Source organism: Aythya ferina (genome assembly GCF_964211825.1).
Source record: "Aythya ferina genome assembly, chromosome: 3".
NCBI classification, from domain to species: Eukaryota; Metazoa; Chordata; class Aves; order Anseriformes; family Anatidae; genus Aythya; species Aythya ferina.
This window is the reverse complement of record NC_140298.1, coordinates 36,189,856-36,251,283: the sequence shown is the minus strand read 5'-3', so window position 1 is coordinate 36,251,283 and position 61,428 is coordinate 36,189,856. Positions and strand designations below refer to the sequence as shown.

The 61,428-nt window shown below is 42.0% G+C and overlaps 3 long non-coding RNA genes across 3 annotated transcripts; 2 read left to right on the top strand and 1 right to left on the bottom strand.

Annotated features, from left to right (window-relative positions):
• Nucleotides 1-9,274: 9,274 nt before the first annotated feature.
• LOC311434844 lies at nt 9,275-10,531 on the bottom strand. Its single transcript, XR_014691766.1, has 3 exons — nt 10,353-10,531; nt 10,211-10,269; nt 9,275-10,119 (listed from the first exon to the last, which is right to left on the bottom strand). It is a non-coding gene; the product is annotated as an uncharacterized lncRNA (long non-coding RNA).
• A 203-nt stretch (nt 10,532-10,734) lies between these two features.
• Nucleotides 10,735-24,538, top strand: LOC311434251. Its single transcript, XR_014691340.1, has 2 exons — nt 10,735-10,934; nt 23,401-24,538. It is a non-coding gene; the product is annotated as an uncharacterized lncRNA (long non-coding RNA).
• A 17,225-nt stretch (nt 24,539-41,763) lies between these two features.
• On the top strand, nt 41,764-48,621 carry LOC311434252. Its single transcript, XR_014691341.1, has 3 exons — nt 41,764-41,903; nt 46,420-46,517; nt 48,025-48,621. It is a non-coding gene; the product is annotated as an uncharacterized lncRNA (long non-coding RNA).
• Nucleotides 48,622-61,428: the final 12,807 nt, after the last annotated feature.

Below are 61,428 nucleotides of genomic sequence, written 5' to 3'. Positions count from 1 at the left end.
ACAGGGAAATTCTGATCTTCCCTACTTAATAGGCATTATCTTACCACTGCCTAGTGCTCGTGCAACAAAATGGGAGTCTAGAGGCAGGAATAAATCCCTCTTTATTATATAATTCAATCAATTTAATCCGATGGATAGTTCAGCTGATGAGCCTTCTGCTGCGTGCTGTTGAAAGGCCTGGATATCACAAGTGATTAGCGGTGTGTAAGATCAAAACATTTTGGAAAGATGTCAGGCCAATATTTTTTTTCTGAATTACACCTCTGTCATTTTCTCTGAGTGTTTCGGTGACAGCAGATCACCTAGCACTGCCTCGTGTGTCACTGAAATATCTTGTATTTTCTTTGAGATACAACCTCGTTGCTCATGAGTTGTGGGGGCGGGGGTGTCAGTGGAGAGGTTGGGCACAGCAGAGAAATGCTTTGGAAACATCATGAGGATGCTGTAGCTTTTTTTACCCCTCAAATTACCTGTGACACTTCATTTAAAACTTGAGGTGCTGTAACAGACGGAAACTCTTGCTATGGTAGAGGTGATAAATATGCAGGACAATCTTGGTGACAGGAATATTTTTGAGGTTAATCTCAGGAACTGGAGAGCTGTGGGCAGGGTGGAGAGGCAGGGATACCCTGGGGACCTCTGATCTTCCTAGTGTGGGCTTTCATACCCGTGTGCATTCCTGCCATGAAACAGAGTCCTCCTGAGGCACCACCAGGATTATCTGGGCCTCTGCTTCTTGTTGCTCAGCTGTCACAGAGGTGATCCTACTAGAGTTATGAACCTAAGGAGGTGCAGGGTGAGTCCATGAATAATGGTCCTCCAAGGGGGCTGTGGAGCTGAGGGCTGACTGCAAGGGATGACAGCCCACAAAGCATGATAGGGGGAGGAACAGATGCCTGAGGAGATGACTGGAGACTGCAGTGGCACCGATGCTGCCATATGACAGGTGTGATAGGAAAAAGAAGCTGTGACTGGCTGAGTATTGAATTTCACTTTTTTATTAATATTACATATAACTCTGAGATTATTTTCAAACCATGAGTTGATTAATTATATTCTCTTCCTACATAAATTTTCCCCTGTAATTTCAAAGAAAAATGTTATCCTTGGTTCTTCCTCTTAAAAAGTGCCACTGCATAAAGCTCTTTGTGCAAATTGGCTGTGGCAGTTGCATTTTAAAGCAGATGTATGATTCTTACACACATGTACAGAAAAATTGTCAGTCAGTGTGAATGGCTGCAATCTGATTTACCGTACCGAGTCTCTGGTCTCCAGCTATTAAATTGCCTCTGAAGACTTCAGGCCAACAGGTTTTCTTTTCAAGCTTTTCATTAAAATTCCCATCTTCCCAGGTTCCTGCAAGCCCTGCTTTCTCCCCAGGGATACACTCAGTGGTGAATGACACTACTCTTTTACTGCTAAGTAGAATATGAGCAAGATGGAGACTCATCCTGCCAAACCAGGGCACTTCAGAGAGCCCTCGTTCAATGCACTGGTCAAGTCCTCCATCTGCCCATCACTTTCCCAACCTTTAATGTTGCTTGTGAGGAAATGACATTATACTGGATAAAAAGCTTTCAGGACAGAAGGTTCTTCTTTCACTTCCCTGTGAAGCAAGAGGCACTCTTTCTGCTCTGATAACTAAAAGTATATATGCTACTGCACATGCAGACTTGTTGCTGTTGCTGTTTGTAGTGCAAAACCTGATTTTGGATTACTGCAACATCTTGTGTTCTGGTGATGAAGCAGAGCAAAGCCTGCCAGTCCATTTATTGTGGAGTAAGAACATGTTGGGTTGAAGCGAATTTTTATACATGAGCAAACACGGGACTGGATGCCAGGCATACCTGTGCCCTGTTACTGACTCCTCAGAAGGTCCTGAGAAAGTCATCAAGTCTACATCTGCTCCTCCCCTCTGTACATATGGAGGCTGCACCACTTCTGTCCCTAACCGGGGAGTGGTGTGAGCTAATTAATAAATATTTGTAAAGTGCTTTGAAGATGAAGCCTGCTACATCTTATAATTACCTGATACAGGCCAGATCCCAGAGGAGTGCTCCAGATGGCTGGTGCTCCATCGGTCACCCCTGCTGCTGCTGCGGCTGGTACGGGGAGTGATCCTCTGCTCCACTGGTGTGGCAGATGGGGAGCCCCAGGGGGATGCACGTGGCATTTTCTTGGAAGTGAGATTTTACTTTTCTAAATGAAAATAATTTTGTTATCTCTGCGAAACTGGATGTTTGAAGTCTGTCCATTTCCCTTTGATCTGCACTGCCTTGCTTTCTTCATTTGCAGACAGACCACTGGGCTGAAAGGAGCACAGGAGAGGGGGCAGGTGGAAGGAAAGGGGCACTGCCTATCCCAGCCCTGTTTATCCTGTGATAGAGGTCTTATGGAGAAGCTGATCTCCTCAGCTACCTTGTTGCAAAAAGCCAGGAGGGATTTCTGGGTTATTTCACTTGCCTTTTTAACTTTAACAACATCAGTTGTGTAGCATTTAAAATGGAATAAAAACCTGTGGATGCAGAATATATCGTGTACAATACAACAAATTGCCTGAGCACGTGGAGCCTGGCTCAAGTTTCTTTCTGGCTTCCGTATTATTTATTCTGCCATACCAAGACTCCTCACCACAACTGCAATTGCTGTAGCAATACTCTTGTTTATTTATTTATTTACCTATTGCTTTAGCTTTTAAATCTATCTCTTAGTGAGCTATCTGTGATGCCCAGAAGGAAAAGAATCAGGTTGTATAAAATCCGAGGGACTGCATTCTGTGATCAATGTGTTTCATAAGAAAGGTATTCAGGAAACTCGGGCAGAAAAGTTGGGAAAGGATTCTGAGAAAAGCCTAGGGGATGATTAGAGAAAACATCCCCTCTGGGAGGTTAATCTGTTGGGTTTTCCAAGACAGAAGGTTAAAGCGTGGCTTGAACAGTCTGATCATGGCAGTCATTTAATTTTCAGGCTCTGCAGTACAGATGTGCACAGAGGTGTCTTTCTGAGAGCTGAGGTGAACCACACTGGAGAAGGGCCAATTTCTCATCCTGACAACACAGGAGGCTCAACCAGATGCAGACCTATGGTCTGGTCCACCTTCAACCAGGTGGGCATCCATGAGACAAAAAGTGCCAAGATCTGGAAGTTACAACTGGTATGGTTTATATTAATAATATTTTAATATATTATATATTATATATATAATATATACTATATTTTTTATAATTAATATTATTAAGTAGGTTTATTACAATGAGGGTAATCAAAAATAGGAATGATATAAAAGGAACATGGTGAATTCTGTCCCATTGTAGACTGGAAAATCTAGGCAGGCTATTTATGTTTTAGCATCATGTCTGGTCACACAATAGTGAATCTGAGGAAGTCCTTTGTCTGTTGGTAAATCAGAGGCCAATTTATATTATTTGGATACATTCTTTATGGATCCATCTAAATGAATCCTTGTGCTGTTGGTTCCTGTGAAAAGACCCCCAGCCTTTGGGTGAAACTCAGTAAGCACCAAAACTATGTGGGTCAGCAAACTGCAAACACCGGTAAGAAATGTTGCAGCAGTCTGGACTGTCTGTAAATATTTGCAGAGAAATATGAATGGGACTGGGAAGCTGTTTTCTTCAGTGTTTCAGGAGCTGACATGAACTGGAGTCTTATATGTTCTGGGAGATGTGCCCTCCCCAGCAAAGTTGCAGGCATGGTTTCGTCTTTCTGTGCTTTCCTCCTGCATGGCCCCATGTACACATCTGGGCCCAAACACTGAATCTGAGCCCAGGAAATGTGCAATAATAGCTAAAATAGCTAAATCTCTGATCCAGCTCATGGATCAGAGAGCAATGATGACTAGCAAGAGCAAAGATTGAACTTAAGGAGAGTCACTCTGGATGTGAAACAAAAAAAGAGCAGGGCACAGACACTGGAAGTAACCAGAGAATGCTGGGGCAGCTGTGCGACCTCCATGCCCTCCTGCATCACATGTGAGCTTGGCTTCCCTTTCAAGCTGAGAATTTGCATCTTGTTTCTGATCAGCCCTCAAAGCCAGTCTCTTCTGTTGCTGGTTACAGGACTCAGCAAGCTCTTTTTTGCCTGTGTTATGCTTTGCACTGAGGGAGGACTTCATGTAAACATGCAAAAATAACTCATTATCCTTTGCTAGGGTTTTCATTAGAGCTCGCCTTTGTACAGCCTGCAGAAAGGTTAGGCTGCCTGATTTATAGGGTCCACCACCTCTTGTACTGACCAGTATTGTCTCATTATTTCCCTGCACTCTCTTGGGTTTGACTCATGGTTTACTGTCTTGGATAGACTGGAAAAAAGACCAATCTCCACATTCATATGTCAGAGTACTCTACCGAAATATTTATTACACACTGTGTGTATAGGTGTGTATATGTATATTTTTATTCATCTGTGTCTATACATAGGGGACTCCCTTTGCTCATGCACTTTTATAAATGGTCTCATCCTGAAGACATATCAAAAAAAGGCCTGGTGTAAAACTTCTCCCTGATAAATTCCAGACCATCTCTCTGCTACCAAGAGTACCTTTTTGTGCATGTATATGCTAACACAGTTTATCGTTTTGATCTTCTCCTTCCAGACCAAAACTTTCCTTCCAACCCTCTCCCCTTCCCAGGGTTAAGTACACTTCCAAATGAGGCCATCAGTTTGCAGATCTCTTTTTTCAGAGAACCTACCTACCTGCCAAACATTATACCCAATATTTTAGTTTCTCTGGCTTTTATCATTCTTTCTAACATCTGCTACAGACAATTAAATTGTCTGCTTAAGTATGCTTTTTGTGGCCTTGTTGCTCTGTTAATTTTACCTTCACAGGCCACAATAATGCAATTAACATCAGATCCCATCTATGCTGATGCAGCTCCTTGTGGCTCCATCTTCTTCCCCAGCCTGATAAGTAACAGAAAGGATTTCTTGGTGGAAAGAAATTTCTTGAGTCAGATTAAATGCAAGGAATGGGGAACTTCCACCTGGAGGCAGGGGCTCTAGCTTTATTATCTGCCCACCAAAGCTGTGCTTGAGGCTATACATAATAAAGAAACTCCAGTGACCTTCTTCATGAAGGGCTTAGGCTGGGGTTGGTTTTGGTGCTAATATTTTTTGTCGTCTTCTTTGCCACCAGTGCTCCATAGCAGGGACACAAGGCTCCAGTTTCAGAAGTGAAGAGAAACTTTTTCAGCAGCTGTCTGTCCTCATTACAGCCTTAAGGTTGTCAGAGAAAGGGATTAGGGCTGTGTCATTTTCAGTTTTTGTTACCGTCTTCGTCAAGAAAATGAGTTGTCACAAAATCTCAGGGTCTGATCTCTTCTCATTAGGTGTGCTTCTCAGCCTGAGACTTGGAGGGGTTGAAATGAGAACCGAAATTGATGCAGAATGAGTGAGATCCCACTGGTGGCTACCCCAGTGGCAACCTGTGCATTACCAATTCCTGATCTTCCTGGAATTTAGAGATGTGCTTGGGAAAAAGGCGGCACCCATTCTGAGTTCAGGAGCCTCCAAATATTCCTTAGGGCAAGACATAAATGAATGCTATAAAAACTATCAAGCGAAAAGACAGCACTATGAATGAGAGTTTACCTCATTTGCATATAAACAATGTCTACCTGAGTGTGTGGACAGAGATATGAAAACACATCATTAAGCAGCTCCTTTGAAAAGGCAGTGGACAGATAACACGAGGTCTTAGTTATCACTAACTGAAGATGGGAACAGGGCCTTCAGTGTTAACAGCCCCTGGTTCCAAAAGCAATTCTTAAAACTCTGAGGCCACCTTTGTTTGGAAAAAGCAGTTATTTATCCAACAGCAGTGGTGTGTGGGAGAAGCTATCAGAGCCCAGTGCCTAGAAACCTGCAGCCCTACCTCTCAGGACTTGCTATATCACCTTTCATACATAAGAGGTTGTGCTCATTGTCACAGGGCTGTAACTAAATTGCTTATAACACCATCTGAGAGTAAAAAATGGTCAATCGGGGAGCTGATACTGGCATGAAGGTATATCTAAGCATTAAAAAATTTGCCACATATTTCAGAGGTATGTTTAGCTCTCAGCTGGCTTCATAGTATCTCAGGGATCCTTCCAGATGGAGCAGTGATAGGTCTTCAGTCATTTGTTTTCAATACTCTGATTGCAACCATAACCTGATTGGTGGGTATAAACAAGCCTTTTTAACTTCAGGTGTCTAAAACCTTAATCTGAATACATGCTGTAGCCTCACAGACTTCAGTCACGACAGCTATCAAGATATGAGTACACTTGCTCTTTTGAGATGTTAACACATGGATGCCTACACTGAGGTGTCAACTCAAAACTACATCTCACAGATCAAAACAAAGCTGTGTGATTTCTTAGTCTTTCCACAGAGTGATCAAAATGAGTTATCTTATTAAAAAAAAATTAGTATGACCTCTTGTATTAGTATGACTTCCTTCAATAATCCTTTCCCTTTGTTTTACCTGCATCCTTAGGGTGTTTATACTCCACTTTATGTTACTGTTAGCATGGTTAAGCTGATATCTTAAACATTCACCTATTGTTGAAACTTGTGTAAGGCCTGTTGTGGTTAATACCTTAGTAAAGCCTTTATCTGAGCAATACAGGAACTGATCAATGCTCCAGCAAGACCAGTGCAGCCACTGAACTTTCCAGCTTTCACAGCTGATTGCTGATGCTCTGCTTCCAGAGATTATTGCAAATTAAGCAAGAAAGAAGTCTCCACTCTTCCTTTTTCTCCTCAAGCCCTTTGCTAAGACCATGCTTACAGTAGGACCAACCAGAAGCAGTGTAAATATAGGTGCACTAAAACTAAACAAATTCCTAAGCCTCATCTATCACAAATGCTTCAGAGAACACCAGTAAAACAGACACTACAGCTCTATGAGTAATCGACTTCTGAACAATTTCCAGGTGATCTATGCAAGAAAATAAACCAAAAACTAATCCTGTAGATCAGGTATCACAAGGATCCAGCCTATGCCACTTTGGAAAGGATCCCTTCTGCTTTCAGAGTCATAGTCACTAACCTAATGGTACACTTAAAATATTTGAGGCACTGGGGTAAGTGCCTCAATTAGAGTAGGAAGAGTTATTATTTCAACATTTATACTGATCACCCTGCAATTGTAAAGCATGGCCTGTGTGGGAGGTCCTACACAGGGTTTTGAAAAGGAATAATTGAATATATATATATTTTTTTAAATCCAGATTGATCTGTTTAAGCCCTAATAGAAGTTATAGTCAGCAGTTTCTACAATGAAACATTGAAGAATCCATTTCCTTCTTGTATTTCTTTGGTTTCTATTTTTAGTATAAAAGTTCATTTTAGCAGGTAGGAAGGAATGTATATTTCTGTTTTGGCTATCATAGACCAAGTATTAAGGCTTCAAAAGTAAGAGCTTAAAAACATTAGTTTCTTGCCAAATCTTTAAGTCCAATAGACTGAATTTGAGGGCACTTCATCAAGGGGATTTTTTAGTGTACCTGTATTGATCATCTGACCATTGATAGGTTTTAAGTGAAGCTGAAGATTAGAGTTAAGGTTTACTTAAGGGTGGATAACAAAAGACGGATGAAAATCCTCTTAATCTTTTAGCCTTTGCAAACATCATCCCTCATTCCTGGTGCATATTCTGAAAAAGATGCAACACAGAACTGGAATCCTTATTCTTTACTTTTCAAATGTCCAGTTCTTAACCTAGGTTTTGTAATTTTGTAATGAGCACCAAAATTGTGAAGTATCACTTACACCCTTCAGATACAAGTGTTCATCAGCATCCAGTGAAATCAAGAAGATTCATCAATTAGCCAAAAAATATTTGCCCTTTCATTTTCAATATATGTACTTGGTTTCTACACAAACTACAGTCAGTATCTATGATGTATCTACTAAGGATATAATGAAAACCTTAGTAGAGTTGTCTGAAATTTGTTAATCCTAAGATTTCTAACAATAGCCCTGTGTACCACAGCAGAAATTTGGAATATCTCAAATCTTATTTTCTTATCCTCTTATATGAGTGCTGACACCATTATGAGCTAAAAATATGAAACAGGTGATAGTATCTGCTCTACAGTGCTTCACAATGGATCATGTGTCATTAATCATGTTTGACTGATTAGGTACCTCTGAGGTAGGTACCACAGAGAACCTGACAAGAAACCTATATTTTTGGGTTTATTTACCTTTCTCTCTCCTCCTCTTCCCATCCACCACCCCTAATTAAGCCTAAAAACGATAGCTGGGTAGCTGATACCTTCACTGAATATACTGACCTTCTTGACACGAATTGTGAACCGAGAGAAGGAAAGTAAATTTTATCCCCCAAAGCAAGTACTCCAAAACACTAGTTTTGAAAGACCTTCAGTGAAAAAGGTTAGCTGAGGAATTCAGCAATCAAATAAAAAAATTGCAATAAAAACAATGCACGCTACTACATACATATGTATGAATATATCCCAGGATGTAAAGAAACACCGAGAGGTAGCCTGCCTAGCAGGAAGAAACTTTCCCTAGATTTCACCATGGTCTGTTAGCTCAGTGATAACTGAAAACAGATGAGCAGTGCCTTCTCTGAGCATAAGACACCAGCCCTTGCTGACAGCATTTCCCACTTTGGGCAAGCAGGTTCTGAGAGCTACTCAGGCTTGCTTTTAGTGAGCCTACGACTGTGTTCATTCCTTGCTTGTGCTGTGAGCACATAAAGGTGTGACCCGTTCCCGTGCCAAAGCTAAAAGAGGTGAATCTCCTTGCTGACACCAGTCCTCTTCCTAGCTCAGCATACCATGAGATCCCCAACTAGCTGTCATGTCCTCTCCTGTTTCAAACATTTGTTTCTAAGTCCAAATTACAGTGTACCCTAAAAGTTGAGGTTGATTTTAGCTGCATCAGACAAAGTATTTCATTTTATTATTGTTATTTTTTTTTTATTTGAATTCACACCCATACAAATGTCCATACTTCTAGCTTGTCTGAGATTTTGTATTATAATGGTTTTGCAAGGCTATAATAATGTACTTTTTCTGACTTCCACCTTCAAATGCTTGACATCCTGCCCTCTGGAAAGAAAGGCCTGGCACAGTGAAGGACATCAGGTCCTTCCTACCATCTGACACAGGGGGCCAGGAGGGAATTCTGTTTCTGTTGGTGCAGCTTTGGCATGGGCAGAGCTGCAGTCATGTATGAGCACAAAGAGGAGCAGAATTGTTTCAGTGAGAAGCTCAGTACTTCACAACCTCAGACTTAATTTCCTTTGATTAATGCCTTCATTGTACTGAAGCAATCAATATGCCAGTCTGGGGGGAGAAGAAGGACAATTTTCCCTTCAACACAAAGACTTGGGAATGAACAATGACAAGTTCAGACTGATTGATCCAATAGAAACTTCCACCTTCCTCTAAATGCTGTCTTGCTTCACTGAGAACAAAGTGATATGCATGCACATAATTAATAAAGTTAATAGAGTTTAGTGCCATTCTTAATATTAAAAACAACTTATTTGTAGAGGTGAAATTCAATTCCTTACATTACTTCTGATACAGGTACATATCTTACACACTTGATTTTACCATGTTAACAAATGATTAAGAGCCAGTACCATCATACAATAATATGGTAATAAACATTTATGTGGGGTGCGTTATGGATATGAACTGCCACGTTAAGGTAGTGAAACAGTAGCTGAAGCCTAAGTTACACACGCAGGCACAGACGATATGAAAAGAAAAATGTGTTGGGAAAGATACTGCTTTTTCAAATGGAATTAATCTCACTGTGTATGTGTTATTACTTATACAACATAAATGATGATCTTGACAATGCAAAGCCCCCATCCTAGAATTATGTGTGCTTTCGCTGATTTACAAAAAATCCACAGAACCTCAACAGCTCCCATAGAGCCACTTGTAAGTACTGCACACTTTACAGCCTTTCTGATTAGACTGGCTCATGTCCACAGAGCTAATCCTGCTGAAGAGCCCTATCCCATCTTCAGCCAGCTTTTTCTTTGGGCCAACTCCCACTGGAAAATTGGAGTTCTCCAACAGGCCAAGAAGGGTAACAGATCCAAGCTGCAGATGAACCCATCTGGAACTAGAAGCACAGGAAGGAAAAAGACTCTCAAGAAATGCCTTACCAGCTACTCAGCTTCCCTTGGGGTGAGGTTACTTCTGCTGAAAATTACCTTAACAGAGTGATCTTGAGACAGATCTCCCTAGAAAACCTGGCCAAAACTATTAAGAACTGTAAGGATAAAAAAAACAGCATGAATTCCCCTAGTCCTAAATAGGGCTTGAACAGCTTTTGTCCAGTGACACCCCAAATACTTCAGAAAAACTCCTGCCCAAGTCAGCTCCTGCACATTGGAAACCACAGAGCAGTCTACAGTCCAGCACCAAGGGTGCTTCTCTCTAAGGTCTTTATTTCTTCCCTCTGCTCTGCTCTGCTGGATGTGACCTACTTAAAACCAGCTCCAGAGAGGAGGAGGGAAAGCTCATGTCAGCCATGCAAATTAGGTTGATTTATATTCTGATGCAATCAGCCACAATCACGAAATCCACTTAGCTGGGTGAGGACTCCAGCTACTTTGTTCAATTATGCAATTATCATATTCCATTTAATCCCCAAATCAATTCCTGTATTTAGAATTATTTAAGATGCTTCAGCAATTACACCCAATTAGGTTCTATCAGTAAAGTAAATAAATGCTGTGACGTGCCAATCAGATGGATGCAATGGCAGCTGAAGGGAAAGAAACTCCCAAGTCCTGTGCTGTGGGGAGGATATAAATGACTGCTTGGGTGCTACAAAACCATTTGCTTCTGTTCTGGTGAGATAAAAGCCACGTGAGGCTAAAAATGTTAATGTTCAGTCACTTCAGGGATGTGCTACCTCAAACAGCTGCAAAGGTAATGACCACTCTTTTTGTTGGATCCCTTGGCCACTTCATGGTCAGGATCTTCTATCCTGTCTGTAGAGGGGGGAGCTTTAGACCAGTTTCAGAAGAGTGGAGGCAATCAAAAGTAGGTTGTCTTAGTGTAAGCGAGCAAATCTGTGCCAATGATGTGTTTGCAGGACTGCCATGCAGGCTCTTTGGTAGGATGGAGTAGGGCAGCACCTCCTCCAGCCTTATGTGATCTTCTTTCTCTACTGGGTTGTTCCAGGGGCTGCTTGCTCACTCCTGACTTCACCGAGCCCACAGTTGCAGATAGCCTGACACCACTACAAATGCGCTTTGCTATAGGAAGTGGTAACAATTTGGAAAATATCACCTCTATTTTTTGGACATTTTGTGTATTTCTTGTAGTTGTTGTTTCATATCAGCTTGGATATCTGGCTTTCAGGGACAGAAAATGATTTATTTAACGACATCTCACACTGCCTTGCAGAGCAACAGGTTTTAAAACAGGGACTGTAATACGAAAATACATCTTTGTACAGCTTGAACTGAAGAGCAATTCCCCCAGTTGGTAACATGAGCAAACTATTATCTCTCATACAGTTTATAGAAATATGACATGATGTATAAAGCTACAATGTTTTCACTAAAAAGTAGTTTTATTTAAAAATAAAGGTTATTTTATCATCTGTACCCATATGTTGCACTGAAAAATGACAGACCTGAATGGCTGGACAGCATTTTTTTTTTTTTTTCATCTGTTGAGCACCAGTACCATGTAAAATGTACTTCACCTATAGAGCTGCTATGGGGGGCTTAGTGGTGAGCACCATGTACATGTGAGCTGAAGTAACTGCAGTAACTTGTTTGGTTCAGCAGAGCCATTACAGCTGGTGGGTTTAAAGGTTACTATGTAGTAGCCTTTGATCTTGGTAGAGATAGGAAAGTATCAGCCTTGTAGCTGGGGTCCAGGGATTTATCTCCCAGCTCCCACTTGTCCTGTCTGGTGGCTGGTGCTCTGGCTCACTCTCAGCTCTGCTCAGCTGGGAGGAGGCTCCCTGCAGCCTTTCTGATCAGCCCCCTTTGCACAAAACCCAACACATGCTTGTTTTTGATGCTTATATTTCTCCCAGATAAAGCAAAAGAGGCCTAAAACTCTTTTAATTTAAGCTGGTATAGGTCAGGAATGACTCACTGGGCTCAGTGGGGTAAATGATATCAGCAATCAACCTCTTTGTACACTGCCCAGAGCATGTAATTAAGTAGCTAATGGTTAGTAGGCAATTACATTTAATCTGTGTTCCCGTAATTTGAAGTGTTATTGTGGGGGAGATTGTCATTTGCTTTCAGCCTTTCGATTTGTCTTCCTGTTGGAAGTTGAGAAGCATTCTCAAGTGAATGTTCTGTCTGCAGAAGAGTGGGCTTTCTGGCCGTGATGTCTCTTGGTTCCCACCAGAAGTCCTGCACAGCCACTAGAGAACAGCTAGGTGCAAAGATTTGTTCCTGGAAGTTCAAACACAGGTGGGAGGTACCTTTAATTCTTGCATTTAAGAGAGGACTTAGCAGAAAGGACATTTTTCTCAGGCTTTTGGAGCAATTTCCAGTTTTTCTCTGACTGAGCTGGCAAAGGATGGCATTGGAGCTAAGAAAACACAGGGGCAGTGCACAGAAGGGTAAGGACATGAAGGCATCTTGACCTTAGAAGTTGGTCCTGTGCATTCTGACTTGTGACAAGAGAGGAGCCAGGTGTGCTGCTTGTCCACCTCCACTTTTTTTTTTTTTTTTTTTTTGTGGGCAAACAACAGATTTGTTACATGAAAGATTTTCAAAAGAAAATGTGGGCCTATCAGGAAACAAGCAGGAAAGAAGAGTTGGAAATTAAGAAAATTTTCCCTGACCACAGGGAAAGTCAGGATATGGCAAGCAAGATATCCCAACTGCTGCCTTTTTTGTGTATCACCATGAAAGAACCTCTGCACAGAAGCACCCTGCCAGCCATTAGCTGGTTCCTGTGCACATCTGGTTGTGGTGCAGTGGACCTCAGCTCACTGAACAGTGGTAATCTGCTGCTGCATTTTTATGTCATGGATTTCAGGAAACAAGCAGGCAAGCTTGGAGGCAGGATTTTCCTTTACAAGCCCCACATCTACTGGAGTGAGCAGCTGGAGTGCTAACGACATTGTGATTTGCTGGCCATTGAGGATGGTGAACATTATAGATGATGTGTTGAGAGATATATTATGCACTCATCCACGTCCTGTGGATGATGCTGCAGTTACTTTGGTGTAGTTATTAAGAACCAGCCCAAAAGATATTAATAGAATTACAACATTACTCCTTAATGATACTGTGCCATTTAAAAAGCATCAATAATGGCAGGATGACATTACATATATAGATAAGCTATTGAGTGTCAACAAACTAATGAGTTATATTTATATCCCCTTACAATAATGTTTATTGATGTGGTTGTGGAAAACGAGGGAGACTGTATGTTTTATGGGCAGGCCTAATATTAGAACTAATTGGAGTTTGTGAGCCAGAACATCTCCCTGCATTAAAAATGTCTGCTGCAGAAATCAGATGCTTTCAATGGCTTTGTTCTGAGGTTGTTTGAGGGAGAGTGCTTTAAAGAAAGAAATGTGGAAATGACTGATAAGTCAAAACCCATTTTCCCCATGCATATTCTTTCTCAGTTTTGCATTATTTTGTCCTTCTGAAACAATAAGTGAGCTAGAAGTTTCTCCATGGATTCAATGTTTAGTATGGCTTGAGCTAAACCAACACATTTTTCTTCCCTGTCTGCAAACTGTTTTGAAGACCTCTCCTGAAATGAATATAAGAACTATGGACCTAAGGACTTTATAAAAGCACTTATTAGGAAGACTGGCAGTGAAGCACATTGTAGAAGGTGTCTCCTCAGACACTCAGCAGCCATCCTGATCTGGACACACCATTTCTAGCCAGAAATCCTTTCCCAGTTTGGCAGACCTTACTGCCTCAGTGGAGAGAAGAGGACTGCTGGTATCAGGAAGGGTTTTGTGTACAACTTGAACCTGAGCCATTTACAGACGCATTGGAAATGTATGAGGATGATCAAGGCTTGAAAAAAGTGAGGCAATTCTTAACTGGCCACTGCTGAATACATAAGGCAGTCACCTTAGGCCTATTGATTATTTTTTTCATCACTAACTCAATGCACGAACCCATGAACAGCACCAGGGAACTGCTGGCACTTGGGTTACCTCTTTCTTAGCGAAGTGTCTCAGAAACAGGCTGTGGAGTTTTGCTGCCTCTCCTCTTTGTGAGAACAGAGGAGATGCCTGGAAATGAGAGGATCCTAGCAAAGAGGAGATGTGATTTTGAAGCTTTTAAGCTGACTGAAGGGTGTTGAGTGCCTAGAATGCCAAATGTCCACCCACCAAACTGACTGGGTTGTAGGCCAGATGGTCTTGCACTGAGGTACTTTGTTGTCTTCTGAAGTCACTCAATGGTTGTGATTTATATGAAATGATAATCTCACTCCATTCAGAGGCATGTGTTTCCATGACAAGAAGTGACCTTGTGTCTTATTTTCAGCTAGACAGGTATAATATAAAAGGACAGAACAATCTGTGCTCTTTGCAATGCCTGCTGCCTCTAGCCAGAAAATAGGGAAAAACTCTGGAAATTAGGACTCCGAAGCAAACTTGTCTCCATGGTAGTGCATTACGCCTGCAAGATCTGATGGGGCATCCAAGAGCTGTTCTTCATCCTATGCTTGTACTGGGAATGTATGTGGGAGTATTGGTCAGGCTTATCCATGGTTGTTGGCTTTTCGGTAGTGGATTGAGTGACTTCAAGGTAAGAAAGAAACCCAGTCTTTGACTCCTAATATTGTCAGGCCCATTCTAAATTAATTTTATAAAACAAAATGTCACCTGAAAATGCAGGTAGATTCCATGAATATCCTGAGAAAACCTAACTGTAAAAGGTTCCTGATGGCAATATCTGAACTGATTACCTGCTCAGTTTATGGATACCCTAGTGCACCAGAGCAGCAGCACCCTCAGAGGGGAAACAACCCCCAAACTGCTTCCACATGTTGATTTCTGGGCAGCTCGTAGTGTTCTCATCACTGGTACAAAAGGCTCTAGTTGGCAGGTATGTGCTCCTTGTGAAAGGCTAAAGATATATGGATGCTGTGTTAATGTTTGACTTTTATCTCTGTGTAACAATGGGGACATTTATTACAGCTTCCTTCACTCTGCACACATTTCTATAAAAAATAATGGGGCCCTGCACTGGTGCCTCTAGTTTTTCCTTGTATCCGAAAAGTGATTAATGCAACAAAGTAGCTAATTAAACATTTTGTCAGTGTGGCATTCAGAAATAATTGAGATTTCTAATGATAGCGCCGTGATAAATGAAGGAGTTAATGTATTCTGATGGCACCCAGACAATACGGATGAAATGATCAACCCGCATCTCGGTTCCTCATCCGAGCATCTCTGTTTCCCCTCCCTGAATTCATATTACTCCTCCGGGCAGAGCAGATCATGGGGCTGAAGAAGCTGAGATCTGCCGCAGCTGGGTACTGCAGCAGGGGCACCCTGAGAGCAATAAGCAGCTGGTTGTGCTCTTCCCTGCTTCTCGGTGTATCTTGCCCCCAGGAACAGGGGGATGCAGATGCACAAGCACAGGTACATCACAGCCAGATAGACAAGAGGAAGCAGAACTGCCAGCTGGATGGAGCAATATGAGGCTTTTATTGTGTGTTTTTTTTTTTTTTGTTTTTGTTTTGTTTTTTTTTTTTTTTTCCTTTGCTACTGACAAGCTAAAAATAAAAATCCAACTGTGGGAGGGAAAGGATATCTGATGAACTTTAAGGGGACAGAGTCTGCACTGCTGTGCTGGTGTAAGTACTGGCTTGGTCTGAACGAGCCACCCTGCAGATGCACCTGGGCATAACCTGCTGCAGAGCTTGGCCCTGGAATACTGTAGAGAAGCAGATTTTGCTGCAGCTGTGGGGTGATTTTGCAAACAAAAAGTATGTTAATTAAACTTTGAACGGCGTTTTTATTAAGAATCTGTGAGTAAATGTGGTACTTTATCTCTCTCCTGGTGTGCACATGAATTTAATGTTCACAGAGTGCGTTGGCAGAGTTGGAGGCTGAATTCTGATTGTTCATGGTGTGCTAATCCTACCACTGCTCTTGGTGTTGTCCCCAGAATGAGCCCTGTCAGCATCCCAGGACACAGATATTTATCCATAGAGGGGGCTTGGCCTTGGGAAATCAATAGGGTGATAATTGTGTCTTCTCCATTCCCTCTCCCCTTTCCCTCCTGACACTCTAATTCTAGATTTCAAAAGCTTTTCCAGGCCAGAACTTGACTGAGTTTAAGCCCATACATGAAAAATAGTGCTTTTGACAAATCAGTATTTTGCAATGAAAAGCTGATTGCACTGAAACATTTCCTGACCAGCTGTAGTGAGGACAAAGTCATTAATATATGCCTTCCAGCCTGCTTTGTTTCAGGTGTCACAGGAAGATAAATGCACTAAAGCTTCTCCTGCTTCAGGTGATGTGCTCAGTTGCTCCTCAGCAGGGATGTGCAGGGTTTGAGACCAAAAGTGATTGTGGAGATCCAGGCAGGAGCTCAGTAGCTGGAGGTGGCTGATAGTCACTGCTGCTCTTGGTCAAACACCAGCTAGAACTGCTGCTGCTTTCAGAGCAACGGGTGTGGGGACTGGCAGCTGGGAAGGGATGGTGCATCCTGCTTTGGGAAGGGGTGGTTCTGCCTTTCCATGCCTTCGTCTGCCAGAGGTGAAGGAAGCTGTTGCTGTGATGGCTGGCAGCTGGTGTGAACATGAGTGTTGCAGGTTAGCACTTTTCTGCAGGCTTTCCTATGGAAGATGAAGGTAATGGCTCTCCCTTTGGTCTTCAGGGGTCTCCAGAGATCAATGCAAGCTCGTGTGTTGTCATGGTTTGTACGTTGTGGGACTGGAAAGATAAGATCATGATGAGAATGCACCTTCTCCCCCTTGCATTTATTTCTAAAGACACTGTGATGATTGCAGCAATGTTGCTAGTTCTTTACATTTAAGATGTATGGAAGAATAACAGCAAAAAAAAAAAAAAAAGAGCCCCCAGGTGCAGAGTCTTAACTTAAAAGCATTGCAGTGTTTGGCATTTGCTGGTGTTTGTATTCCACAAACATGATTAACACACTGCATTGCACAGTCTTTACGCAGCATTGGAACAGAGGGTTCTGACAAAGCCTTCAGCTGCATGCCCAGGTGAAGATTTAACCCTGAGTGATCACAAGCATTTACAAGGTGTCAGGTGAAAGGCTTCACTGAAGAAAATGCCTTAACAGAAGACACAAGGACTCCCATTGTTAGCTTCATGGCAGGAAACACTGAAAACACACAGTGAAACTAAAGGGCAGCACTTACTGAAGCAACAAAGCATATATTTTGTTCCATGGTACACAACAGACCCGTGGAATTAACTGCTACAGGATAGATTTTTGCAAAGGGTTCAAAGGACTGGTAGAGACATTGATGAAAAATAAAGTTGTCCATTTGCCTGAGTTGACTCTGTCAGAGATGGCATCCACTGTTTGTTTACCATTTATCAATGAGGAACTTCCATCTTTAATGGGGGTTTCACTGCAGCAGATGCTGTACTGGCACATGGAGAGAATCAGTCCCAGCTGCATGGTATTAAAAATCTACATAACATGCTCAAAGAAGAGATGGAAGTATTGGTAGCCAAATGCCACTGTAGTTTCTTATTTTCTATACTGTTTTTTGATTATTTTTTTTTTTAAATTTTCTGAGCAAAAAGGGTCTTGAGAAGAAACTTTCCTCGTAAATAATGACATATCCAAATACATTACTTTTTGTTTGATGTTGCAGATGATTTTGGTAGAGACTGGACAAAAGGCACTGTAGCCTGATACAGAATTTTTGTTTCTGTTTATAGAAAATAAAACATGGGGGAAAACTGTGGGGAAATGGGGCAGCAAAGATAGTATTCATCAAATAGTGTTTTATTTCCAGTGCTGACCACTCTAACACTGAGATTTACCTGCTGTGATAATGAGACTGCTTTTAAAAAGTCAGGGGGCTTTGAAATGGGAATTGTGGAGATCTGTGTAGTATGTGTTCAGTTGTTTAATCCTTTGGGATTAAACCAAGTATTAAATATAGGATTAAATATAAATATGTACTGTATTCTGGGCAGTAGCTGGTGCAGCCAGCCCAGCCTTCCTTTGCCGTTCCCCACTATGTCAATATTCTGCATGTAGGAGGGCTGGGCTGTGTCCTGTAGAGCAAGTCGGCCCCATCAGAGCTGGGAAGGCACCAACAGTTGCCCCATGTCCAGCTGCTGCCGAGAGGAACCCATTTTGGAGCTGTGCAAGGCAAAGCCATTCACCCATCCATTTTCAGTCTCCAGAGCCCACCACAGAGGTATGGTCTATCCGAATACCTCTCACAGACTGTTTATTTAACACAAGCTGAGAACAGACACTTTTAAGGGGCTTTCTGAAAGCAGAGTGAGTTGGGAGCACAGGAGTAGAAACCCAACATAGATACAGAGAGGAGCCAAGGCAACTCATCTCTGCCTGGGACAGAAACGAGTCCCCAGGCCTGATATCTGAGTGCTGCCTGCTTTCCATTTGAGTATCCCAAGAGACCTGAGTTGTCTGTTCCTCACAGGGGGAGGCAGTCTCAGCAGAAAAGTGCCTGATGCTGAGATAATTTGAGGAAATGGAAAGAAGAGGGCTATTTACCCGTCTGGAGATGCTTTTATTTTCAACTGCTATAATTTCCAACTGTCTCAATGAATTTAGGTCAGAGAGCCTTCTATGCAGCTTAGTCCAGACAATATCAGGCTGTAGAGAGCACTTGTTGGGTGTCATCAGGGTAAGGGTGATGGCATTTATTAGTACTTCTGTTGTTCCACATTTCATGCGCAGACAGTCTCTGATGTGATGAAATGTGACAAAACATGGCCAAATGTGACCAGACACAGCTCAACCTCCATGCTCTGGCTGCCAGCAAGCCTCTGAAACTGGTCATTGCTGCTTTCTTTGCTTCCAGTGAACACGGGGAGAAAGTTTAATGTCTCCTCTGTTAATAAGATATTGCAAAAGGAGCTAAGCATCAGTGGAAATACCAGAGGAGATTTTGGTGATCTTATTAATGGGGACATCATGATTAGTTTTAGAGGTCGGATATAGAGGAAGTTAGAAGATGGCACCCAGGCTTAAGACTGAGAATTCACGTATGGGTTTTGTCAGCAGATAGTTAGTTACTGGTTGCTGTCGCATCTGCTAGATGGTAAGGTCTCAGTCTTCCAGTGCCTGGGTGACCCCTCAACAAAAGGCTCTTTTTTCCTTTAGAGGGAACTCCAATGCCAGGGTGCTTTTATCTCCTAAGAGGATAATTCATGTGAATCAACACATGTGAACCTAGCAGCTGGTGTCTCTGCTATCAATGTTTTTTTCTTTTCTTTTTTTTTTCTTTTTTTTTTTTTTTTTTTTTTCCTGGAGTCCCAATCTGTATCTCTGCCTTTAAATCTCCTTATCACAAAAAGTGATCCATATCCTGTGATTCTCCTCTCTGAAGCTAAATCATTTTTCTCAGGACTCACATGTACCTCAGGCATTGATCTGGTCTCAACTCAGCTGGCTTTGAGAACCTCTCTATGAGGACCAAACACAGTGGTTCAGTGTTCACAGCTAGCTTGAAGCAGCATGAACTTAAGTATGAACCTTGAAGGCACAGGCTAGGTTGGTATAAAGACCCCTTAAACATGCATATACATGTGTGGGTACACATATCCACTCACACTTGTGTGTTTTTTTTCCCCAGTGAGTATTTCAGTCTTTTTTGTCTGGGGAAAAATAGTCTTAGGTAAACAAAATACAACCATCAGATAATTATCGCATAGAAGATGTGCTGCACCAGAAACCTAATTTCCATCAAAAGATGAAACCAATGGGAATTCTACTAGCAGCTCAGAGAAGCTTCCTGGCTTTTTACTGATCCTTTGAGTGATGAGATCCCTACCTCTGACTCTTTCCGTCATGCTATTTTTGGCTGTTGCATATCACCATTAAGGCACAATGCAGATTGAGGATTAGCTTCTTGTGTCTGTAGTTCAGACACAAACTTCAGGTAGAACCTTTCTCTTTCTTTCAGATGTAATCATGAATATTCATGGATTTGTCAAATACTGTCCAGGTGTTCACCTATAAATATTCACAAATCGTTGTGTGTGAGCATAAATCTGCATTATCTAAGCATGAATGTGAAATTGTCCAGATAGATCATGAATATTCATTGTTTAAATAGACTCTGAATTGCCCATAAACCGTCTCCCATTTTAGCAGCTTGATCTAATGGTTCTTTCACAATGAGTCCACAGCTTTCCAAGTGACTGGTCAGAGCAGAAACAATAAAATTTATCATCGTGCACAGTGGTTACTCATGATGTTCTTTCTGATCAATGTACAAGACAAGCACAAAGTCATTCTGCATTTTCCTTCTCAGACCAGAAATGAGTAGGAACATGGTCCTGTGAATCTCCACTCCAAATTGCATGTATTCACCCTTTATTTTCTCTAGGCTCCACCTTTAGAAGTCAGAGCAAGACTGTCTTTCTCCTAGACAGTGTATGTGGGGCTTTGTCACTCTGTAGTGCTGGATGAGCTCTGCTGCCAAGCAATGAAGAATTAACCCCAGAAAGTCTAGGAGAAGGGCAAGGCCCAGCTTGCTTCTGTGGTTGTTTTAGAGCTATGGAGGAAGCTAGGAGAAGGGTTTTTTTCCTGGACCACTTGAAGGCTATTTGTTGCCATTGGGAAGTCAGCAGTACTAAATAATATCTTGGCAATGTTTTTTTTTTTTTTTATCGTTATTTTTTTCCTCCATTCACAGCCCTTGTCTCACCTGGTATGTATCTTCTATGATTTTTTTTCCCCTTTTTGTTGTAGTTTAGTCTGTCAGGCAGCTGAGCACCACACTTTGGGATGGGTGAGACAACTGGAAGAAGTTAAAATTCATGGGTTGGGATAAGGACAGTTTTATACAATAGAAAAGGAAAAGAAAACAATAATAAAGAATACTCAAGAGATGAATAATGCAATTGTTCACCACCCACTTACTGATGCCCAGCCTGTCCTCAGGCAGCTGTAGCTCCTCCCCAGCCAGCTCTCCCCAAGTTTTATCACTGAGCACAAAGCTGTGTGGTGTGGGACATCCCTTTGGTCGGTCAGGGCCAGCTGTCCTGGCTGTGTCCCCTCCCAGCTCCTGGTGTATCCCCAGCCTGCTGGCTTGCAGGGCCGCACGAGGAGCTTGACTCAGGTAAGCACTGCTCAACAACAACTAAAACGTTGTGTTATTAATGTTATTTTTCTCCTAAATCCAAAATGCAGCACCATACAAGAAACTATGAAGAAAATAAACTCTCATCCAAAACCAAGATACTTTTTTATTTTCTCCCCTCAGAAAAGATGAAGTCTGGGTGACTTGTAAGTATCTACCTGTAGATGTCTAACCTCAAAGGAACTACGCCCACTCTTTCCCATGAAATGAGGATAAGTACTTTACAACATGAGGAGTTAAGAGATGGAAAAAGCAAACATGGGAAGAAGAGGCATATGAGTACTGTAGATATATTGCTAGAACCACCCAAACTGCCAGAAATGGTAGATCAGAACTTAGCACAATAAAACTAGTGTGAACGTGACTCACTGACCCAAAATCGTGGTCAGGCTTGGCCTTCCAAGGTGCTGTTGAGTGAGAAACAGTATGAAAGTGCAATGATAGATTTCCAAGCACAATCCTGGAGCAAAATCTGCCTTTCCGCCTGGCATATCTTGCAAGGCTGAAGTTCTGTTTTTTCACCTCTGTCTTTGGGAGTCCAGGAAGGTGACAGCCACAGGAGCAGGGGAGATGACACGGTACACTTGTACATTTAAGTTCTCAGTGCCCGGCAGTGGGAACCAGTGACTTAATTGAAGAAATAATCCTGGAAGTTCCTGCTCCATGGCAGTCTACCTAAAACTCACAACATTCTGGTTGTCTCCACCTCAGATATAACCAGCATCACATCATCACTCCTGCTTTTTTTTTTTTCCTCCCTCTCTCTCTCTCAAATGCTCAAATGCTCTCTGGGTAGCGTGGGATGGGAATCACCAGCAAAAACACAGCGGTCAGGCTGGGTGAACTCCATCAGGATTCCTCCAGCGCCCATTTGCTTTTGTCCTTGAGAGCAAGGACAATTGTGCTATATCAATCACGATGTTGTACAAGCTAGGAGTCCTTGAATGCTGTTGCCTAAAAATACACAGATTTTAGGAAATGGGCTACCAGTGTTTGTTCTGACAATACAATACTTTTAACATGCTTTTTCCTTGATGGAGTCTTTCTTGTGGAGGGACTGATTGTGGTGGATGTTGTCTGAGACTGATCATTAATTAAATCTTAATATAAGTAGCAATAACAACTTGGTAGAGTTCAGAGGAGCATGTCCCATTGCTGGAGGAGATATGATTTACATGGGAAATGAGAATCCTCAACCTAGAGATCAGTCTTACCTAATTGTTAATGCCATTTGTTTTTTCTCTCACTGCAGAAAGTCAGAATGCTGTACTTTTTAGTTCACTTTTCTGTTTTAAGGAAGTGTAATTGGGTCTGATAGAAAGCAGGAAGCAAATACAGATAAAATTCCTAGGTCAGATACCTGTTTTCAAGATCTGCTTCCATTGCTCAAGCTTAAATGACCTGTTTAAATTCTTTCCACTTTTTTTTTTTTTCATTTATAAAGATGTTTGTGCTTTGTGCTAGTGATTTGCTGAAAACAAAAAAAAAATCATAAAAGCTTGGACAGACAAGAGACATAGGCCTCACTGAATGCAAAGAAGATGCTGTTTGGCATTAAATGGCACCACTTTGTGTGTCACCTTTGGCTGATGAGAACAGAGTGGCTTAAAATCCCTTCAGGGGAAGATAAGGGTCAAGGAAAAAAAAAAGGAAAAATAGTCTGAGACAAAGCAGGGAAGAAAAGTTTACTAACTCATGCCTGCAGGACGGTGACGTGCTGAGTCGCTCCTTTAAAGAAGGGACTCTAAAAAGAAAAAAAGAATAGGGATTAAAAAAAAGACAAAAAAAAAAAATCAGTACCTTGTCTTCAGGGAAAATGTTTATAAATTAAAGCCCACAGGAACAAAGATGGTCCTGACGGGACCCTGCTCATGTCCCTGGGGGCCACCAGCTTTAAGGTATGTACTTACAGCACCAGGATGGAAAGGGCTGCGTCTGTGCTAGGAACTGCAAACTGTTTTCAAGAGCCATACATAACTTGGATGTGAAGAAGGGCAAGGATTACACCTCCTTGAGTTTTGCAGAGCCTGAGCAGTGTAGATGCTAAGAAAATATCATTACTTTTAATAATGTCATATTTAAAGTGGCTACCTCACAGGTCACTTCAACAGTCTCAGAGAAAACTTGGCTGTGTGTAGCATGCGACAACTGGTGCTGGCAGCTGAGGAATTCTGCACGTCCCCAGAAAAGAACGGGACCCGGCAGCAGCTGGGGTGGAAGTTACCCAAGATTGTAAGACTGGCTGCAAAATCTACTGTGGGTGTCACCATGGCAGCATCACTACTTTGCAAAACTCCATTCAGGACCTGTTAAAGGGGTCAACACAGAATGCCAAAGCGGAAACAACTGTTCAGCATAGCTTGGAATAGAGGACTGAACCACAGCACATAAAGGTTATGCTGTACTTTTCCTACCTTATTGTACAAAAAACTGCATGGAAAATATTCTCAACTGTGCTTAAATCAGGGACTCCCAAGCTTTCCTTTTGGGGAACTATACCTAAAGCAATAGGTTGTTAGGGAACTCATTCATCATATTAACATAAACCTGTAGCAATGACAGCAATTGCTATAAAGATAAGGGGAAAAAAGTAGGCTGCTTCTGAACATACTTATACAATCCTGCCTGTAATAAGGTGCTATTGTTTTTGGAAAATTTGTGCATGTCTCCTTTGGCCCCTTTTCATTCATTGTGTTCTAGTCTTTCCTTCTTCTAATGGTGCCCCCTTGAGGGAGTGAGGTAGCCGGAATTGCTGTGCCCCCAACATGAATCTCTGTCCCTGGGAGGAAATCCAAGTCTGTGTGTTGCTTATTCCAGAGTCAGAGCTTGCCGCATCCATGTGTCTGGAACACTACACCAAATATGGCTTCTGACCCTCCTTTCATTAATATGTATTTTCCTCTCCATGTGTCCAAGTCTATGAAGCTGTGAAAAGGGATGTGGATAACCTTCCTGCAGAACAAGCTGTGATGGAAATGACCCATTTAACCATTAATTTAGAAAGTGTAAGAAATCTCCAAGCCTGTTGAACCACATGCATGGTGATGGGGATTACCCCATTCTTTACCTAGGAATAAATATTTACAACTCCAGATGGTGCCGTATACCACCAGTAAATGTTTCTGCTGAAGAAGCTGCGGAGGTGTTGAGAGCAGATTTAACCAGTGGCAGGATGTTACCTACTGTTTGCTTAATATTGTATTTTTATGAAGATAAAGTGTCATGAGAAAACCTTATTTTGTATTCTCTGATGTTTTCAGATGAAAACTACTGCCTGAGTTTTTCCAGATTCTGCATGCACAGGAGCAGACCTCGCGTGCTCACCTTGCACACAGCAGGACGGTAATTTGAACGTTGTTTCCGTGCTCAAACCGATGGAGAGCTGAGGAGAAAGCGTGACAATGACAATGTCCTTTTAACATTTTGATTGGCAGGCCTCTACTTCCTGCCACTCACAATACCCAGAGAGGAAGCTATCTCATTAATAACAAAGAAAGAAAAAATTGAATGCCACTGTCTCATGTTGTCTAGGTGCAAGTTATAAGCCTTTGCTAACATCTGCATGGTGGAGTAAACACCTGCATTTCAATCACTAGGAAGGGCAGACTACACATGTGCTCCCCAAGGCTCAGAATTCAAACCATCACTGTAAGGGAGTCCTATTAAAAAACTAAAAAACAAGTCTAATATGAGAAGGCAATAGAGCCACCCTGCTGTGCTCACCCCCAGGAAGAGCAGTCCGGGTTACTGGCTCCCAGGCTTTTAGCCTGTGGCTTGGAGAGATTCAGGCAGAGCATCGCTGGTGGCTCATAAAAGAGAGGTTTACTTTGCTGTGGAGTGCATGTATATGGCCTGAACAGGACAGCAAGGGTACCTGAAAGGTGACCAGCTTCAGCAGCAAGGAGCAGAGTCCAGGCTGATGCTGACCCTGCTCAGAGGAAGAGATGCACCTCAGCTCTCCCCAGGAGCATGAGCACACCAGGTGTTGCACCATGCCGTCGGGCACATTGCTGGGCACTGCCAAAACACAGTGGGCAAAGACAGAATGGGAGAGAAACCACCACAGGCAACAAGCTGATTCAGATGCACTGGAAATATAATTCTTGATTCCTGCCTGTGAAGGCAGATGGCAAAGCCAGGAGCCCTCTGACAACCTCTGAAACAACATGTGGCACATAACAACAGAGAGAGAAATGAAAGTCCCTCGAAGCAAAACTGATGAACATGGAAATTAAAACTGAAGGCAGAAGTGGGGAAGAATTGCTGAATAACCCTTTGGAGCTGGCACACTCAGACATGGGCTGAAATTCTGGGCAGCAAGCTGCAGATACGTGTATGGATGCTTGTTTCCAGTGGCACTTCTCTATTCTTCAGACTTCTCTATTCTTCAAACTATTCAGCCTTTTTTTTTTTTTTTTTTTTTTTTTCTTTTTAAATCACAAAGTCCCAATTTCCCTTTAGGGAAAAATAAAAAACCTTACCTGTTCTACTGATAGTTTTCAGGTTAATCTTCTTGGACTACTGTTTTCCTCCCTCTGTAAATAAATATATGAATTCTCAGGTGAGCAGCTGGAAGGCAGGTGGGTTTATTGCTTCTCTTCTCAAGGTGTTTTGCCCAATGGACCTTAGCACGTTTTTCAGTTCCCATTCTTTCTCTCGGTATTCCCTTTCATCTCAATCCTGAAGACAAATAGAAAATCTTAGAAATATTTCCAGGATGGAAGACAGCAGCAGCATGAAAATCTTGGAAAATTAGCCCCTTTCTCCACAGCATAAGCAATAGAAATTTAAACTACCTTCTCCCCACCTTACTGACATAGGTAGATCATCTCTTAGAAAAAAGAAGGCCAACGGCATCCTGGCTTGTATCAGGAACAGTGTGACCAGCAGGGCTAGGGAGGTGATCGTCCCCCTGTACTCAGCTCTGGTGAGGCCGCACCTCGAGTACTGTATTCAGTTTTGGGCCCCTCGCTACAAGAAGGACATCGAGGTGCTTGAGTGGGTGCAGAGAAGGGCAACGAAGCTGGTGAGGGGCCTGGAGAACAAGTCCTACGAGGAGCGGCTGAGGGAGCTGGGCTTGTTCAGCCTGGAGAAGAGGAGGCTCAGGGGCGACCTTATCGCTCTCTGTAGGTACCTCAAGGGAGGCTGTAGCGAGGTGGGGGTTGGCCTGTTCTCCCACATGCCTGGTGACAGGACGAGGGGGAATGGGCTTAAGTTGAGCCAGGGGAGTTTTAGGTTAGATGTTAGGAAGAACTTCTTCACTGAAAGGGTTGTGAGGCACTGGAACAGGCTGCCCAGGGAAGTGGTGGAGTCACCATCCCTGGAAGTCTTCAAAAGCCGTTTAGATGTAGAGCTTAGGGAAATGGTTTAGTGGGGACTGTTAGCGTTAGGTCAGAGGTTGGACTCGATGACCTTGAGGTCTCTTCCAACCTAGAAAATTCTGTGATTCTGAGCTTAGGGCTTTTGGCATAGCCATTATATCCATTGGTACATGTGTTGTGTCCCACAGGCTGGTTGTCAATCTTATGGACACTTGTTTCAAGTCAAGTCAGCACAAGATCAACTCCTTGTGCTATTCAGAGCTTTTATTTTTAACTTTTTATTTTTATTTTTTTTTTTCCACTGCAGAACATAGTGTAAGCCGTGATGAGTTATCAGGGTCTTCTGCTGTTAAACTGCTTTATTTTCTGTACTGAAGTTCCTACTTTCCCCACAGTCTCTGCTGCTCTTCCTGAACTACAAAAAGAAGCTTCAGGCTGTGCCATGGAGTAGGGGTAAATAATAACTTGTAAATTAATCCCAAAGCAAGGTGACTTCAGTTACAATATTTTTCACTCTTTTTTTTTGCTTTAATGCAAAATGAAAGAGATCCACACCCCAGTGGAAATGCAGGCTGCTTTTTGAAGGCACTAATACCATTTTATGGTACCATCCCTATCTTTACAGTGTACGAGAAAGACCTGAAAAGGTAGCTGTTGTATTACCTTACGTACTTTGTATAGCAGCATGGGTTCTCTCTCTCTGTTTCTCCTAGTTTGCTTGTAAAAGAATTTATCTTCTCTTAAACAAATGCCAAAGATTAAGTTAAACAGGCACCATATAAATAAATATTGAACATTAAGCTAAACAAGCACCATATTCTGACCCTGCTCTCTAGGTCTCTCTTGAGTCCCACGGTCCCAGTGGGTGGGTTAATCCTGCTTCTCCGGGCCATCTGAGTCTTGCCTGCTGTGCAGACTGCATGATTCACTGGGCTTGAGTAGAGTTGGGTGCTTAATGAAACCCTCTGTCTGCAGGTCAGCTGTGTGGCAGGAGGGCAGGCAGGTACACAGCTGCATTAATGGCCAGCCCGCTGCCTCCTTACCAAGTGGAGAGAACGAGAGAGGAATAGCTCTCTTCCTTGGAGATGAAAGCAGTTATTTGGGTGAGAGCAGCAGGAATGAGAGCACCCCAGGGATGTACCCTACCGCACAGCTGAAGTAGATGGAGCGTCAAGCCTTTATTAGCGGCTTGCTTTGACAAAAACAAAGGAGCTGCAGCTGTACCAGCACTCAAAGAGCATCAGTGCACACAGTGGCATTCGACAGAGCCTACTTTTAACACTCCTCCTGCCACAGATAATATAATAGATGCAATTGCTGGAGGAAACCAGACATTAATAAGGTTATGGGGTCACATCTCCATCTAGTGTAAACTGCGGAGGGCCAGTGGTTTTAAAAGCCTCATGTCAGCTTAGAGCATCCTGGTGGCTGGCCTCAAGGCTGCTGCTGCTGCTTCAGTTCCCCAGGCACTGTGGCTAAGCCTGCAAGAGGGCAAGAACCTCTTGAACTTGCAGACCACAGCTGCTGGGTACTCGAGACACCTCAGACAACTGCAAGAAAAGTGTTCATGAGATGAAATGTAAAATTCATTAGTCCCTTATGAAAAGTTTGGCTTATAAAATGTGTACACACAGCTGGTTTTTTTGGGATGTCTCTTACTTCTTCACTTACAAAAACAAGTGGGTGTGGAGAAGGATTGTGTTTGCTGGTACTGATGGGAGCAGAGAAGGGCCTGGAGTGTTTCACGGATCACGCTGGGCAAGGTGAGGGCATTCTCTGATGTCTACTTCTGCTGATGCGGGCTACCCTCTAGACTTACCTGCCTTTCATCACCTCCTGCACAGACAGCCCATGTTGTCTCTTTTATACCCATAAGATAAGTGGCTCCCAGTGCCACATCCCGTTTCCTGTGCCAGTTGTGCAACAGAGCTGAGCTGGGTGTGAGCATTCAGGCCTGCCATCTTTTTCCAGAGATGGCACAAGGCTGGGAGTTTTCAGCTCAGGTGCAAACACCTTGATTTCCACTGGGGGAAGTGGACCATTTTCTCCATCCCATTCTTACCTCTAGTGCTAAAAAGAGGAAATAGTGACGTTAGTCTACTCACCTGCTCCACTTCCTTTAGGAAAGTAACTTTTGATAATCTTCAGTCTATGTAGTATCAAGTACTAAAGATCCACCCCCCAACCTGTTCCCCCCCCCCCCTTTTTTTTTTCGCTGCTATATTTATAAGCTGTAATTCTTACCTTGTCACCTCCTGGAGTCCCATGGAGAACACCACAACCGCAGCTTCACTTTCTCCTGTGATTCTACCTTCCCTCTTGTGATTGCAGCTGTTTCTGTGCTAATTACCCTGTCTAGCTCAGTTGGTTGAGTGCTTCTGTTATTAAATAAACACTGCTGTTGTATCAGCCTCTGGTGAATTTCTGGAAGCACTACCAGAAAGCTTGGAGCATCCTGATGCCTCTGCCTCTTGTGGGATAGATATGGGAATATGATTTAGTGTGTGTATGTTTTTATAATAACACATTCATCTTTTTACAATCACTTGTCAGTGAAGGTATTATCATTATCATTATTTTTTAGTTTCCACTGGACATCTGTTCTTTGTTGATGTTCAAACTTCCTTATTTCATAAGGGTCTGTATTTTCCATTTTAATGTTGCTCAACAGGAAGGTGCATTCAGGACACTTCCCACCTATGTAAAAGGGATAAAAACCAAAATATATTATGTCTTTCTATAGGATAAAGAATGTCTCTGAAAAAATGATGGGTTTATATCACCATCTACATGTAGATGTAAAAAGTAAAAGGCTTACAAAAACAACTGTCATTGGTTTCTACAGCCAGTTTGTGTAGGCTCAACTCAAAAAGGCCTTTTTACCTCCTTTTCACTTGTGAGTGTGAAAAGCTCTTGGCTTGATCTGGCAATGTTTGACTTCTGCTTTGCAAATTAATTTTCCAAACACAGAGAACTGGGCTCAACCTCTTTAAGTTGAACCAGCATCTGATAATTTAACCCAGACGTTTTTGCACATCATTGCCAGTAAAATTTAAATCAGCCTCTGGAATTTAGTGGCTAGCTCCAGAGCTATTATGTGGCATGGCTGGTTGACTAATGAGAAAACTTGTGTGAATCTGTTGTCCTGAATGAGATTCATTGGATAGTCTCAGAGGCACTGCAACTCATTATTCACCAATATCCCAGTGGTTGCTGGGAATTTATGAAAATGTTTGCAAATAGTAAATGTTCAAGAATACATTCTGGAAATGAGTTATTTGCTATTTGTTATTCACTGGTCTCCTGGTTGGAGACATATCTCACATACAAATCTCAGCCGTTGAGTCTAAGAGCAAAAGTTATGCCATATGACTATTCACACATCATGAGTGACTGGGAATCAAAGTGAGCCATTTGTGAACAAATTATATTTTGAAAATTATTTATCTGTACTAACTGGCAAAGATTTATAAACATGAGTTGAACTAAGCATGTTTGGAACAAGTCAGTGCTTTTCCCTAATGCTTTCTTCATCTGTCCAAGAATTTCACTTTCCATTAAGATACATGATATATAAACACATAAAATTTTAGTCTCTTTCCTGAGCCACTGGGAGAAAACTCTTCAAAATATGAGCAGAATATAGCCAATGCAGTAATGTATTCCAGAACTCACAAATAACCCCGTCTCTGCAAGACACATGAACTATCTCATTTATCTCAGTTGAACCCTGAATGTGAAACTTCAAAAGCATAAGAACAGTGATGACCAAAGTAGTATTTCACTTTGATAGTTAGTATTTCATTGTTTATTAAAGACTGCATAAAATGTGTGCATGGGGGATGGTCACATGAAAGACCAGGAAAAGACGGAGCAAGCAGTGATTTACAAGTAGGATGAGTCTGTTAGAGGAGCAGAGCTTGAGAATGTTTCCTTCACTTGAGTTTCCCATCTTCAATCCCTGCTTATGAATATTGAATGCTTTGACTAGTTTATGAATGATTCATCAGCACAAGCGCACACACAGAGCAAAATTGGGAAAATGTTTGCTTTCATGGGTTTTATTTAACCACCATTTTCCTTAAGACATAACAGAACCCAAGGTACATAGAGGAATTGCCAGAGAGGTTCAGCTGCTACAAGTCTCAAGGGAAGCTTAATTTCGGATATTACTTCTGCTCCCAGGACTAGCTAGTGATGTATTTAGTCCCTGAAGGACAGATCATCCAAGGAGCCAATTCTCATGCAGCAGCACTCTGAACCTCCATACACTCCAGAGAGTTTTGCAGCACAGCACTACAGTGGATGCCCATTTGCTCATGTATTTCTGTTGCAACACAGTTGTATCACATCTCTTCTTCACAAACTCACTCATTGTTTTCAGGAAAAGGTAGAAGTGACCCAGGAACTGTTGAAGGCAGGAAGAGCCTCCCATGAACTTTGGGATGGGACACAGCAATCCCTTTAATGCTGGAGTATTCCCTCACTCATGGCTTGTATAAATAATGTCAGGCTGGCCAGATAGAAAATCTCTTCATGTCCTTGCAGTCCAAATTTGATTCACAGAAATTCTCCAGCAGGACTGGGGTGAGATGGGAATAAATGAGGGTCAGGAGGTGTCCTACATTCACATCTGAGCAGAGACATAATTAGAAATTTGATAAACATCTCATGCATCTTCTTCTAATTTATGAGATGGAGTCCAGTGCTGGGGATGTATCTGCCACAAGGGATTGTGCAAAACAGAGTGCTCCCCTTGCACACAAGTGGTGTGTAAGACTGTGTTGTGGGAGGGCAGCCACCGAGGTAAGACAGAGGACAAGGCACCATCCCAGCTGCCAGGGAATTTGAGGCAGGAGGCTGCTGTTAGAGGGCTGTGGTTTGTGCACAGCACTGTGCAGCTGCAGTAACGGGGCTGATAGTGAGAGGTGGCAGAGTTGTGTCTGAATACCACTGCTGGTGGACAGGAGCTGTGATATCTGCTGCTGTCCCTGGTGGCTTCTCTTCTCTAGCTTGTTCTGATGATGTCTTCACCAACCCACCTGTACAATGATGGTAATGTCAATTACCCATCTTTTGGGAAGGGAGAGGAAAAAGACTATGTGAAAAGCAAGCTAAGGAGTAGTTAGTAAAATATCAGGGAGCATGTTATGAATAATTAGTGTAGCAGTGAAGCAAAAAAGATAGGGAAATCGGAGGCTTGCAGTGTATAAGATCAGTCAGAGGAAAACACTGGGAAATGCCAGAACAGAGAACATACAGAAAAGAGAAACATCCTTTCAGAAGTCAAAATGAAGAGGTGGATAAAAGCTGTCAAGGCTTTTCCATCTTTAACTTTTTTGTTGCAATGATGAGTGACTGTTTACCCTCCTGTTGCTGTTTCCATTTCAATGAAGGCCACAACACTTCTGGGTATAGCTGGGGAAAAATAAAAATAATAATAATAAAAAAAAGAAATAGAACCATCTGGAAGTAATGAGTCAAGGATAATGTAAGATGACAGTAATTAATTCTTCGAAATATAATTCCACAAGAGGGGGAAAGAAAACAAGAGGAAGGAGAGTTGGGAACCAGGCCAGCTGGGAAGCCTAGGGGATGACTCTGGGAGCACGCAGAGGAAAACCAACATGTTAGTCCCTCTGTGCAGCCTGCTGAGGGGTGCTTGTACCACAGATGGTACTAAGGAAACCATGGGGACTTGTAGCCTGCTGTCTCTTATGGAAACCCCATGGACACGCTGACCATGGGGTTACCACTGGAAGTACCCCTGTTACCCCTCAGTGCAGACCTGAAGGGGACAGGGAAAACGAGCACTCTCTGGACAAAGAGCTTTGCTCACTTTAGTTCTTCTATCTTTTTGAATAATGGTTAACACTTGTAACATGCTTTACACCTTTGGAGCTCTTTTCAGATTGGAATGAGGTTTAAAAATAAGCCAAAATGCTCTTATTTGTGCACGTAGAAAACAAGCCAGAAGGTTTGTAAGAGATTTGATCAAAGTTGTGTGAAAGGTTCATGACAGATCTAAGACAAAACTGCGTATTTCCAGATGCTCAGGCAAGGATTTTTACTGTTGCTCTTCCCTGTTGTTTTTCCATGTCTCACTGTTTTTTAATATCAGCACGTGATAGCCTGGGTACAGCAGTATGCTCAACATGAGGTGGGAACTGCCTGAAGCAAAATGGAGGCTGAAGCCACTTTTCTGCTAAGGCCTGAAATTTCAAATTCTTTTGGAAATCCATGCACACATTGAGGCGAGGACCGAAGCTGCTCTGAAAGATCTCAGCATAACATTTGGGGTAGTAGGTTAAGTTGCCTGCTTTGCCTGGGAGGCATCACAGAAGTACAGGCATCTGTACCATGTTTATCATCTTCAGGCACCAACTTTCATTTGTTTGGTTTCTAAAAGAAGGTTTTGGGGATACAGAAGCAGAGCAGGTTCTGGAAATTGCTACACTGACAAATAGCCTCTCTCCTGACCTCCTGATTGTTCATGTTGCACATATGTTAGCACGTCTGGCTCTAAATCATTCTGACATCTAGCCTGTTTAGAAACCTTAGACTTCATTTGAATTTAAGAAATCATAACACTTCTCTTTATAATTGAGTGTTTTTTGGTGACTCTCTTGTTGTCTTGTTGGTGACAGTTCATGTTTGGATGGTGAGGACTTTTTCAATATATTTTTGAACATTTTTTTTTTCCCCTCTTGAATTGTAAGTGTCACCAGACAGATCCTGTGATCTTGCAATATTGCTGTGAAACCTTTTCAGAAATCCTCACTTGCTAGGTTCTCTGCTGGTGAAACACCAAACAGATGCAGACAGGTAATGAGGTCTTCTAGGGAGCAGCATCACGGAAAGATCCCGATTATTAGTTATATCATGTCTTGAACAAAGAGTTTGAAAGAAATTGCCTGTTCTCCAGAACTGGTGAAGCTGAGGCAACCCTTAGCCCAAGTAGCAGGGCAAAACTGGTAGTGGGGAGCTAAGGAAGATGGTGTGTCCAGAGGGTCCTGAGGAGTTCCTCACCATAAAACAGATTTCCTTGTTTTTCTTAAAACAGGAAAAAATATTTCAAGTTTAGCACAGGACCATTTGTTTTGTCAAGCTGCCCTATAATTATAATCCAGCTGATATCAATATCCTGCTATGTGAGTATTTTATATGCTTATATTAAATGAGAACGTAGGACTAAAGCATCTAGAGTCTGGGCAAGGTGGACAGAAGTTTTGAGTAAGATCCAAAAGAGGTCCCATCTCATTTGTCCATGGAAAAGGACCATGCACACCTTACACCAGTATGCACTGAGGTATAAACTATGCCTGCAATTGGAAGAGTGCAAGACAGTACATACAACAACCCTTTCCCTGTATTGCCAGACTCGGGTACAAGCCTGAATCAGCCTCAGGATGAAGACCTGTGTAATTTGGAATAAAGAAGTCTCTCTGAGGGCTGGCAGCAGTAGTTTGCTGTGATTCGCAATGCAGATCAGTTACCAGAGGATGAAAAAATACACATTACATTAATTTCTTTCTCAGAGCTTAACTGGTTTTGTTTTAGAAGAGTACCAAGAGGTTGCAACAAAGAAGATGGGTCAGAAGGAAAGATACTGAATCCGTGAGTGTGCTCTGCATTATGGGAAAGCTACTTCCAAAGCCCACTGATGGGCATGATTCATTTTTCCTAGTACTGCTTGATGCACTCAAGACTCACATGAAGCTGACAGATATGTTGTGCAGATGTCTCAGATACCGTAGGCGTTTAGAGGACTACTTTTAGGCAACTAAATCGGTACCTCTATCTGGACAACGTTGTGCTGCACGAAGCATCTGAGCAACTTCCACACACTGCAGGGTGTGCAGCATGGATTGGCCCTAAGAAGGTGCCCTGTTCCCCCAGCCCAGCCCTGCAGGAGCTGGCAGATAATGGACGGGCTCTTGTGTTCTCAAGTCTACTCCTTCAGCAGTTGCCTCCTTCTCTGGCAGACCTTCTCCCTCCTGCTCTCTCTTGATATCTGGTGTTCACACCCTGTGGTGGCCTCAGGTTGGTTTTCTGAGTGTGGAAGAAGCCAGGGTAATGCCATGCTTCTCCTGAAAGATGGGAGTGTCTGAGATGGGTGGCAGGGTGTGCTGCCAGGACAAGGAACCCTAACCTTGGGACAGGTCTGCAGTGGCTGTTAAGGAGCATGGCCAAGGATGAGTGAGAAATGGGCTCCGTAAATTGTGCTCAGGGTCGTGCTCATTCAGCAATCTCCTCCAGATGTTGGAGGCACAAAGATGACTTCTGGCTTTCTTTGTCCCCTGCTATTCTGTGGATCACTTCACTTCAGGCACAGCACAGCTTAATATTTCCTGCCTTATTGTTTTTCTCTTCCAACACCAGCCACCCACTCTTTTTGCCTCTTTCCCAGGCTATTTTAACACCAAGTTTTTAATGTCAAGGTAGAGACAGAATATCCCTTATTCCTGCCCCAAAACGTTTGGAAAGGTAGCCTTGCCCCATACAACCTCTTCTGTCAAAATCATCGAAGCTAATAGCAACATCAGTCTCCGGAATCCTGCCTGCAGGTTTTGGTTCCCCACAGATGGAGTTTTCATTTAATCAAGCTCAGACTGAATGAAAGCAGCACTATTAATTAAACAATGGCCCATCTGGTGCATTGCAAGTGTCTACAATACTGGGAGATTAATATCAATTACATCAGAAGCTGAAGGGATGCTAAGACCTGCAGAGACACATTGTTTGGATTGTGTTAGAAACCAGACAGAGGAAGAGTATGGTCCTGTGGAGAGGTCTCTGGACAGGGAGCAGGGGATGCTGGATCCTGTTAGTAGCTGTGAAGCTGATATTCTCTGTGTGATTGGACCTGTCACTCCTGGGAAGGTGAAAGTCAAGGAGAATTTGGTGCATCAGTCCCAGGTGTAATTTTGAAAATACATCCTGCATTGCTGTGCCCCAGAGTCCCTCCACTGTTAGATGCTGTAATACTATCCACTTTTCTCCAAAACACACTTCAGGAGGTACAGAGAAAATGGTGTACAAGGACTAGGGGTAAAAAGCTGGAACATCTGTTTTCAAATCCCAGTCTGTAGCGTTTCAAAGTTCAATGTGTCATTTCCTGGCTCCAGTCCAGACACTTTCCTGTTACCAGTCAGACAGTTCTTGCTCTAAACTTGTATTTTGGATAAATGTTGATTTGGAAACCAGATTGTGTTTTCTACAAATCATATCCCAGCCCACTGGTGCAGCCAATGGTCTCCTGTCTTTTCTATGTCCATCATTCTGTAATAGCATCCATCCAGAAATCCAGGACAGATGTCACATGTGCAATGAGACTGGCATGTCTGGCACTGGAGTGGTACAGATGAAATACAATCATTGTGGAATATATTGGACCCCCACTTTTGCCTGTGGTGGCAGTGGTAGGTGTGTGTGCAGTTTAATCATGTCCTGGGTTCAGTTATGAGAGCACAAGGAAATAGGATTAGATTTTTTTTTTTTTTTAAATAATAATAAAAGAAACCAGCTCTATTGTGTTATTTTTAGAGCAGCTAAAGGCAAGCAGTTGTGTGCAGTAAACACTGAACACCTGTGATGAATAGCTATTCAAGCAGAGATGGAGAAGTGTCACTTCATGGTAAAAAAGGAAAACCTATGTCTGAGACAGCAGCAGTTACAATGCATTTGTTATCAGATATATGAGCTTTATGTCTTCCACTTTTAGCTGTTCAGGGATGCTAAAATGTTACAACAAACACTTCTGGACCAAAAGTCTCCTGTTTAAGACCCTGACTGACAACTCACACCAGGTCTTGTTCCCTCAGAAGACAAAGCTGATTTCCAAACACAGGTCTGCAGACTATTTGCTTGAACAGAGATTAAGTCAATCAGATGCCAATACTTTCCTACTTTTTTTTTTTTTTTTTTTTTTTTTTTTTTTCTCCCTTAATAGATTTCAATAATTATTTTGGCTTCGGGCTGAGTAAATTCAATGTCAGGCACATTGGCTTCCTACACTGTAAAGCTGCTTTGGCCAGATGGAATAAAGCAAGGGTGGGAGAACCAGGCTGGAACAAATAGAAACTGTCCCAGCCCTCAGATTTAATAATCAGCCTGGCTCGACAAGGTTTGGAGGCTACAGGAGTCTTTAGATGAATAAACACTTTTCTGCATATCCTGTGGGCTGAAAGGCTCCTCACAAGTTTCCTATCCCATATGGGGCCACAGGTGGGCAGATACATTGGTGCTTCTTAAGCAAGTGCTGCCCCTCAAAGCAGAGAAAGAGATTCATGAGCTGGTCACACAACTTTATGCTGCTCAGTGCATGGATGGGGTCTGGGTACTGATTTTCACATTTGTGAAAGCTGTGAAAAGAAAGTGTCTTTGTGCTTGGTTCTGCAGTCTCCAGCTTACACTGGATGCTGCTGCATGGGGCATAACTCTTACTGGGATGCACCTACAATCTAGGGCGATCTTTCTTTGGGAAATGGGATATTGAAAAGGATTTTGATGCAGCTGTTCATATTATCCAGCAAAAACAAAACAACAAACAAACAAACCTAGCTTAATTTCCTTTGTTTTTCAGGGGCTGAGGATGTAGACATGTCTCTTCAGCAACGCAGATACACTTTTTTTTCTTCCTTTATTGCAGTTCATGGGAATCTGGAGGCAAGCATGGGTCATATTTGCAGCCCATAGAGCTACCAGCCCTCCTCTGACACCTGTATTCAGGAGAGAAGAATTGTCTTTGGATTGACACAGGGACACTTGGCCATGGTTGGCTTGTTCCCTGCTCCCCAATTTTAAATGGGAATTCTACCATTTTAGTCTATTAGTAGCTTTCCTCTCATATTTTATTTTATTTTATTTTATTTTATTTTATTTTATTTTATTTTATTTTATTTTATTTTATTTTATTTTATTTTATTTTATTTTATTTTATTTTATTTTATTTTATTTTATTTTTCAGAAAGATGAAAAAGGAATGTTGAATGAGAACTGCCAGAACAGTTTAGAGGAAGCTCAAATACTGTTTTCCTGTAATGTTTTCTCCTTTGTGCTATGGGGTATCCCTGAGAGTAAAAAATTAACAGGTAGTTGTAGCTGAGAAAGCCTCCAGAGACAGCTTCAGGAGTCATATAGATTTAGAACCAAAAGAAGAAAGAAATAAAGTTGACCTTGTAGATGCCTCAGACCTATCCAGGATTCAGGGAGATTTCCAGGTTAAAGCTCCTGTAGATCTAATGCAAGGCAGGGAAGGCAAAGGGCTAATGCTAGCTCCAGCCTAATGGTGTAGAACTGAGAGGGTTAATTATTTTCTGCTGACCTCATAAATCTCTGGTCAAAGCAGTGCTCTCAACTAAGTGAGAGTAAGGCCTCCTTGGCAGAGATAAGGGATTGTTACCACCCCTGAAATAAGATTTGGGGATGGGACGCATCCATGTGGATCTTGTTTGCACATCTGTCCCCGTGTAAAATCTACATGTTTATTTTTATTGATGCTCTCACAGTTTGACAAATACATTTTTCTATGAAGAGAAACATAATTAACTTAAGGCATTTATATTAATCAGAAGGGGAAAAAATCATGCAAAACGGGTAATTTTGCACAGAACAAGTCGGGTAACCTAATGAATATAGATGATGCTGATTTATGTGTTTACCAAAAAGTAAAACTGAGCTGGGGGGAGGGTGGGGGGGAGGAAGAAAACAGACCAGGAAAATGGACTGTTAAATGATGCTCTATGATTTTTGTGGAGTCCTGCTCAGGAAGTGTTTCAAATGCAAATGCAACTTTTCAGTGTGCTTACTGGGACTAAATTACTCAGAACGACAAACCAAGACATTATTGGATTCACTGTTTCTAAATGATGGGCTGACCCTCAGTCCCACAAATGAGCCACACTGGTAAGTGTTTTTAGTTGTTTACTCCTCTGGGAGCTGTAGGGCACAGCCATATCGATTGGGAGCTCTTCTGGTGTCCTGAAGCAACATTTCTGTAAAGACTCTGTACAACTGCAGAAGGAAGGAATTTGCAGAATTGCTCGGTGTTTTGGTCACATGGTGGTGCACTTTGTGCACACACTTTAAAATCAGGCCTTAATAAATCAGGCACCTTCTAAATGCTTAAGAGTCCTATCTTGTACAACCAGTGTGACTTTTCTTCCAAACTGAAGCCAGAAAAATGAAGCCATGTGTGAACCTGAGCATACAGGTTTGTTGGTTTTCAGTCACCCCCCTAGCTGGTGGGTGACTGAAAGAGCTTTTTCTTAGTGGTTGATTGAATGTACTTGCTGATACTGAGCAAATAAACTCTGATTTCTGCTTTTGTCCTGGATTCAAATGTTCTCTGCAGAATCTATCAGGAGAAACAGGACTACCTGACCCTGATGAGGAGCCTTGATGAGCAGGCTCCTTGGAGGTACCGAGGATGGAGAGATCCATGGTGCCTGACCTCCCATCTCATTGCTAGAGATCATCCTTTAAGAATCAAGCTGCAGAATGCTGGTTAACATGGCAAAGGTTGTTCTGGTCTACTCTTGCTTTTCCGTAGTTTGCAGGGTTGTGGAGGTGGAAGCTGGCACCAGTATTAACCATACTTAAGGAGGAAAATATCAACTGAATGCATTTCTTTTAACACTGAGGCACTTGTGCCTATCCCAATAGATACATACCTCCTACTGACCCACAGGGTGAGATGGAAGCAGTTATCTTCATCAGCAGGCTACTGCTACTCACTACTGCTGATGTGTAATAGCTCCTGTTTTTTTACCAGGGAGGAGGTGCGTTTTGCCAGAAAGCGAACGCAGATATAAAACTCACTATCTTTTCCCTAGGAGGTGCATCAGATACTTGTGGGAAAAAACCATAGGGTTGAAATGCCAATTGTGTAATCAGTGACAAAATTCCTATGGGCTTCAAAGGTGCCAGATTTGCCTGTAATGCACAAGCTAGCTTTACAACCAGTTGCACAACACACTGAGGGAAATTCTCTCTGATCCCATTTGATGCCTTTAAGTGTGTAAATGGAAGGATTTTTGGTAGGTATAAATGTACTGGATGTAGGAACAAAGGATTTACCTTCAGAGATACATCTAGCCTAGTATCTCAGACCCCGTACAAGAACTTGATGCCCCAAGGGAAATCTAAAGAAGTCCTAATGTACCCCAAAAGGCATACAATGGACTCTTTCATGTTTCCTCTTTCCTAAATAAAAGCAGGGGAAATCCAGACACAAGACTCTTCTTAGCCTCAAGTCTCCAGGAGGAATTATTACCTCAGATATTCAATGCAGTTTTATCAGAACCTGTCACAGCTCTGAACATGGCAGTCTCAGATTCACAGCTTTTTTTGCTTGGGTTGCCTAACATGACTAGATCTGGGAGTCATATTTTATTAATCTTTTAAACAATCAATAATTAAAAACAATAAACTTTGTTGGAAGGCTCCTTTTATCCCAGAGTATTCCAGAGAGGTTTGCAGACTGCATTCAGGGAACAAGGGAGCACAGAGCCACCTCTATGGTGGCACATAGCAGCAGTTTAAGGCTGCACTGTTTGATGTCTGTTGGAAAGTAAATGAAAAATATTACTTACTGCTTCATCTTCAGCACAAAATGGGGGGAGACTTAACATACTGATCTTCAGTAATGTTTCTGCAAGCATTTGTCCAGGACTGCAAAACACTGACACTGCTACAGTAAGAATGGGATTTGAGTGCTCCTGGAAGTAAATTTATCTTTAGTGAAAACCACACATTCATAGCTTTTATTGTTTGTTGCCTGCCCTTGTCCACTGGTGTGTGATCCAGCAGATAAGGGTACATTCCTTAGCAAGTTTTCCTCAGAGCCTTCAGCAGGAGGCACCCCATGGCACTGAGGTTGGGACCTCCAAAGGTTTGATGTGAAAATGGAGCAAACATTTCTCCCAGCAAGAGCTGTAAAGCACAAATACCACATGCTATGGGAAAGGCTTGTGCTTCCGTCACTACCGCAATACAGATTGGGTGTTTTTTTAAAGACCAGACCAAACAAATGAATCAGGAAAGCCCTGTAATGTGGAAGGCTGGACTGGGTGATCAGGGTGTTTTCTTTCTGGTTCTAGTGTTTGCAAAATATCTCAAAGTTCAAGCTCTTACTTCTTTTGGATTCAAAATTGTTCTGCACCCAAAAGGAGTGATTCATATTAGTAGTTAATTTTCAGTATAATTCTCTTTAATGTTGTAGTTCGTGCTTTTTCTATGTATTAGGGACTGTCCATTTTTTCTTCAGCCTCAAAAACTGCTGAATAATTTATTCAGGGAGTTCTAGTGAAGAATAAAATAGAAGTGCCACCCATAGGCAGAAAATGGGCCTGGAAATCTTAATTGGAAACTTCTGAATATTATGAATGACTGAAAGCTATGTTGTCTCATGGTTTTAGGCTCTTTCTTGCTGCAATCTGAACCACTAGGACATCTGTCACTGTCCCAAGGCCTAGCTTGATTTGATTAAGCTTTACAGGGTGTTGTAAGAGGTATACCCCTCTGCTAAGATCTCTTATATCCATGTATATAAACATGGGGAACAGATTGCATGAATGAACAAAACTGGCATATGATGGGGGCAAAAACTCCGGCAACTTGGACTATTAAATTATTGTTTGAGACACACTGAATGCAATCCTCTTTCTGCAACTCTGCAGGGTATCTTTGTTGAGGTTTTTGTCTGGTGCAGCCACATCACTGCAATTTGCACCTGTGAAAGTCTTCTGAATCTAGGCAAAACCTGAGCTACTGCTCTGGTGCAAGCCATGTCACTTCAGGTATACTGCTTTTCCTGCTGCTGTTATTATTATTAACACATTTGTTCACTGCAAACAATGACCAGAGGTTCAGGGCATGCAATTATACCTAGGAACCTCAGTACCACCGGACTCTTGGAAAAGAAACAGACTAAAACAATCCAGAAATACATTCAGTGCTTTGTGATTTATGCACATTTGCAGAAGTCCCAGAGAACTGCCAGTCTTTGTCTCACTGTTTCTCATCTGTAAATAAAGAATACAAGAGCCCATTAAAACAGTCCCTTCTGAAATTTGTCAATGCAGTAGCGATCATTTTTCCACAAATGTTTAGCTCCATAGTTGTCTGTCTCTTCCTTTCAGCAAGCACAGAAGTGGAGGTGTGGTGCAGATAATGTCGTCTGGGAGTGCTCTCGAGCCATGACTGCTCTGCGGCAGCCTCCCACGTGCAGCTGGGTGGCGGAGACTGGAGAGCTCTGCTTTCTTGCACAGGAATGGGGGTAAGACTGACTAGTGGGAGCTGGAAAAAAAAAAGTAAGAAAATGAAACAAACAAAAAAACATATCTTTTTTTTTTTTTTTTTTTTTTTTTTCCAGAATATGTTCTGATTAGATAATTGCTGCTGAAGAGGCCCAGCTGCATTGCCTGAATTCAGTTTTCTCTCTAAACACTGCCACCTATTTGTGTTCCTGCTTTCCCCTTATCCTTTGATCCTGGCCATGCCTTCACCTGTTCTGTCCTTGAATTTATCTACAGCTGAGAAAAATACCATGTACATGGTATTCATCACTGGGTAGCCTCCTCCCTCTCAGGCACTTTCATCTCTCCTTTGAACCCATGTTTCCTCCTGCTCAGCTTTTGTTTCTCTGTTTAGCATCTCATTATTCTGAGGGTCAAGGATGCTGCATAAAACCAAAGGGTTTACACATTCAGTTTCCCATATGGAAATTTTAAAGGGGCTATTGTATAGCCTTACGAAGGATACAGATTGCAAAGCAAATCATTGCTTTTGCTTTTGAACACCGGAGATTAAGGGTAGGGACATACAAACACCTTACGTCTTGCTGTATGTCAGCAACTTCATAGCGGCTGCCTATGTATAGGATATCTTCCTTTTGTGTGTGCAGAAGGGTGTGCCCCTCTTACCACAGGGAATGAGCTGCCTCTCATTTAAAGTTAAGAGTGCACACATGCATGGGCAATCATAACAGTGTGGCTAGGGTGGCACCTTGTTCATCACAAATGTGACCCCCATCATGCCACTGACAATCACACGTAACCTTTGAACCCTCCTTTTCCTTCTCCTCTGGTCCCATGCTGCATTGTACTGACTCCTTTAGGTGTTGTCTGTCTTCTGTATTCCCTATTAAAATGGCAAGGGGAACCACTCAAGTCATTTCTCATCTGAAGAGAAGAGCTAAGAGTGATAACTAGAGTACAGCAGAGCTTTTTATTTCCAGAGTGTTTTGTCTCCTCCCCTCACTCCCCATACAGATGACAGAAAGCTGTTGATAACAGAACCTGGAGCATCATTTTCCAATCCAAGGAAAAGCTGCCTGCCTCTGCTGAAAGCAACATTTCACCCATTACTTAGGGACGAAGTGCCACGCTAAGGGATGTGCTGTTGCACAGGAAATGTGATCATATTTCTGTAGACACAGTGCTTCACACTGTAGCTAGACTAAGGGGCCAGGCATGATCCCAAATGACACAGGAAACCTTTAGCTGCAGAGAGAACTTAAGGACTGCAGATTTTGTTGTTTTTCTTTTCCATGTGGTGTATAGATTTGGCCATCACTGAACAGACCTCAGAAATAAGACCCATTCCTGAAGACAAGTGATCATGAACTCTGCTGAAACTGTATTTATCTTGGTAGACTTATTATCTTGATCAAATTTCTGTTTAGAAAAATATAACAGATGTTAGTCTATAGCTTTGCCCTAAGGAGATGGTACCACCTGCAATGGATCATGTATATATTAAAACACATTTCACAAAAAGATGCAAACCATTTCACCATCATTATCTTAGCTGATTTTGATCATACTAAGACTTCACACTTAGAGCCATGACTCTTCTGTAGATCTCACATTATTGTGCAAATATGAACAAATAATACTGTTGTATTTATTTTACAGAGGAAAACTTTAGCACTAGAGAGGAAAATGACAAACTCTAGGATAACTCTAGACTGAAGTTCAGGTCTTTTGCTACATATCCTTATTCCCCAGAAAGCTTTTTTTTTTTTTTCCTTCTCTCTGCTTCCTCCCTGATTTTTCCCTTCCTATCTTATATTCTTGTACTGTTCTGATGTACCGTTAAACAGCTAACACATTCCTTCCTGAAGGGGTATCGTTCAGCTGGTGAAATTGCCCCTGTGTATCAATGACAGTAGAGCATTTTAAAGCTTTTCTTGAAAAAAAGAAAAAGAAAAAGAAAAAAAAAAAAAAGAGGTTTTAGAAGTTATTTCTGGAGATAAAACTGTGCCAGAATGACCTAGACTTTGAATGCACTTCTGAGTCCAAATGTTACCAAATCTATAACACACTAGAGTAAAAAGCAGCTGAATCTTTGGACAGAAACTCCAAAACTTTGATGTTGGGCTCCAGTGTCCACATTTGGAGACTCCTTCTGGATGGTTTCAACACTGAGGATCTTGATGGTGCTTTGTACATGAGTGTTGTGCATAGATCTCATGTTGATACCTCTCTCTCTCATTTTTTTTTTTTTAATATCCTCAAAATCTAATAAAGGTACTGAGTATTTCCACAGCATTTCTTTTCTATGGAAATAATTGCTGTAGCTGGTACAGTGATCCTTGGCAGTGCTTGAGGGCTATCAGTGTCATTCAGAAGGACCATGTACAAGAACCTGCCGTAGTACTAGGGAAGGGCTGGAGATTTTTTTATAGGAAACTCACTGATAGATTGGTCTCTTCGTAATAAATGGCCCATGCCTGTTTTTTGTTGCTTGATTTTAAGGGTTTTAAAGATAAGAGTTACCCTTTAAGGGTAACTATAATTTCCTAAGTTATCAGGTGTGCTTATTCATTTGTTTCTCATGGGATGTTTTAAAACTATACCTATATCTAGAGCTTCACCTAAAAAGTGAGTTTTAAAGCTGTCTGCAAGTAAAACAGGATCAACAAATTCTTATCATCCCTGTCAGATGCCCTGAACCAGCTGTAAACTGGAGGTGGGTTGGTGACCAGGGAGGGGCTTTTGCCATCAGAGAAGACAGGCTCATCCAGGACTGAATAAGCAACACATTCATATTCCTATACCATCACTCAGATATTCTCAGACAATTAAGCAGGGGAAATGAATTTAAAATTGAATACTCTTTGGTACAGCTTCTTGAAATTACTTTTATTAATCAACATTGATTTTTAAAACATTTTTTACATAATAGTGTCATAATTTTTCCTGTTAAAGAGAATAGTGGGGAACCTGGAAAAGGCTGGGGAACTAATGAATCTGATTTTGTATTCCATGTGCCGTGGCCCAGAAGCCGGGCTATGACAGATTTCTTTATTGAACCTTCCGGCAGGCTTTTTGTGAGAGTCATTTTGTAAATGAGGGTTTGTAAGCCGTGACCATGGAAAAGGATCTTTGTCCATAATAGTGGAGGGTTCGAGGGCCTGATTAATAGAAGTGAACAAAGGCTTTCACCTTGAAGGTCATCCATTCAGATTTAGCCCAATCTGACAACTTCTTTGCTTCTCAGAACTGTAAGGGATAGGAAGGATAAGAGAGAAATTCAGGCAGCAAACTGCACCACAGAATTATACACTGGGGGCAAGAGGGAGGATGCTCACATCATTAGGGCCACACCTACTATAAGGGATTAATTTGTCTGCTAATCTCCCTAGGGACCTTTTGTGTTAGAAGGCTCTGCACTGCCCAATGGAGAAGCCTCTGTCTCTCTGTGGTCTCTTTAGGGGGTCTAAATGGATTAATCAGCTGAATTGGTTCATGTAAATACTTCCCTAAGTGTGAGTCCTAGTGGTAGGCTTTCTGGGAAGACTGAGAATCAATTGGCTTGTCACTAAGAACTGCTTCTGCCATGCTGCATGTGTTGTGGCAAGGCAAGTTGAGTGCATTGAGATTCCAAGAGCTTTTATCACCTTCTTGGCACCGGCATTTCCTATTTCCCTTAGTTGCTGTGTCTCTTTCTAGCTTTGGATTTCTCTGTCACATTTCTGGATAGAAACTGCTTCCTGCAATCATACAGAGCCTGGATCGTTGAAGAGAGATGATCCTCTTATTGCCTCTGATTGCTATTACAAAAGCAATATGTTGCACAGAGGATAAGGAGGAGATAATTTCACCGGTGCTGCTTGTGCTGCCTCTATTTTGTGAAAAGCTTTTGAACTGTGTTAGGACTGCCTAGAAATGAGTGGTATGGGGATGTAAAAAAAAAAGTTTTCTTATGAGCATGCAAAACCTTTAAAATTTTGTTCATGAAATGAGGGATTAACTCCATGAAATCTATGTATTCAAAGATTCTGTGCCATCTTTAAACTTATTTACACATACCTGCTGGCCTGATTGGCTAGTCAAGAATTCACTGAAGATTAGGAAGAAAAATACTTATTTGGGTTTATTCTTGGATCAGTGATGCAGCTCGATGTTAAATGGGGGAAGGATGGAAGGAGGAAACCAAATGAAAATCATACAATAGAGTGGAACTGTAGGAACTGGGAGGAAAGGGTGATAAGGCAGTTTATTGCTGTTTAAGCATCAGCTAATCACTCCGTTAATCAGAAAATCAAAACCAGGCTGCAGGATGATTGGGTCAATTTACTAATTCTCATTAGTGGTGCGAGGGAAGAAGTGATGGGGGTTGGCTGATGTGCCTTCCCTGTACTGCTTTTCAAGTGGCTTTGGACAGAATAAAAATGTGTGATATAAGGGGTGAAGTATGGTTTAGCTGTGGCTTCTAGGACAGAGGGGAGGCGGGCTTATGCACAGGACTGGATGGAGTAATTAGTAAGCTCATCTCCCTACTTGCAGGTTTGCAGGTGACCTTAGAGACCACCGGAGTCATGCCATGAGCTTACCGTGGCCATATGTGTCTTTGTTGAATGACTTGATGCCAGGAAAACAAAACTGTGAGTATTGTTATCTTAATGGCAGTGGAATAAACCCTTTATATCAGAGGGTCATGGCTCATGGATTAGTGTTGGAGACCCTGGCATTAGACACTAAGATAGTACCTTCAGAGAAATCAGAGCAACCATGCAGGCAAAATGAGTTTTACTTTGTTTACAAAAATGATTATTGCTCACAGTGGTATTTCCTAATGCTTCTGAACAGTTTTTATTGCATACCTCCAAAATGCTGTATAAACTTTATGAATTTAGCTTCAAAACATGCTCTGCCCTCCTTAGCATCTCCTCCTGCCCACCCTTGCCCTACTTTTGTATGTGATTATGGAAGTTAGGGCATGAGTTGCAAATTGTGAATTTAACGGTGCACTGCTTACAACTGGAAAGAGCTGCCAACTGCTAATTATTCACCAAAAAAGTTCGTGGATGACTGTGAATAGCAGGTACATCTGAGAGTTTTCCAATCTGCCCCTGGACAATTCATAAGCCCAGAAATGGCAACATTCATTGTATGATTTATTTGTTGTGAATTGTTTACTTGGCTCTGCTCCCATGTCTATAACACCAAGCCAACAGCAGTGGAACCAAAACAGACTTTCTCATGAGATATACAGAGCTTCCTTTTTCAAATCTAGCCAGAAAATACAAGAAGAACAGCTTTTCTTGTGGCATTTTAGTATTTCCAGTCCCTATTGGATTCCAGAAGCACAGAAGCAGTAGAAAAATAAGAGAGAATAAACAGAGAAGAAATTTCTTTAAAAAGATCTATACCAAACAGAAATTACTGGTACCCAGCAATCCCATCATCACATCCAGGCTGTGCTTGTGTGTTGTCTTAGAGGAAACCATGCTGGGCAGTAACAACATTCCCTTTGGGACCTTGTGAATTTTAAAGCCTCCAAATGAAGCAGTAGAAAAACATGTAGGGTTGAAGTAGATTTGGTACCTGCATGTGTCCTGAATTATCTCTGGTATGTCTGCAGATAAGTAAAATGCATGCAGTCAGGATCCTGTAGCAGCCTGACAAGAAAACATTATTTGAAGGGAACTATGGAGATCCAACACTGTGCTAATTGTCAAAATTGAAGCTGGCCCTGGGTAGCCTCCTTGTCAGTGAGGTCTACAGACCTCCTCTTGGCTCTTCACCTACAGAATACTGTGTGAGGACTGTCAGCTCTAGCTCTCCAGGGTGGCTCCAAATTTTAAGAAAAAAATCCAAACCCTAAAATCATTATTTTTATTTACTGCTAAAAAATCTTATCTATTTTGGGGATATTTAATAGTTTGGGGACTGCTTATTGAGCAGTATGTGTATACCGAGGGCCATATTTTCACATCTCAGCAACTATGAGAGCTAGGCAGACTAGAAGAAGAACAACAAAAAAGATCCATCTCTGGACTCCAGGAGCTGGAGCATGAAGTAAAACACTGGTTTTATGAAAAGTGGCAAAACCAATCCCTGTTCTTTCTCTGGTGATTGGCCTCATGACATTTTCTTCTCTGTTTCCAGTGTGTGCTGTCAAAATATTTCATTCCTCTTCAGTCTCTGTCGTGACTGCAGATGATCCCAGCTCCTCCCTGGACCCCTGCCTTGTTTCTAGTTGGAAAGCATCAAGCTTTTAGGTAACAGATGCTTGACAGCCTAAAGAAGCCACCTATAATGAGGAAATAATCTCCTGAAATTGAATGGGAACATTAGCCTGGGTTTCCACATGTCAGATCTGAAAGAAGAGGGGAAGTGTTTTCACTGTGGCCTCAGGCAGAGCCAGGTTGGTGGGGTTGCCATAGCAATCGACATGTTTATCAAATCAAGGCCTCCGTAATGAAACAGCGAAAGATGCAATTCAGAGAACATTGAAAGTGAAATATACATATCAGTGTGTATTATGTTGCAAGAAAAGTGAGCAAGAAGATCGAACTGTCTCAGTGGTTTATGTATAAATGAAAAGACAGAGCCTCCTTTTGCTCTGAGTAACATAAATGACACATTTGCAGTGACTTCAGTGTCAAGAGGTGATATTGATCAAAATACAAGTAGTGTTGTGGCATAAGTGCAAATCTCAAGAGGCGTTTAGATGTGCAAAATAAACTTCTATTTAGTTCATGTTATCCTGTGTTGGTTAATGACATCTTCTCCATTTCTCCAGTTTTCATTGAAAGAAATAGTCAGGCAACCAGAAAGTAGTGATAATTTGGGCCTCTGCTTGAGCTGAGTGAAATAATCCATAAAAGCCATGGTGGCTTATTACATAAGACAGCATTTGCCTATAGAATATTGATCGCCTCGTGGGAAGATCCACTTTTAAGATTAAGAAGATTGGAGCTACGGGGTAGTAACAGATGGTTGCTATTTTTTTTTTCTTAATTCTTGCACTGTTATTGATACAAGCACAACCTTGTGCTATGCAAGCTAGTTTACTAATTGAGCTGGTTGCAAAGGGTAACAGTATTAACCCTTTGTTTAGTCAGGGAGAAGTATGATAAATTTGACTGGAAGAAATGGACAGCCCCAGGCATCCAGTTTGTATGAGAGATCTGATGGAAGCGCTAAAATGTCTGATGGAAGTGTCTTGGCAGATTCTGTGCCTGCTTGTGCAAGACACAAACACGGCTTGTGGAGTGGGTGTTTGCACACATTGCTGCCTTAATCTGTCCTGGAAAGTTTCATGATGGAAACAGAGATAGAGCTGAAAGATGATAGTCAAGGTCTGCAGAGGCACTGTCTTCCTGAGTGACTACGGAGAGGTCTGGAGAGGTTAATAACACACACAGCTAAATAAGTCTAAGACATTCCCCTTGAGTATAAGGTTATAACTGAGTAAATTGCATGCTTCAAAAAATCCCTGCTTACATATTTAGCCACTGTTGGCTATGTGTCTACTCATGTCCAAGTGTGTATGTGTGAGTGACTGGAACAATTCCCAAGGTTAATTACTAAACCCACCAAAGTTCTTGACTCATTTGGAGCTGATGGAGCCCACTGCACGTAGTCTTCAAATTTATCAAACAAACATGATTACGCTGGCCATGACACATGGCTTGACTAATAGCGTATCAAACTGAAAACCCCTGCCTTGAGATGCATCTCCGCCACAGGAAAAGTCTCACACATCATAAAATGGCAGCTGATGTGGGAGGAAAGTATTGCTCACCCACTGGATATTCCCCCTGCTGTCTTGTTTTAAGTTACACTGAATAACTGGTAACTGCAGAAATGTATGACATAGTCTAACTTGGACGCTTGGGTTATATTTGCTAGTTCTTCCTAAGCAGGTTTATGATTGTAGGACACAAAGTAGTCTAGTTGTCTGTGGCCAGTGGGTTAATAAACAAAAACATTATTATCTTTGAAATGGTGTCTGGACCAACTGCCAGTGAACTTCCCCCAAAGTTTTCAGTGGGAAAAAGAATTGTGAACAACTGGGGAAGAACATCTCCAAAGCATCTGAGAAGCCCAAGGCAATGTGCTGATCTAACATCCCCTAACCGCCTTTGCAAAGATGTTGTCAGCATAGCTGTGTGTCACTGAGCTGCTGCCACACAAATCAGAAGTTCCTCTCACTGGCTCGCCTCCTGAGTGAGTTACTGTCAGTGTTTCATGTCCTCACCTTTCATTGCATGTTGCTGCAACCCCCACAAATGTCCTTGTTAAGAAGGTTTCTTCAGGAGGAGCTTTCTGTCCCTGAAGTGCACATCTTTTAAAGTCTGTATTCTGACAGACACGAGCAAAATTGTAAACCCGTAAACAGATACAAAGGCTGGGCAATGAATCTGTCAGTTCCAAGGTTAGTTAATTTATAATCTGAAGGTCTTTTCCACTTCTAAGGCAATAATTATTATATCCTTAAAAAATGTGATTATGTTCCTGATTCAACACTAACTTAGGTGTGCAGTTATGGACATCCCTACTTAATAGAGCCCTTAAATATATGATTAAATCCTGCTACAGCCTACTCTTTGGAGTTAAGCTGAACTGGCACTTAATTCATTACTGCTTTAATAGACCTTCTACAAATCCAATCTAAATATGAAATAATGAAGCAGGAAGTACCATCCATAACAACAGAATGATGACATTTATTAACAGAGGTAGTCCTGAGTGCAATCTACATTTAGAATAGATTTTCCTCTTTGGTTAAGTGGAACTGTACCTTGGCTGTCCGGTAAGAACACTGACTGCAGCACCTTTGATGTTAAGTTTCTTGTCCTCCCATACTACCTCAACTGTGAGCAAGGGATGGTGGCAGAGGTGTGGTGCCAGACTTTGGGCATCCCATTGCGTGCTGAGCAGGCCCCTGGAAAAAACTGCAGCACTCAAGGGGATGTTCATGGGACCTTCAGCTCGAGACAGCGATGGGGGATATCCATCATCAAGTAGGGATGTAGCTGGTGTGAGTGCCACCTACTCCCATCCCCAGATACTGTGGGATTCCCATCTTGTGCTCTGCCTTGTGCTTGAAGCTCTTTGTGACTGCATTGCTGGTCTCTTTGTGCTTGGGCTTTGCCTATTGTCATAAAGGTACTTGAATGGCACAGCCTGGGTGTTAGACAGCTGCCCAGTTTATATTTATAGAGATTGTAAAATGTTTTAAAGTGGGAAAATGATAAACTGATAATAGAGCTAAGGTAGGAAGACCTGACCTAAGAAACTCAAGAACTGCTGATTTAGAGCAATAAGTTTCTTAAGGAAAAGAAAACAAAGGAAATGAAATCACCTTTGAAATCTGGACAGGCTTTATGATGATCCTTTTACAGTTTGAACATGTGGGTGTTTCACGTAGCAGGATTTGGCAGAAAAGCCAGCTCAGCTTTATTTACAATCTCTTTATCTACTGGAAGACCTGCTGCACTTTAGCAATCAAAAAACAATGTAACTTTGACAATTATTTAAAAAGTGAAGAAAAGTGAAAAAATAAAAAAGTTAAAAACACTATATATTTTTTTTCTGTATGCTAATTTTGTTTTCATACTTTTTTTTTTTTTTTTTTTTTTTTGTGATCCCATGAACACTCTGCATATATCTTTCCTTGGTCACAAATATCAGCACCTCCTTTTTGTGAACTGTTGGGAATGGAAGAGGTTCAGTCATTTGCTGGAGTGAGAGGCATTTGCTCTCTTTAATTAGGAGCCAAACTGCAGGAGTCAGTGTGTGCCAAGGAGGAAGTCAGACTAATGAACCTCTTGCGTTGTTCTAATAAGAATTCAATGCAGTCATCGAGGACAGGTTATCTAGATGCACACAGCTTATGATATAGGCACTGGTGGTGCTATAAAGTGAAGGAAGTTAAAATCAGGCAGATAGTAATAAACAGAGGTGTCTCCCATCAAGGACTACAGAGACACTGGTCTGCAGTGGAAGGTGATATAAGGAGAGGCCAGTGCATGTCTGACTGCTGCTATTACTTGTGGTCTGCCAAGCCACATGCTCCTCACCCTGGATGAGGTCTGCATTGGACTTGTGCAGGGAGATTGGACACAGCTACTGTGCCTGTCTTCACTGTCTGCTGCTCCCTGCTCTGGAAAGAACCACATTTGCTTGCTGGGCCTGGTCTGCATGCAGGAATAACTCACATTCAAGACACACAGATGTCCCCGTAGGACACTGATGACAGCTGGGATCACCTGTCCTTTCAGTAAGCTCCTGCATGTCTTCTCTGGCAGCCGATCATCACTGGCCTAGTCAGCTGCACTTTCCCAAGCCTGGTTGAGGTCTTCTGGCTCTAGCTGCCATGATTTACTCTGCCTGAGTCTGAGTTATGTCCCTAGTTCCTATGAAGACTTAAGAATATTATGGACAAAATACCCTAATGATTCAGGGTTGCTGTGATTTACAATCTTAATTTGGTCCATCTGTGCATTAGGATGGATTGTAGGCTGGCCTGCTGTGATTTTCAGTTGGATTTCTACTTCATCAGTGAGTGTGATTAGGCCTGCCTTGTGGGGTTCCCTTGGGTATATTTCCTCAGATGGCCTCTGAATCTGCGAGTCTGGGTATAAACTTTGTGCCTAGAATGCAGATTAGGGAAAGACTTGGTTGTACATCCATCCCTTCTCATGCCCTGATACATAAAACAAAGAAGAAATTGCTATATTTCCCCAAAATGTGCCTGATTTGGATAATCAGGGGGGCAGGGGTTTGAGTGCCTCTTCAGCTAAAGCAAAATACAGCTTACATGAGCTCCATCTTTCTCTGCTGCAGAAGCTGGAAGGAAAAGTTCACAGCAAGTGTCATAGGGAACTGCAGGAGATGGTGGGCAGGATCATCATGGGTAGTCAGTGTAATGCCTGGAAGAATGAACTGGATGCTGTCTGTGCTGCAGACACAAGGCTCTTGTGTGATCCCAGGCAGACTGTTGCTGTGTTTTCCATATCCTGCATGCACACTATGACAGCTGTGGAGTATGCTTTTCAAAATACAAGAAAGAAATCAGCAACTGGACTCCGAAGCAATTAAAGTACTACAAAACCTGGTGTCCCCTACCAAATCAGGCATTACATATGAAACATACAGAACTGGTGGACATTTCAGAGGTAATTTCTCAGTCTATCAGTTAGCCAAATCCAATTGGAAGTAACAATACCACTTATTTTCTCAAGATTTGTTGCATATATCAATTAACCAGTTTTTACAAACCACTCAGATGCTACAGCAATGAATGCTGTAAAGAACTCATGATTAATGTTGTATTCAGACTAGGTCTTCAGAGTGTACATAAATAAGGCCTGGGGCTGTACATAGAAAAATGAAGATGAAATGAACTACTGAGCAGCCACTTCTACAGGGAGCAGATCCTCTGTGCACTCCAAGTGGTGAGGGTGATTGGAGGTGGCATTTGTGGGCATGAAATTAAAGACCATGCCACATGCTTTGCCCACAGAGAACTGAAGCAAGCTTGTACAGAACTCTTTTTATTGTTATCTCCGAGCTTGTAACGTTACCATCTTTTAATTCATTGAGTGTGATTTTTTTTTTTTTTTAATCTTCTTGTACCCAGACACAACTCAAAGAGCTACTCTATTTGTGTCTGGGTACACAAAGTATATATATATATATATATTAAAAGTATATATTAAAATTTTTAAAAAAAGGGAAGAAAATGGTCCTGTTACATAAAAGATGAATGCTGGAAGTCATGTGGCTGGTAGTGATGTGCTGGTGCAACCTTGCCAAGAGTACTGTGCATTAAATGGCCCTGTTTAGTACTCCCTGATATAATATTCCTTCCCAAGTCACTTTGTGTACCCTCTGTATCCAAACCCCTCTCTCCTTCACCCCTAGGTATCTATAGGATCATGTGTTCACATGTTGAACTAGCAAACAGGAGGCAGTGAACTTCTAAGCCCAAGGTTCAGTGTTCACTCCCAAGGCTAGATGAGACTAGGATGCAATCCAACTGAAGTTTAGGTGTTTTCTGTCCTTGTTTCCTTGCAGGTGCATGAAAGATGTGGGGCCAAATAATCCAGTGGTCTCCAGTCTCACAGAGCCGCAACAGGATAGCAAAGGGAGATACCTTCCAGGAGCTTCAGGCGTTGTCTCTCTGCTAATGCTTCTGCTATAGCTTTTCCTGGGAGATCAGACCCCAGGGTGGATTCCTTTCACTTCTCTGATGTATTCACCCTCTTGCTGAACAAGATCTGAGCCCTCTTTTGAACAAACTAGCACTTTGCTGTAGAGGGAGTCCAACCTATACTAAACTACAGCTGGGCCAATCAGAGCTTGCCAGTTTGGTTTAAAAACAAACAATCCCATCTAATTTTCTCTATGTATATTTTTCCTGCATACTCTTTAGCATTGCCATGGCTTTTCTATAGCAGCAGGAGGCTATTATCTTGTCAACAATGTTCTATTGCATTGACATTATCTCTTAATTACACAATTACTTTGTTATGTACTGTAGTACGAGCAATAAAACATTTGAAGCACTTCAAGCAAATATAGTTTTAAAGGTTTAAAGGAAAAAAGACCCACAACCTTGATTCAAACTGTCTGCTAAATGTAAGTACTTTTTCTTTTGCTCTTGATGGATTAAGGAAGTAATTGTACAATTAGTGCTAGAAAAGGTGTAAGTAAAATAGTGCTGCTTGTTGGGATTGGTAAAATGGTGCTCTTTATCTTGTTATCTTCTACATGTCAAAAGAACTGGACTACTTTAATCATATCACTCCTTGTCCTGCCACCTTGGGACCCCTCCAAACTGACCCAGGTGTCCCCAGCTCATGCTGTGTGGCTGGGGTTGTGCTGATAACACTGGGTCTGCTGCCTGCATTGCTGTGGAGGGCAGCCCTGGGTACATGCAGGGTTACCTCCCACCACCAGGCACACATCTGCAACAAATCCACACTGATTTTTCATTTCAGAGGAGCTAATGGGGATACCATACTGACACGACATTTGCCAGAAAGAACCCCAGAAAAGTAACAGCCAAGCACTTGGATAATTCACTCCCACTACTGCCAGGGTGTCCCTCATTGGCAGCTCCTTCATGCCCCACTCTTGCTCCCAACAAAGTCAAAGACACTTTATTACTGACTTTGAGTGAGAGCAGGCTCAGGATGCTGTAGCTTAGATAAACTGGTGTGTTTGGCAGTTGTATTTAAGAAACAAATCTCCTTAGCCCCTTAAAAGTCTAACACCGCTGACTGTTGGACTTATCACTTTTTCCTACATCCCTTGCTTTGCCTCCTGAAAAAATCAATATTCTAAAAATAAATAAATAAGAATACAGTGTGAGCATCTAAATTGAAAAGCAGCAGTTGGCAGGGCCATGCATCTTTAATCTGGATTTAGTCAGCCAGATAGACTGAAGCTTGGCAAGACCCCTCAGGCAAAGCATTCAGCAAACGTACTGCACTGCACTTGAGAAGTCCATCAGTCCTTTCAGCTACACATGTGTATAAAAGGGCCACGGGGTGGGAATGCCTCCAGTTACTGTTCCCACAGCTCCCCTCAGCCTCTCTCCTGGGGTGATGGAGGAGGATGGCAGTGGCTGCTGATTAGGGCTTTGTGTGCCAACACAAGGAGGGGAGCAAGCTCCTGCAGGTGGAAAAGAGGTGGGAGAAATCAGAGGAACAGGCTGCAAATGCAAAGAAATGTAGCAGCCTCACTCAGGTCCTTGTGTTACTGCAGCCCCTCTCTGGGAGGTGATGTGTTTGCAAAGGAGTTTCCTGTTTCCAAAGAGGGTGTTTTTTGTTTGTTTGTTTGCTTGTTTTCTTGTCCCACCTGTAGCATTCCTAGCACTGCTGGTCAGGAAGGGCACAAAAGTTAAGAGAGAAATGCTTCCAGCTGCACAGTACTTCACCCACTCCCATCACCTGGGGATTTGGGGACCTTTTTCTGTGAGCAGCTATTTCTGGTAATCAGAGAAGGATATCAGAATGCTGCATGATTGGAGTAGAAAGAGAGGGAAGGTGCAAGTCTGTTATAGATCACCCAGGAAACTACTAACAGCAGCACTGGAGCACTATCTGCCTGCAGTGACGGACAATGAATAAGGCAGTGAGTAGAGCACGTTGGCTGTTTCCTTCCTTAGGCTGCTCACCAGGTTTGCCACATCGAGCTGAGCTCAGATTCAATGGCTCTTTTGCACTGAGATGTTAACCAGAGCGAGAGATGAACCAGAGCTGCACTGGGGTTTGAAGTCTCAGCATTGGAGGTGGGTTGGGGCCCATCCAGGATTTGCAAAAGTGTGAATACTTTTAAGAAGGGTTTTGATGGCAGCGGATGTTAGTATTTCTGGGGTAGGAATTTCATGCACAGAACCAGCAAGGATGAGTGGCAAAACCAAGAGGAGAATGTTATTCCTGGCACACAAATACATTTTTCCTCATAGCTCCTGGACCATAGGTCATGAAGTGGATGAGAGCTGCTTGTCCATCTTACAGATCTGTGTCTAGGTGGCTGTGTGTTATATTCGTCAACTGCTCTAGCCACGCTGGTCTATGACTCTAAAAAAAAAATATTTTCAGAATAGGATTTTTGTGTTTGCTGCTTTTTGGCCTGATTGAGCTTAAATGCCAGAGAAGTTCAAAGGCAGCAGGTGCTGAACCCTGGCTCTTCTCCTTTTTTTCCCCAGAGGGATGCAAGTATCAGCTCTCAACTATAGTTTATGCAAAATAATTCCTTCTGAATGACAAGAATAAATGCTTTTCAAACATCTGCATGAAGAAGAAAAGCAGGAGATAACGACAATCAGAAAGATGGGGGTGCAAGAGCAGCATAAACATGTAAAAAGCCTGGTATGCCTGAGCAGTAAGGGGCATGCTTCTTGATCCCTGTTGCATTAAGTGCTGTATGCCACAGAGCAATGAGCTTGCTTCACTTCACCTCTGTGGTACTGCTGTTCAGGTAGGCTCTGCCCTCCTGTCCCTCCTCTGCATCTCAGTGGAGAGTGATTTGTAAGTATTTTTCAAGACATCTCATCTTTCAAGCCTCAGATTCAATTTGGTTTTCAAATTTTTTTCATAAAACATGATATATATATATATATTTATTGTGATTAGAGATGTTTATTCAACTGCAAAGACCAGTGTTTTGTATTTTTTAAAAATGTTATTTCAAATGGAATTACAGTATTTTTCTTTGAATATATATATAGTTTAAGACCAAATATCACCCGCTTTGATGCATTTTCATCCTGTTTAACTTTTTAATCTAATTAAGAAATGCAATGGAAAGTTTTACTGAGCAAAGTTTCTGCCCTATTCTATGCTATTGTATTTTGCAAGTTCAGCACCTCTGCTATTATCCAGCAACTACCAGCCCTTTAGGATCACAGGAGAACTCTGTTTTCCTCTGCTCTGTCCTATTCCTCCTACATAGGGCTTATCCTACAGGACAGCATAAGCAATACTTTTTTCCTCTCTTTTTTCCTTCTTCACTCTTGCAGAGTGTTTGCCTTGCCCTGCTCCCACTCTTTTGAGTCTTTCTGCTTTGTCTGCATTTCTGTGAGTGAATCATTTTTTGCATCTGTTTTTGTGAAAAGGAAAAAACAAAGCAAAACAAATGAGCTCTGTGAAATGTCAAGGAGGCTGTTAAGCAACAGTCTTGAAATCGGTGCCTTAATTGCATCACTAATGGGAGTTTTTATCTAATTGAAAAGCAACGAAGTGGATCTTTTTTTTTTTTTTTTTTTCTTTTTTTTTTTTCTCTTTTTATTTTCCATTAAACACTGCCTGAGAAGTGGAAAAGCGAAGAGAAGCCTCAAAACAAATCTCTGCAAGGGCTGGGGGTCTCGTTGCAGGAGAGTGGGATGTGCCTCCTTGCCTTCTTGAGGATCTGGCTGCCCATCTCATTGGCTGGGGGAAGGAAGCACTGATGTTGCCTACAAAGCCTCATGGGAGGTTTCAGCAGTGACACAGAGTGGGTGATGGGCACCCATCAATGACCTCTATTATACTCCTGGGTCAATATAATACCCACTCACAAATTCAGAATAAACCTCTGTTTTCCCTGTGGTTAGCAGAGCCTGTTTTCACATGAATTTTGTTGCTTGACATCACCTACCTGCGAGTAGCTGATGCAGGCAGTTGCAGTGTAAGCTTCCTCTTTTTAATAAACTTTATTGAAACCTTGAACTTTAGATTGAAATGCACACACACACACACACAAAATATCTTGCTTAGGATACCTATGATCTCAGGGTATGTCAGGCTTTCTGTGTATGCAAAGGGTGACTTGCACATATACAAGGGCCAGGACGTTTCTGTCAAGCACTGTAATTATTTACTCTAGGATGCACTGGAGGTGCCCTCCCTCTACAGCTCCATTGCAAAATATGTGCAGAAACAATCAACCCTTCTCTTAGAAGAGGTGTTAAGCATGGAAAAATTGGTGTGTACTTGTACAGTTAGTCCTGCCTTTCCATCTCAAGAAAACCTTGATGCATTCAATCAATTCCACAGCCACCAGCAAGCTGACAATAAAACTAGAGACTATTTTCCAGCCTGCAGCAATGGCATCATACAACCAGAATTTAATAACTTGGTCTGCTGGAGGAGTTAGCCAGGTGGGATTCTTGTCCCACTTCTCAGTGCTGCTCTGGGAAAGAACTGTGCTATTTCTGGGGATTTACTGAGTGGGAAGCTGATGGGAAACGATAGTGGATGGACGCATGAGTGACTCCTCTAGTCTGGTAGGTTTATGTCTTTGTTCAAATTGGCATTAGCAATCTGGCTTTGGAAAGGAGAGGGTTTCCTCACCAGTTAAAGAGGACAATTTAGTAGCACTTCATGTTCTTTTGTAGTGGTGCAGATGACCACTTCAAACCCAGGGATGATGGAGATTTAGCACCAGAGCTTAAGGCTTAACTATGTCTGCTTCTACCGGATCAACTTAAAGGAAAGTCGTATGGTTTTCTTGCTCTTGGATGTGATTCTGTCTTAAAATACATGCCACAACAAATTGTAATCCACTGGAGGGTTAGAATTTATTTGCACTCGTATTTCGGAGTGCTGGTGGTGCATAAGTGAAACAAATGGTAGCCTAATTGCACTGGGTGAATATGAAGGATCAATTCAGCAAACAAAACAGGCTCTGATCTCGTTAGAATACAAAACACATTCAGAGAATAATAAATATCTGCCATTTCAGCAGTTTGTTTTATTTCTTGAAGGTCTCCCAACAAACTGTGTACACAGAGAGAAAGACCATATCAGGCACCTCCTTGGCTATGCAAGTTGTGTATACCCTGTCCTTTCTAGCAGCCTGTCCTACAAGTGCTGCACGATTAACCCAAATCAGATATAATCACAAATTAAGTAATTGAATCACAATTGTCTAGCAAATGCTGCTCAATAGTCCAAGCAAAGAAGAACAGATTATCCAGTGAACTGGCTGGGCAACTTAGCTTGGAAATAATGTAACTTGCTGCATGGAAAACTTGTGCAAATAATATTCTTCATGGAAAAGTGCCTTTAGTGATACTAAAGAAGTAAGAAAACGTGGGATTTGTGTCTCATTTGAAATGCCTCTGTGTCAGCAGCAGGCCCCTTGTCTGCAGTGATACACAGTGGTGATGGTTTGTTAAAGACTCCACTAGAAACATGCTATTTATTTTTTTCACCTGTACCTCTTCCCGTGTTTATTTTCCTGAGAAATATTTCTCTCTGACAGCAGAACAGGCTAAGCAGAATTTCATAATAATTAATAAAACTGACTGAGTAATTTAATTTTACTTTTGAAAAACAAAATTCCTGATTGGGATTAAAAAAAATGTTGATATTGTTGGTCTCCTCAGATTTTGTACAATTACCTTTTGGTATCACTGACATTTTCCAGCAGCAGAATCCTGCAGTGTTTCTGAGACAGAAGCTGCTGTGCCCATGTCCTCCATGCAGCATGGCTCCATGGCAGCTGCTGGATGTGCTGCCAGGATTCTCCTGCTCCCATATTTTTCAGGCACCACTGCTGTGCATCGTGTCCTAATGCTGGGCAACAGAGGGGTCAGCTGGTATTAGGCAGAGACCTGTGCCATAGGACTGGGATCCAGGGGTGGTTTTCAGAGAGCTTCCTTGAGCTGAATGTTATGGATTGTGATTTTGGGGCAACCTCGGCCATTTCTGGGAATTCTGTGGTTCCAGCTCCGTGGTTTGGAAAGTGGCTGTGCTCCGGCGTAATAAGACACAGTGGTGGCATAGAGGGTCTGCTGCTGCAGGACTCTTCTCTGTGGCATCAGCTCAGCATCTGTCCACAGATGCTCTCTGGACGCTAAAGGCTTGGCCTGGGCTTCCACAGGCTCTTGAGGTTCTTGTGGTGAACATGGGCAGTTTCCCTATCAGTAAAAAGGGAAATCCTAGGACCTAATAAGATGTACTGTTTGGAGTCTTGTGACTAGTCATGCCCCTTCCTTCTTTTTCTTTTTTCTTTTTTTTTTTTTTTTTTTTTTTTCTCTCATTTTTAGTGGGATAAAACAATGAAAAAGGAAAAATAATACAGATGTTTAAATTATTATTATTTTTTTCCCATTGGAATATGACTGAAATTACATGCTTCAATTTAAATAAAAAGCACTGTTTTAGAAACAGAAAATGTCCTGAAGACTGTTTTTTCGTAAAAATGAATATCCATTCTTTCTCTTGAAAGTTGTCTCAAGGAATATGCTCTATTTTGGGCTGGCTTTAATGAAGATACATACAAATATTCCACCCCAAAGTGTGAATTATGAATGTTTTTATGTTGCTTTCCATGATCTCCCCTCTGTTCTCTGACATCTTAACTGTACAGTGATGCTGCCCTCACTATTTATCATTACAGTGCCACAGAAGTCCCCTTACCCTCTCCCTGTGCTGCACCATTGCCTTTGCCTCCCTGCTTCCTCAGGCACCCCAAGGTGCTCTGCTGCACCTTCCTGTCTTGGCACAGTGGCCAGTGCTTTTCAAGAGTGAATTTTATCATTTGTGTTGGCCCCGCTACTGTACACACAAATAGCAATAATGTTTTTAATGGAATGCCTTGGACAGGAGCAAATTGGATCCTGTGTAGAAGTGTCTTCAGTGGTCTCTCTCAAGCTGAAGGGCTCAGCCTACAGAGATGCTTATTGCAGAAGAGCTATTAGAAAGGACCTGGCAAGAGACTCTTTTTGGAACTAATAGTAATAATGGTAAAGAACTAAAGCAGGGAAGATAGAAGTCATTAGGAATGAAGAGAGTTATTTAAGTAGAATAAGAAGGTATTTTGGAGAACTCATATTAGTGGAGGAATGCTGATGAAAAAAATGTATCTACATAAATAGGCTTATGATTAAAAGCTGAATTAGTGAACATAGTTAAGAGGATTAAAAAGAAAAAAATAAGCTAAATAGTTGAGATAGTACTAGTGTAGGGACTGTGAGCAGGCTGTGGTTTACCAGTCTGAAGTGTTTGCTCTGCAGAGAGCGAGCACAGAGAAGCAGGATGGGCAGCCGCCTGTCAGCACTGT